The sequence below is a fragment of the Henckelia pumila genome, chromosome 3 (genome assembly GCF_033568475.1).
Source record: "Henckelia pumila isolate YLH828 chromosome 3, ASM3356847v2, whole genome shotgun sequence".
In the NCBI taxonomy this organism is placed as follows: Eukaryota; Viridiplantae; Streptophyta; class Magnoliopsida; order Lamiales; family Gesneriaceae; genus Henckelia; species Henckelia pumila.
The window spans coordinates 154292662-154364750 of NC_133122.1; the positions used below are offsets into that span (position 1 = coordinate 154292662).

Here is a 72089-nt window from a genome sequence, read left to right on the forward strand (position 1 = left end):
CCTATAATATGTTTGATAAAATGTCTGCATATAATTATTCATTATTTCTTTTTAGTTTACATTATGACTTTTTCATGAGAATACCGCATTTGTAGGATTGATGATGATTTTCATACAATAGTGGACTGCAGTTACATATATCAGCATATCATCAAATTGTTGCATCTATTTGTAAGTTTGTGATTTTACCTTTTTTTTTTTTTTTTTGTGGGTGCATTCTTAAAAAGTGTTCAATTTTTCAAGTTCTTTTTATCTCCCAGTCTTTTGTTTGTGTGCAATTATAGGCCTATTCCTTATATGCTAGGGAAATTGAGCTTGCTATCGACTGCTTATGATACCATTGAATTACAAATTGTATCTATTTTGAAAATTATTATTTACTTTGTATAACATTTGGATTATGGTAAAAACCATAAAAATGGTCATTTGATTGAATTGAATTGGTTCTAGACTGATTCTCTAACCAACCTAGCATGTTCATCATCAAAATTCATATATGTTGTAGTTATCATTTTATACACGCATCGCGTGTGTGCATCATTGCTAGTATATAATATAGAACCGCACTTCTGTCACACCCCAGAACCGGGGTTGGTCGACATTGACATTATTTAACAATTTAACGTTGAAAAATAACAAGTCTCATAGTACAGACTTTAACAAAAAACAAGTATATTATTTCATGACAAAATTTGTTCTTACATCCCATAAAAAAATCATAAACCAAATATATCAGTGGAAGCTAAAACTTATCATCATAGCGACAAAGAACTTAAATGATAGTAGCACTTTTAAATTTATCCTTTTTCATTATCCTAATATTAGCTATGCTCTTCATCTTCAAGTTCTTCTTCATTTTTATCTGGGGAGAGAAGTAAGAGGTGAACGATCTGGGTGTCACTCAGCAAGTGGGGGCCGATCGATTATACGATCGAATATATATATATATATATATATATATATATATATATATATATGTGTGTGTGTGTGTGTGTGTGTATTCATTTGGAAAACTCGTACTTGGATTACAAGCATGTCATATTTCAAAACATAATCATATCATAGCTTGTCTTATCATAACATAGCATAACAAAAACATCGTAACGAAACTTGACATGACTGAACTTAACTTGGGCCGACACTGAAATTCATCTCCTTATTCGTGGCTAACTGATTAGTCCCCTATATGTTACTCCTCTAAGGGGCGAGGCCAAAGAAACAGTTATTATTACCCACCGTATCAGGGCCATAAACTTATCATATTTCGGAAATTTTTTTTTCACTTTTAATTCGAGTCATAACACTGCCAAAAACACTTTTAACAAAATCGTATCACGAATAGAAGTACATAACAAGGATTTCAAAATATATATGAACGATCAAAATTTTAAAGCATACCTAAGATTTTAAAACGTAAAGCCCACTTACAAAATTATGCTCCAGAAATGTGAGAATTTCACTGCTAAAGTGCTGCTTGAATTGCTTCCCATATTTTGTCACAACAAGAGAGAAGAAAATGTTGGAATAGGAATGTGGAGAGAAAGGTCGTGGAAAATAAATACATGGAAAAAATGGATGTTCTTGCTTCTTCCCTTTTCTTTTCTTGTCTTGTCTTGTCTTGTCTTTTCTTTTCTTTTCTTTTATTTTATGAATATTATGGATTGAAATGAGAATGTGACTACGTTGAAAGTGCAATATGCTGAAATCTCCTAGCTGCTCATGGTTTATCATGTGGGACTCTTTTGGATTTTGTTGATTATAGTCCAAGGTTTTTGGCTCAGTCTGTAAAATCCGACTTCTTATTAAAAAGAGCTTATAAGTTTCTAGAGCTTAAAAGCTGTTTTACGAGCTTATAAGTTGTTAGAACTTATTTTAAAAATAAGCTGTTAAAGTATTTGGGTAAACTTATTTTAAACAACTTAAAGATGTTGATATGTTTGGTATTATAAGATATTTTTATTGTCAAAATTACCAAAAAGGGTATAATTATATTAAAATAATATTTTGAGTTGTACATTTAAAAAAATAGTTTTAGTATTAAAATATAAAATTGTTTTAATATTTTACTATAAAATTGTTTTAATATTTTACTTTAGAAAAATTTGTAAATTTTTTTTAAAAATAATATTTAATATTTAATGGGTGGAGGATATGATGGAGTTTTATGAATACATTCAAGGATATTTTAGAGAGATGGAATATTAAAATAAGATCTTTTTGAAAAAAATACCTTCCCCTTATTTTTTTAAAAGCAGCTTATAAGCTGTCAAACAGCTTATTTTGACAGCTTATAAGCTATTTTTAAAAAAATTTTGCCAAACAAAATTTGAGAGCTTAAAAACTCTAAAATAACTTATAAGCTGTTTGAAAGAGCTTTTAAGCTCTGCCAAACACCCTCTTGTTTGGTTGATTTAATGAATGTTGTTTTCTCCTCAAAAAAAAAAACAAAGAAAAAACAAAATAAACCACCGGTAAGATAAAGATATTCTATATATCTAATAGAAAATCAATTCTGATAAGTGATCCCTTAGAATGGGCTCATCATATGGTTTTAGTCAACCATGTGCCCGTAACCAAAACACGGGCCTCAGATCCATTTTTAATCCAGTAAAGTTGGCCCAAGAAGATAAGCAGAGGAGCCGAGAATTGAGCCTGGGGTGGTGTGATGGTGATAATCTAAATGGGGTATGTCAAGAAGTCAGCAGTTGGGAGATGTGATACCCGTGACCAAATTCATGGTATAATAAAGAAAATATATTTAAATATATTTTTATACCTACTAGTAAAATAAAAACTAAGATTTCTAATTTTGTTTTGGCTAAATCTCGGTTCTCATATTATACTTATTATTTTACATGTAAAAAAAACTTATTATTTTTATTGACTAGTATTATTTTCAAAATAATGATTTATCTTAATTGTCATGTTGAGATGGAATTATTAATGTTTAAAATTTTAAGAGTGACATTATATCTAATTATTTTATATAATTATTTTTTGATTATTAATTAGGCTTAATGCCTCAATTGATTGTCTTTTAAAATTCTCAACCATGAAAACACATATTCAAGTATATATCTTTATCCATTATAAAGTTCATAAAATCCATTTTTGTGTCCAAATTGTCAATATAGATAATTTATTTGTCATGTGTTAAAAATTATTGACTAGTCTTTAAATCAACCATTATACCATACTTATTATTTGTCATAAACCACCATGACTTATCAAATTCCTACCCACTAACCCATGTTTCCCCTCTCAATTTACTACCCACTAAACCAAATTCAATTCCTTACATTTAATGTGACCCTTTGAGTTGCTTGAAATTTTAGTATAAATATACTACACTAGTCACATTCTCATTTCAATCCATAATATTCATAAAAAGAAAGAGAGATAAATTATATGAAAGACATGCATATTTCTTCTAAGAGTTAAATTCTTGTGGCATCAAAGAGTTGGGCTTGACAAAGAGTAGATGAAGCTTTTAGAAGAATTGTATATCAGTTATCGATTCAACAAGATATTCCGGGTAAGTGGGCTTCTACCTTTCTTTTGTGTAATATAAGTTTCTACACTTATATTTATTTTTGTGTGTGAGTTAAGTTTTATAAAATAAATACTTATACTTTTGAAAATTCGATCGGCATGATAATATTCGTTTCACTTTGATATATTTTATTTGTTGGCTATTCGTGATATTATTTGAAGCATGTTAGAATTATTTGGAAATATTTGAGATGCACTGTTAAGAGTCGATTTAGAAATGGTTAAGGAATTTCCTTCGATTTGATTTGATTTGATTTGATATGGCCTTGATGCAGTGGGTTATAATAACCGTTCCTTTGGCCTCGCCCCTTAGAGGAGTAACATATAGGGGACTGATCAGTAGAACCACGAAAAATGAGATAATTAACAGTGCAATATTTGCTTCGTATTTGTTCGAATTCAGCATGCTTATTTTGTTTCGAGATTATAAAATATACATGAGTACATGTAAATATATTTTGGTGTTTATCGTGCTCGATCGGCCCCCACTTGCTGAGTATTTCCCAAAACACTTACCCCCTTACTTTGCTCCCCAGATAAGAATGAAGATGAGTTAGATGACGAAGAATATAATAAGTTCTGAGGTTGGTGAGGATGGATCAGTTCAAGTTGAAGAAATATTTTTACTTTAAATTTCAGTTTCGCTTCCACATTGTTTCACTTGTGTTTTGTTCTCTGTAAAAACAGTTATTGTTTATGAAATAGACTGGTTTTTGGCAAGACTTGTACTATGAGGCTTGTTGTTTCAATGTTAAATTGTTAAACAATGCCGATGTCAACTAGGCCCGGTTTTGGGGCGTGACAGAAGTGGTATCAAAGCCAAACCAGGTTCATGATCTTGATGGAAAATTAAGATTTAGTATGAAGATGAATCACTTGGAGACTAGTAATTAAGATTTAAAACGAGAATGAATCACTTGGGATCTAGTGAATAAGATTTAGAATGAGAACTAACGAATATTTTGGAGACGAGTAAGTAAGATTGAGAATGGGAAAGAACCAATTAGGAACTGGTATTATTTTTAAGGTTAATAAAAAAATTTTAGAATGGTTATTTAGCTTAAGTTTGCCTCATTTTGGGACTATTATTTAAGTACATGGTCGATAGAAATATTTAAGTAATTATGATTTCGGATTTATACATAATTATTTGGGAGCTAGCGATCAGTACATTATAGATAGAAAATTTAAGTCATGATTGTCAAAGTTTAAGTTAGTTTGGGAATATTGGGTTATAAATTAACTTGATTGGGCTATAGGTTGACTCGAAGGTTTTTATTAGTGTTAAATTCTCGAGGAAAAAAAAACGTTCTAATTAATAAGAATAATTTTTTTCATAAAGATCATGGTTTCTTAGAAATAATTGAAAAATATAAGAATAACCATAATCCTTCAAACTACATCATTTGACCATTGTCTTTTACCTTCTTATTAATTCAATATGTTTAACATGAAAAAAAAAAATTCTTTTTAATATCAAACTATATCTCAACGTATTTATAACATACGATAGTACTTTATATTTTTATTTATTTATTTCATTTGAGTAATAGTATTTTTACAAAAAATATTGATTATTCTTCTCATTCGAAATCAATGATTTTGGTGTCACTACTACCAAAAAGTTAAATTTTTTCCTCTAGAATAAACATTTTAAATTACTACTATCTATTTCATATTTTCATGATTAATGATAATTTTGTTTTAAAATCATCATCTAGCTATAAATATTTTCTATTTGAAAATTATGTTTCTTCGTACTAGTTTTTATAGAGATGAACATTTCAAACATATCAAGTCGTATTTCAAAATATTATTCACATATTCATTATGATTTTTTTAAAAAAAAATTATTCTCTCTCGTATATTCTGATGAGTCATATATTAGGTCTATTTTGATCATCATTACTCCTTTATATTTTTAAAATGGAAATACATTTCAAATATTTAATTTTCATCTATCAAGTTATTGGAGATTTGCAAATTATATATTTTCAAAAATTTTGTTGAGCTGATTTCAGAAAAACACTGTTTAAATATTATGCATTTAAAAAATTACTAATTTAATTTTTTTTTACTAATATTAGATATAGAAAACATTTTACTTCGTTAAAACTTTTCTCTAGAGTATTAATTTTTAATTCACACCTCCGAGAATATTTTCTTAGATCATTTGCTTTTCTTTATGTTGAGATAATTCTCCACAATCAATCCGAGTATTTAATAATATTATTAGATATTTTTTTTAATAAAAAAACATTTTCTTGTTTATAACAATCAAAATATAAATTTCAAGTTTCGAGGACGAAACTTTTTTTTTAGGAGGGAAGAATGTGATACCCGTGACCAAATTCATGGTATAATAAAAAAAATATATTTAAATATATTTTTGTACCTACTAGTGAAATAAAAACTAAGATTTCTAATTTTGTTTTGGCTAAATCTCGGTTCTCATATTATACTTATTATTTTACATGTAAAGAAAACTTATTATTTTTATTGACTAGTATTATTTTCAAAATAATGATTTATCTTAATTGTCATGTTGAGGTGGAATTATTAATGTTTAAAATTTTAAGAGTGACATTATATCTAATTATTTTATATAATTATTGTTTGATTATTAATTAGGCTTAATGCCTCAATTGATTGTCTTTTAAAATTCTCAACCATGAAAACACATGTTCAAGTATATATCTTTATCCATTATAAAGTTCATAAAATCCATTTTTGTGTCCAAATTGTCAATATAGATAATTTATTTGTCATGTGTTAAAAATTATTGACTAGTCTTTAAATCAACCATTATATCATACTTACTATTTGTCATAAACCACCATGACTTATCAAATTCCTACCCACTAACCCATGTTTCCCCTCTCAATTTACTACCCACTAAACCAAATTCAATTCCTTACATTTAATGTGACCCTTTGAGTTGCTTGAAATTTTAGTATAAATATACTACACTAGTCACATTCTCATTTCAATCCATAATATTCATAAAAAGAAAGAGAGATAAATTATATGAAAGACATGCATATTTCTTCTAAGAGTTAAGTTCTTGTGGCATCAAAGAGTTGGGCTTGGCAAAGAGTAGATGAAGCTTTTAGAAGAATTTTATATCAGTTATCGATTCAACAAGATATTTCGGGTAAGTGGGCTTCTACCTTTCTTTTGTGTAATATAAGTTTCTACACTTATATTTATTTTTGTGTGTGAGTTAAGTTTTATAAAATAAATACTTATACTTTTGAAAATTCGATCGGCATGATAATATTCGTTTCACTTTGATATATTTTATTTGTTGGCTATTCGTGATATTATTTGAAGCATGTTAGAATTATTTGGAAATATTTGAGATGCACTGTTAAGAGTCGATTTAGAAATGGTTAAGGAATTTCCGACGATTTGATTTGATTTGATTTGATATGGCCTTGATGCAGTGGGTTATAATAACCGTTCCTTTGGCCTCGCCCCTTAGAGGAGTAACATATAGGGGACTGATCAGTAGAACCACGGAAAATGAGATAATTAACAGTGCAATATTTGCTTCGTATTTGTTCGAATTCAGCATGCTTATTTTGTTTCGAGATTATAAAATATACATGAGTACATGTAAATATATTTTGGTGTTTATCGTGCTCGATCGGCCCCCACTTGCTGAGTATTTCCCAAAACACTTACCCCCTTACTTTGCTCCCCAGATAAGAATGAAGATGAGTTAGATGACGAAGAATATAATAAGTTCTGAGGTTGGTGAGGATGGATCAGTTCAAGTTGAAGAAATATTTTTACTTTAAATTTCAGTTTCGCTTCCACATTGTTTCACTTGTGTTTTGTTCTCTGTAAAAACAGTTATTGTTTATGAAATAGACTGGTTTTTGGCAAGACTTGTACTATGAGGCTTGTTGTTTCAATGTTAAATTGTTAAACAATGCCGATGTCAACTAGGCCCGGTTTTGGGGCGTGACAGAGGTACTATAGGTGAGGCTATGAAAGAACAGTGGTAGTTACGAATGATAGCGGGACGAATTCAAGACTGAGAGAAAGGACGAGAACCGTCGAAAAATTGGTCTAGATGAGCCCTAATAAGTATGTGGTATCCTACCCCATAAATATGGTCCCTCACCTCACACTTTTGTAAAACTCAACCTCATTATTCATTCATTACTTTTATTGATGGTAGCGTTTTAAGACTTTGAACCATCTTCTTAACATATATTATGTTTCTGACTTCAACGTCGGAGTGACTACGTCGAGATATTCTCCCAACCCTCTTCTAACACTTCGTTCGCGATTTCACGTTCGTCTCAGATCAAAAACCTTAGTCTGGACCGACTCCGAGTACTGGAAAAAGAATATCATTTAATTTTAGCGAGCATGAATATGATTTCATGCTTTTAAGATTTAATATTCTCTCATATGCACCTATCTTTTATTCATACTAGCGAAAAATGCATACGCTTCGCGTGTGTTAAAAGATGAGTTTTTTATCATGTGAAAGGTGGAGTGAGTGGAAGGTTTTTTAGTGGAATTATGGGTAGGAAATATAATTATGAATAACAAAAAAAGTGAAGGAGGGGAAAAAGTGAAAACAAAATATGATGTCCACACATAAGAGATTTTTTTAAGTGTCTCAACTATTATAAATTTACTAGCAACAAATACACACGCTCATGCGTTTGTAAGATATATATATATATTTTATGGGTAGAGTTGGTGGGAGATTTAGTGGGATAATGGATATGAAAAAGAGGATAGGGTAAAATAAGTCGGTGTCTTCTTGAGAACAGTTTTTAAGAGTCTCTCAATAATTATTAAATAATAGAGATAGTAGAGATTATAATATAATAGAGATGCACTAGTACAACTGCACACGTACACACGGAATCATACGATTCTAATTTAAAACAATATAGTACCCCGACTTTTTGGCGTATTCAACAACATATTTTATATTTTTATGATTATTGTCCTTTGAAACAAAATTTGGCAATAGCTGGCGTTGAAGAGGCAATTACATCCATATTTGGCCATCCTGGGCCCAAAAAATTAGTGGTGAATTTTCTCTTTGCTCAGTTAGAAAAAAATCATTAATTTTTATTTTTTCTTGTTTTTTTAGGAAAAAAGAAATTGAAACAATAATTCATGTGGCAACGCTGACAAAAAATATTTCTACTGCTGCATTTTATCAGTATAGTATAGACTAACATCGCCGGATTGGAGACATGACGCTGGATAACTACTAATGATTGTGAGTGGCATTTTTTCTTTTTTAAGTTATTTAAAAAGTTGAGGGTCGGGTCTAGAAATAAATATTACCGACTAAAAATATCATCTCTAAATTATTTTTAAATATTATCGAGATTTCAAAACGACGATGCGTGATGAAATGTCATAATCAAACTTCAAGTTTTACAATTTCAACGGGATTAGTATGTGATTAAATGTGAAAAACATCTTTTTTATTCATTTTATAAACTTATTATATCAAGTCGATCAATATATTAAAGAACACATAAATATACAAAATTTAATAATAAATATATAAATCTTAGAATTTTGTTTACCATCAAGTGTAACAATTAAAGAATATATTCCGGTGACTTTAAGGTTTTTTTTTTAAAAAAAATTATTTAATATTTAAAATCCAAAAATAAAAATTTACTAAAACAAAATAAGTTAACTAAACATTTAAAAAAAATTAGAAGTAAAATTGAAGTTTTATCTAACAAATTAATGAAGTTTATTTTTTCACGCCTTTTATAACACTCACACAGTTCTATAAATTTTCTACTTATTTATACTTTTTAAATTTGAATTTCATAAGATTAATTTACATTCGCAATAATATTTGAGTTTGTAACTTGGTTTCCCGTGGGAGCTAATCAAATATGACTTTGCTTTGTAAGTCAAGAAAGTCAAAAATATGTACAACCCACATTAACATCACATCAAAATCTGGATCATGTCATGCATTACGCTATTCATCGAAGCTTGGTGCCCAAACAAATTAAGTTCCATACATGCATCTTTTATTATTATTATTATTATTATTATGAAAACACATATCTTTTATCAGGTCATGCATTACGATAGTTTGACTTGGACCCCAAGTCCAGACTACTCTATATATAATACGATAAAGAACTTCACAGGTTCCATATCAAATTCTTCACCACCTATAATCATACTAGCTACTTCTGATTTTTGACAATATATAACGTCGTTATGTCGACAATGTTCAGCGGTGAATTCGCAGAAGTTTATGTAATGCGGAAGCTCCACAAGGAGAAGATGAAGAAAATGGAAATGAAGGATCAACTAGGCAATCACAAGTCTGGAAAGGAGGAAAACAGATGCAGTACTGTTGATGCTGCTGATTCCGGCTCTCCCGGTTGCGGTTTCTTTCCTATGATCAAGTTCAAGAAAATTCATCCCAGATAATAATTATTGAAGATCAATTAATGCTATCATTTGTAATTCCTCTTATTGTAATTATATATACGACTTAAACAGTACGTGTACTGGCCTTTTTTTTTTTTTAGTTTATTTATTCTTTTGCTTTGATCAAACTATATATATATGCAGTAATGCAGACAATGTAACAGCCATAAGCTATGTGATATATAATTTTGTATTCTTTAAACGATTTGATTGAAGCAATTTAATTACAAATATTGCTGCACATCACAATCAATTATATATGTTTAATCAAATCCACCAAGATTTTTTAATATGAGTTTTTGGGTTGAGTTCAAGCTATCTAAAATTAAGTAGTAATCTTAATTAGCTGTTGATCCAACGATAGTATTTTGACACATTAGCACTATCAACATTAATATTATTCATAGGTTGAGATATTGATTATATTAGTGCAATCAGCATGCCATCAACCGAGTTTTTGTTTAAATTATGGGAGCATGCATGCATAAAGTTGTTCAAATTTGCTACAAATGACATAAATGTTTGGAAATCACACAATTACATGTTGATCTCGCATAGTAAGTACGTAGTATGTACGTAATTGCGTATTTTTTCAAGAAATAAACGTCGAGTCTATGCGAATAATATCTCGCAGAGGGAAAAAGAAAAGAATTGTGAAAACAGATAATAAATTATAACATTTAATTTCATTTATGAGCATAAACTATTAATTGAGAGTGGAATAAATTAAAATAGGAAGAATATTTCGATATCCAAAAAGTCCACTCATACAATATTTCGATATCCAAAACTTAAATTCTATTAAATAAAAGCTATGGGGAAATTGTATTTTTTATTTTGTATATAGGTCTCTTTGTGATTTGGTTTTCTATGTTGTTAAAAAGCTATCTTTGTATGTTTGGCAATTTTTGTCATTGCAAAAAATCAGGTCAAACGATATAAAAAAAAAACTGAAATTTGATAATATAGTACAAAAATTTATAAAAAAATAAAAAAATCTCTCTTTGTGATTTTGATATCGGAAAGTACAGGAGAAATAGGAGGTAACATAAGGAGAGACTCAACACTCACCACTCTACCGATTCTACCAAAGAGTTTAGAGAATTACAAGAAGATAAATCTTCTAAACAAGCTTAAGAGCTCAAAATGTGTTTAAATCTCAAAATATATTGTCCCTCCAATAATAAATGAGGTGGAATTTTATAGGCAAGGCTTGGAACAACCCTCCAAAGTGAGTTGATATATAGTAGTCCACCTCGGACCAGGATGAGGTCCAGGTTGGCCTCGGTGGACTGCCACCTCGGACCAGAATGAGATCTAGGTCAGCTTGGGTAGTGTCCACCTTGACCTCGGCTAAGGAAGAGGTCCATACCGGTAATGGATCGAAGAGATATGACCTCGGTCTGATAGAGTAAGGAGTTAGCTTGGCTAGCTATGGTGCCATCTCGACACGTGGGGTGCATGTAATTATCTTCATAAGGTCGGACTTAAGGGAAAGAGTTCATGAGTGCAGTGGTGGAAGAGATGAGATATTTGAGGCGATAGGGTTTCCTTCAAATAAGATTTGATATCTTAGGAGATAGGAAAGAATCTGAGATAATGAGGAAATAAGATTTTGTATTTTAGGAAAAAATAATGTTTTCTATTGGCCGGACTCTCCTAGGATTCCGAGAATCCTCTATATATACAGGTTTGGTTCATTACTAAACATTCATTCTCTCATATACACTTTAGTTCTTATATTCATTTGAGTTTTCCTCTCCAATAAGCCTTGTTCTAACTTGGGCATCGGAGTGGCCACGCCAAAAAACTTTGTCGACGCCCATTCACGAGTTGTTAAGTCTATGCATGAGGTTATTGGGAGTGCGTATCAAGGTGAACAGGAAGAAGATCTAGCTGGAAGAAGTTGGCACGTCTACCCAAATTTTTCTGTGTTAACATTTGGCGTTGTCTGTGGAAAAAATTTTCTCATACCTTTTTTGAGATTTTTGATCTAAGACGTAGATATGTTAAACACGAGGAGAACCAATCAGGAGGGTGAAGAGCAGAAGTCTGAGCATCAACCAGACCTCATGCCTGTACTAGAAAGAGGTATGGGGGAGTCAACCGAGATCAGGTGCATGATATGGTGGCAACAGCTGTCTGAGAAGCGATGGCAGAAGCTCTTGCCCAAATTGCTGGTGGTGAAAAGAGGTTCGATAAAGGAGGGAAGGAGAGTACAGAGGACCCATCAGAAAAGAGCGAGACAATGCCCCCATTGCGGCCCGTGATAATTTTTATGCATACAGTGCCCGAGAAACACAGCCTGGAGGGGCAGCTACAGTTCTTGAAGGCTGAGATGGCACAAATAAGAGGAAAGGGGAAGGAATCTTCGGAAAAGAAAGGAACGACATTTTCACCCGAGATCGTTGGGAGCCTCTGCCACATAATTTCAAATAGATAAGAATTAGTGACTATGATGGGACTACAGATCCAGAGGAGAATCTCGGGCGATTTGAAAACGCTGCGATGCTCCACTGTTATGCAGACAGAATTAAGTGCAAGGTTTTTCTTTAACACTCTGGTGAAGTCAGCACAACAATGGTTTACTCAGCTTGATCTAGGTAGTGTTACCTCGTTCGCGATTTTCCGTGGGATGTTTTTGCATCAGTTCACTAGTAGCAAGAGGCATAAGAAGACCTCCTTGAGCCTGTTTGATATATGCCGGAAAGAGAATGAATATCTAAGATATTTCGTTAAGAGTTTCAATTACATGGCCTTGGAAGTCCCGAGCTATCCTGTCGAGGTCTTGATCAGTGCCTTCACCCAGGGACTCAAGGGAGGTGACTTATTCCGATCTCTAGTGAAGAAATCCCCGTCTATGTATAATGACCTCTTGGCCAGAATGGAAAAACATATGAATGTGAAAGAGGCGCAGAGGCAGCAAAGGCAAGAAAAGAAAGAAGGAAATGGGGACCGGTATATTCGTCCAAGGGACCGAGGCACCGGGGAAAAGGGAGATCTGGGGCGATTTTCACGTTATACCCCGTTAAAGGTGTCCAAGGAGCAAGCCATGGAGATTTGCAATCAAGAGGACCTACTTTGTTGGCCTCCTCGAGTTGAAGAATGGAAGAGAGAGAGAGAACGTAGGAAATTGATATGGGAAAGTACTGTACGTTCCACAGGGAACATGGGCATGATAACTCCGAATGCCAGAAATTAGACAGGGAGATAGAGAAATCAATCCAGATCAGCTCGATGGTGAAAGGATTATTGGCACAGGCTGCGGGAGGACGTGGAGGTAGCTCGACCAAAAGACCTCGGGGACCACCCGGGCAAAGCCTACAACAGGCCGAGGACAAAGACAAGAAAACACCGCCAATCAGGGTTGAGAACAACGCCCACCAGAACAGAAACAAAACCAAATAAAATATCCCCCGGCACGAGGAGTCATCAACATGATCTCCGGAGGACCCACTGATAGGGATTCAAATCGAGCACGGAAGGCCTAGAGTAGGATGGAAAGTTTTGGAGTAGGGAAGGGCTCCCGAGAAAACATGCCTGTGATTAGCTTTGGGCTTGAGGATATGGACGGAGTAAGCATGCCTCATAATGATGCATTGGTGATCCGGGCCTTAATATCTAATTATGACATAGCCCGGGTCTTTGTGGATTCTGGGAGTTCGGTGAATGTGATTTTTCAAGATGATTTTTCACAAACTACAAGAATCTTGACATTTGGCGATGCATAGAGTGGGAAGTGTCGCTACATGGTTATATATGGCGATGCAAAAAAATCTCAAATGTCGCTGAAAAGAAAATAGTGGGGGGAAATTTTCCCACCTTTATTTTGGGTCATTTGGCGACCAAAAATAGATAATGCGCCGCAAAATGAGTGCATTTGGCTATGTGATAACAGCTCAACGTTGTTAAATCATAGCAAGATATCTTTACGCGTCGCAGAACTCTACTGAGAAAACTTACGCGTTAAAATAAAACAGGGAAGAAAAAGTTTTTGATTTCTGCGTACACACATTCGTCAAAGCCAAATTACATTTTCACTCTTTAGAAAATCTTTGTTTTCATCTCCGTATCTCTCTTCTCTATAGAAAATCTCTATTTTCTCTGTGATTTGCATATCTGTAATGGTGATCTAGCGAGTTATGGAGTTGCGGATGCATCAATGGCCGAGGAAGAAGTCGCGATTGGCATGGGCTGGGATGTTGCTTCTCAACGGCTGGAGGTTTTTAATACCTATTATTCATATTCCATGATTAATTTGTCTATTATTTTGGGATTTTTATAGATGCGATAGAAAATTAGGGTTCTAATTGAATCAAGTGGATAGACATCACTTGTATGCGTTTGATGGCCTATAGATGTGCCGGATAAATTCTTATTGAATATTTTCTTTCGATTTTGGCCCGTGTGTGATTTTATTTTTCCCTCGAGATCTGGGTGATTGTTATTTTGGTAGATAAATTGCTTCATTTATGCTTTATGATATTTACTCATATAGAAATAGTTTTTCTTGTTGATAGAGATTACTCTGTTTATCACAATTTTAACAAGATCCCATAACTGTTAATAGTAAGACTTTTTCATTAATTTAATGACTCAAGTTTTACAATGTTACTATGAAGTATTTAAGGTTTGGCAGACAGTTTCAGCATATCAAGGATCTTGCACTTGCAATGATCGAGAAAGGAATTGAGCTTAATAAGATTACATATTGCACTATTATTACTTGTACGATAAAGTCATGGAATGATTTGAGAGGATGTACTAGACGGAGCTGATGCTTGTTGAAGTTACTTATTCTGCTGTTTTGGATGTGTATGCGAATTGGGTAAGGTTGAGGAGGTGTTGAGTTTGTATGAGAAAGGGAGAGCTAGCTAGTGGGTGGAAGCCTAATCTCATTGCTTTTGCTGTTCTTGGTAAGATGTTTGACGAGGCACGGGATTATGATGGGATTCAGTATGTTTTGCAAGAAACTAAGTCTCTATCTTTAAAGCATTTCTATGTTGAAAAATGATTTACACCTATCTTTTTATCTCTGTGTGTGTCTATTGAACTAGGTGGCAATAATGAAAAAAAGATTGTGTCATCCAAATATTGTGCTTTTTATGGGTGCTATAATTGAGCCTGCAAAGCTGTCCATAGTGACAAAATATTTATCAAGGTAAATGTAAGTTATCATAGTTGAACTGCATGGTTATTTATTTTAATTGTTTATATATACACCTTTCATTCAGAGGTTGTTTATAGAAAATTTACATAAACCTGATGCTAAAGAAGCATTGGATGAGAAACGACGATTGAACATGACATTTGATGCGGTATGCTTTAATAAATTTTTTGATTTCCTTGTACACAAGAAGTCTTTGATCCCATTACATCTATCTCTCTCCCTTGTCCCGTCATGTGCTTTTCTTTGATCAACTATGCTGCTTTATACAGGCAAAATGGATGAACAACCTTCATAAATGCAATCCACCCATTCTTCACCGAGATCTGAAATATCCAAATATTTTAGTTGACAGAAAGTATACGGTGAAGGTAAAACCTAGGGCATCTTCTGCTAATGTATTGTTGCATCTTGTATTTTTATTGATAAGGTATATTGTTGTTTTAATAAGCTAGTTCTTTCAGTAAAATAAGAATATGATGATGTAGGAGTTGGATAGTCTCTTAGGTGGATATCCTAATTTAATATGTTGATGTTTACGTTGTGTATGGGAATGACGTATAGAATTAAAAAAAATATTGTATTTCTTGTGGTAGGTAGAAGAGACCTAACTACGGTTTTGTGAATGTCAATAAAGGAATAAAAAAAATTATTATTTATTATTCTTTATTAACCTGCTAAATATGGTTCCTTCACCATAAGCGCATTCTATATTTTTTATATAAATATTTGGAAACTCTATGTTCGTTTCCTCTGTCAGATTTGGTGGATTAATTAGTTGTCTTTCTCCAAGAAATGAAGTTTTTATCTTTAAAACATTTTGAAATGGTGTGAATTTGCAGAGCACAAAGTAGGAAAATGGAAGAATGAATGGACTGGGCAAATATATGTAAGTGTGTTTTACCATCAAGTTTGGCATATGATTTCTATTTTTACTTTAATCGATATATCCAGTCATTTATTTTGGGTTAATTTGAGCTTGTTGGACATATTTATTCATTATTTTACTTTGAGGTATTATTGTAGTAGCTTCAATAGCTCAATTTCCGTCTTCTCTTTCCAGCCTATACTGACATGTTCATCGACTCAATCTTCTCCGCTACCTCCTGGCCCCGACTTGGGCACTAGCTGACTGGCTATGTAAACTTTTATTTTTGCAACGTCATGTAATGAGAGGATTTGGCTAGTTAATATTATTTTCGCAACATTATGTAATAAATATCTGACTAGTTATATGTTTTTGACATTATCTTAATTGTATTCTTTGTTGAAAAATAGTTGATTAATTAATAATAAGTTGCACATTTATTAAATTTTTTTATATTCAATTAATTTATTTGATATAAATAGAAAAAAAACATTCATAACAACTTTTGAAGGAAAATGAAAATTAATTTTAAAAAATAAAATATTTGTTGTCTAATATATTTGGTGACGTGTTCCATGCATCGCCAAATAATTTAAAGAACAACAAAAAAATACTAAAAAATTCATTTGGCGACGCTGGAAAAACGTTGTGAAATGTAACACACTCTCCGCGACGCTATACTTACCGCGTCGCCAAAGACACAGTGACATTTGCCTACACACCTATTGCGACACAGTAATGCGTCGCCAAATGTTCCGCGACACATTTTACCTATCTATGGCGACGCAATCCTAAAATTTCTTATAGTAAGAGTATAAATTGCAGCCCTTGGAAACAACCCTTTTTGGTTTTGCATGCCATACAATATATCCGAAGGGCCAGATCATGCTCCCTTTCACTCTTGGCGTGGGAGAATGGAGAAAAAACTAGGATGACTCCTTTCACAGTGGTGGAAGCCCCTTCCTCTTATAATGTGATATTGGGCAGACCGGCCATGAATACTTTCAAGGCTATAGCTTTTACATACCACCAAAAAAATGAAGTACCCAATCGGAGAACGAGTGGGAGAATTCAGAGGTGATCAGCCATCATCTCGGAAGTGTTATCTAGATACTGTCAAGATAGAGTCTAAGCGAACTAAATTTGAAGAGCGGAACCTGCACCATAGGCTGAGGTGCTTGCAATTTTGGAGGGAGAACAGGTGAAAGTGGAGTTCATCCTTGGGCAACCCGGCAAGACCACTAGGATCGCCTCGGATCTCGAGGGGAACATAAAAGAAGCACTAATCTCTTGCCTCAGGAAGAATGTGGCTATCTTTGCGTGGGGTCCAGAGGAGCTTACGCGTACCTCGTCGTGGATAGCGGAGCATCGCTTGAATGTTAGCCCGGATGCTCGAGTGGCGAGGCATAAGGAAAGACATTTTGGGATTGAAAAAGATAAAGTTATAGCTGACCAAGTCCAAGCCCTTCTAGCAGCAGGACACATATGGGAGATCCAATTCCCTTCGTGGCTTTCCAATGTGGTTTTGGTACCGAAGTCGGCAGGGAAGTGGAGAATGTGCGTGTATTTCAAGGATCTCAACAAAGCTTGAAACGACCCTTAATCAAATTTTTTTTTAATATTACATATATGCATCTATGCTTAAAATAGATTTTCATAAAATTTAATGCATAATAAAAATCTATTGCATGTCAAAAGTCTAAATACTCGAACAAATTAAAATCCATGCAAACGACTAGAATCTCAAAAATATGCAAACTAGTGAGAAATAGTAAACATGTGCGAAAAATAGCTCAATAAATAAAATATCCCATCATAAACTAAATCAACTGAAACATGAGTTGGCGAAGGTCACAAGTGTGCTAGCTCGCCACGGATGCACATAGGTCCTCGCTGCCAGTCGGAACCACAACCTCTTTACTAACCTCATACTCACATGCACATCATTTAGATCTAATAATCCTAGAGGCTCAGCATGCTCTACCCTTTAATAGAAAATACTACATAATAAGGTCGCATACAAGCACATATCATATAAAAATATCCTGAAGTATCTTATGTGTGCATGATCATAAAAACATTTGCATAATACTGAGTCATAACTGTAAACATCATCATAATCTTGATCATAAATATAATACATAACATAAATAAGTAACATAAGCATTGATCATTTTTCTGTGGGTCATATAAGTGAAGTGTAACCATAAGCGATTGATCAATCTAAAAACCAACTTACGTGGCGGCGAGGTTCACCAAACCTATGGGGTTTTCCTACTCCTATGTCTCTTAACCAAACCTCTGGGGATTCAAAGGCTCGTAAGCATAAGTGGAAAGGTCATCGGACCCGGTATCCCGACCTCCAGTCCCGTACTTGTCAAAAATCACATCAACTTCCCAAAACATTTTTTTTACATTCTCATTATCTCATCATAAAATACATGCATTAATCATAAACTTAAAAATATCAATTTTCTTAAAATTCTGCCCGTAAATATATATTTAATTTATTTTTCATAAAAATCATACTTATATCAAAATATGTATATACATCTATTAAATATATATTTACGGATTATTTTGTTTGTCACTGGCTAGTATGAATTGTTGCCCCTTAATTAAATCCCATAACTTAGACTAACTCATTAACACTCATCATTGCCCAAAAATACTTAGTGCAGCTCAATCACACTTAAATTGACTCAATTAGACTTAGATTGGCCCAATAGTACTTATCCCAACTTAGAACTTAGTCGAACCAAATAAATTAAACAACTTAGGCCCATTAACAAATTTAGCTAAATTAATAAATTAAGCCCCAATAAATATCTGAGCCCAATAAGTTTGGCCCAACAAACAAACTTGGCCCAATAAACAAATTTGGCCCAATAAACGAACTTGACTTAAATAAATAAACTTAGTCCAATAAATAAACTTGGCCCGATAAATGAACTTGGTCCAAATAAATAAATTTGATCCAATAAAAAAACTTGATCAAATAAACGAACTTGGTCTAATAAACAAACTTGATCCAATAAACGAACTTGGTCCAACTAAATAAACTTGGCCCAATAAACAAACTTAACCCAATAAAAGAAATTGGCCCAATAAATAAACTTGGACTCCTAAATAAATTACCCGATCTAAAATAAAATAACCCGGACTCAAACCCGTAACATATGACCCTAATACAATTGACCCGACCCGGACAACCCACTTTGCCGAGCCCTGCCCGAGGTGCCCACTAGGTAGACACCTTACAACCATCCAGACCTTCATCTAGCCTACACTAGCTCCAGCCACCTTAAACCAAGACCCAAAGGGACCTAACCCAGTTATCAAACCAGTGAGCAGCAGCTAAGACCCAACCATGGCAGAAAAATCGGCCAAAACCAAACCAAAATGCATAAAAACGAGAATGATGCATGAAACTTAAAACTTGAGCTATCATATCCACATACAAATGCAACAACACGATTTTAATTATCAAAACAGTGAATATACTGATCTAAATGGGTGAGAAAGGAAGGTATAACATGTTTTTGCGTTTAAAACGCACGAAAAACTTATACGATTGCGTAGATCGAGACTCGGGAATCTCATAGCTTCAAAATTCTAGAAAGCTCAAATCCCTAAACCGCTGATTTCTGCCTCTAAATATCTTCAACTAGCTTTCGATCTGCGAAAAATCACATAATGGTCAAAAGTCATCCCTAGTCTACTCTGGTCAAACTTTGACAAAAAATTTCCAAACTTTATTACGTTATCACCGCTTTACTGTTTCGAATCTCAACTCAAAACTTGGATATTTGGATCTATTACGTCGAGACGATCGAAAATGGTTGACACGTAGACGGTCGCAGGAAAATCGAGGAAGACGGCGGCACGGCGATGGCGTCCAAAACTACTCCAAAATTCACAAAATTTGGCAGGCTTGTAGAGCTCAACGATACAATTCTAATTCACTATGCCACAATTGGAATGTACCACCGTGGCGGCCGAAATCGACGATTTACAGCGACGGCGGCGTGAGCTTCCAAACTCATATCTGACCGATTTTTCCATGTAAAATGCTACAATAAGCTTAGGAAATATTCTACACATCACCTACTACCATTTAGCAGCTCAAAAACCAACTCAATCAAGCTAAAATCCGTTCATTTTGTGCGAGGAAGATGTTGGACAGTGCCGTCGCGATTTTTGCTTCGAACTGAACCAATCGGACGTCAAAACTCAAAATTATTGGTATGGTTGTGACCGCCTCGACAAGAGCTACATGATGGCATGGTCAATCGATGGCAACAGGCGGCGCACGGCAGCCGACGATGGGAGGGGCGATTTGGGGTTAGGGTTTTAATGTGTATTTTTTATGTTTTGTGCGTGAGAGAGGGTAACACTTACTATGCATAGAAAGTTGGTCCTAAAATGACTCGGTCCAATCCAATTAAATACTCTTGTATTATTTTACTCCAATAAATTATTGAGTCAATCTTAGGTTCTGACCAATCACCCAAAACTTTGACCAGTCACTTTGGTCAAATACTCTTCCCAATCAAATTATCTGGCATAAATAATTATTTCAAAATGTCAATATTCAAGAAATAGTCAAACTCATTGACTTATTTAACACGTGTATTTTTATAAATACACTTTATAACTCATTTGACAGTAATAATTATTTCATCCTTTTCAATACTTATTTAATTGCCAATTAATTTGGTAATTAATTTTTGGGGTGTTACAAAGCTTGTCCTAAGGATTGCTACCCCTTGCCACGTATTAAACGGCTAGTCGACTCCACGGTAGGGTATGAGTTCTTGTACTTTATGGATGCTTACCAAGGCTATCAATAGATACCCTTGGCAAGGGAAGATCAGGAGAAAGTCAGCTTTGTAACGACAGCAGGAATTTACTGCTATGTGGTCATGTCATTCGGCCTCAAGAATACGGGAGTCACGTATCAACGGTTGATGGACAAGATATTCAAAGGACTAGCAGGGAGAAATGTAAAAGTGTATGTGGACAACATACTAGTCAAATCTAAGCAAGAGAACTACCTCGTATCGGATCTGGAAGAGACATTTTCTACTCTTCGCAGATATGGTATGAAGCTGAACCCATCCAAGTTCACTTTTGGAGTCAAGGGTGGAAAATTCCTGGAGTACATGGCCAGAAAATGTTTGGGCTATTCAAGAGAAGACCTCGCCCAAATCAATCAAGGAAGTACAGCTTCTGACTGGCCGAATAGCAGCCCTGTTACATTTCATCACTCGCTCGGCGTATCGAAGTTACCATTTTTTACAAGTGTTGAGAAAGGCAGAAAAGTTTGAATGGAATGATAACTGCGACAGAGCTTTTGCATATCTCAAGGAACAACTGGCAGATTTTTCCGTCCTGGTGAAACCGACTCCTAGAGAAAGCTTATGGGTCTACTTATCAGCCACTCCGCATGCTGTAAGTTCAGTGTTAATCAAGAAAGAGGGCCTAGACCAGAGGCCGATGTACTATGTCAGTCATGCGCTAGCGAGAACAGAGGTCAGATATACCAAGGTAGAGAAGGTAGCCCTGACTTTGTTTATTACAGCCAGGCGATTGCGACTTATTTTCTCTTACACCCTATAACAGTGTTGACTAACAGTGCCATAGGACGGATAATGACTCAACCAGATATCTCAAGGCATTTAGTAAAGTGGACTGTGAAGTTAGGGGAGTATGATGATATTGAATACCAACCCAGAACGGCAATCAAGGCACAAGCCTTGTCAGATTTCATTGCGGAGATGACTCTGGGTCGTGCACCTGAGGTGTGGAAGGTGTATGTGAATTGAGCATCAAATAAAGAGGGAATTAGTGTAGGAGTTGTGCTACTTTCCCCCTCAGGAGAAAAAAAACAAAGTTGTCAATAAAGTTGGACTTTAGGGCCTCTAACAACGAGGCCGAATACGAGGTCGTGCTGGTGGGTCTCAGGGCAGCTCGGGACATGGACGATTCCCGAGTGGTTCTCCACTCGGATTCCCAATTGGCTACTCAACAGGTCAATGGTTCCTATGAAACAAGGAATGAAAGGTTGGGGGAGTATGTTCGAAGCATCCAAGAACTCTTGAGGAATTTTGTGGAATGGAGTATTGTGCAAATACCGAGAACAGAGAATGCCGAGGCAGATGACCTTGCTAAAATGGCCACGTCCATAACAGTACTATCTGATCGAGAGGTCATATATCAGATTGAGCTCGTCCCTGGGAATCAAACAACACCACCCAAGACTGTTCCCTTAGGGTTGAAGAAGAATTATATTTGGTACAGTACATGATCAGAGGAGAATTGCCAGAAAAGTTCCTAGACATTCAGTTGAAGAGAAGGGCTTTGCGTTTTGTGTTGATTGAAAACACTACCTCAATGTGATCCATTAAATTTTTAATAACTCGATCTACAGACACCATACGCCCTCTATGTTTGTAATCATTCCTGGCCTTTCGTAAAAAACATAAGATCAGGAACGGAACCATTTCTCTCACATGGACCTTCTTGCACCACTGATCTTTGACACACCAGTTCTCAAAGATATGTGGCTCTTGGACCCCAAAGATATTGAAGTAGTAAGACCAAATAGCTGCTTCCAGATTACCATAGAAGAAGAGGTTATCAAATGATTCCTGACTCCGACAATAGTGACATGAAGAGGCTAGAGCCAAGCATCTAGACTTAAGAATATCATCCACCGAAAGTCTCCGATAATACCAACGCAAGCAGAAAATAGATATAGATGCTCGAATAAGGCTATACCAACATCCTCCAAACCATCGAATGGCAAGTCCTTTGAGTCGTATCTTCTCCCATGCAGACTTAAAATAAAACGCCCTGTTAACTGATGATTTCCAAATAGCTTGATCTAATGTGATTGGGTTTACTGGAAATTGCAAGATCTGAAACATAATATCATGCGTCACCATTCATAAGCAACCAATCCATGTTCCAATTACCATTCGCTATGAACCATTTGAATCTTCGAGAAGGAAGCCCTTGGACGGGAGCAAAGGATGAAAGTGACCCTCCAGGAAGCCAAGAATCAAACCAAAAGCTCAAGTCCCCACTACCAATCTTTCAACCAGTACAACTCTCCGCTTTGTCCCAGACTTTAAGCATTCTCCTCCAAGTTGGGGAAACAACCTGCTTCTAGTGAACCTTCCCAGCAGATTCTGTTTGGCAATATCTCATGTGAAGTTATATGCTCCAGATAGAATCACGAGTTTGAAATCGATACCATAACATGATAGTATATGTCGTCACAAAATCTTTAAGCCTCCGAATCCCAAAACCCCCATTCTTCCACTGGCATACACACTTTTTTCCCATGAAATCCAATGAGTTTTGATTCCACCAGTTTTTGATCCCCACAAGAACCTGGCACAGAGCATTTCAAACCTATGCAGAATTGTTCCTGGTGGTTGCAAGACATGAAAAATATATATAGGCAAAGAACATAAAACACTCTTAATCAAGATAAGTATGTCGCCATGCGAGAGATTGGTCGTATCCCATCCCTGAAGCTTCCTGGTGGCATCAGCAATGATATTGCTGAAATAAGAACTTTTACGAGGCCCCAAAAACAAGGGAGCCTCTAAGTACCGAATGGGAAAATCCCCTTCTCCAAACCCTGTAATCGAATAGTATGTACCTTTCAACACATCCGAGCAAGAGGTTGGCACGATAATCATACTTTTTGCATTAGTGATGAGTTGCTTAAAACATTCCTCATAATGGTATAAGAATTTCCGCAATCTCTTGAAACTATGCACTGCCCCATTCGAGAATATCATAATGTCATCTGCATAAGCCAGGTGAGATATGCCAGAGCAATGGCCAATATGATATCTTAAGCCCCTGTTTCGATCAAATAAATTATCCAATTCCCTGGACAAATATTCAGCACCTAACACAAACAATAAAAGGGATAGGGAGTCTCCCTGCCGAAGTCCTCTATGGGACGCAAAAAATCCAGAAAGCGATCAATTAATATTCACTGAGAACCAGCAATTATTCACACACCGAAGGATCTTGTCACAAACTCCATCTGAAAAACCAAAAGCCTTAAGAATCTGCATGAAAAAATTCCACCGAATTCTGTCAAAAGCTTTCGCCATATCCAAATTTAGAATTAAATTCCCAACCCTTATACGGTTATTAAGTTGAAGAATTATTACCTGAACCATGAGAATATTATCAGATATTTGTCTGCCAGACACAAAACCACTTTGAGACTGGGATATAATTTTAGGCATCAGTGGCTTCAAACGGAGAGTAATAATTTTAGTTACAATATTATTGACAACATTGCATAAGCTGATGGGTCCAAAATCAGTCCATCTCTGGGCCTCGTCACTCTTAAGGATTAATATAATAGTCGTAGCAGTGATACCTCTAGGTAGCGGAGATCCCTCCAAAAATTCTTGAATTGCCGCTATAAAATCAGATTTGATGATATCCCAGCACTTCCGAGTCTGGATACCCAGATTATAATTATAGGTTTCCTTCGCCACCCTTCTGAGATAGAGCCTTCGCTTCCCTAAATATTTTCTTATAGAGCCTAGGTTGAATATTGGTCAAAAAAATCCCACAGAATACATCAGGACCACCAGTGTTGTCATCATGCAAGGATTTGACACTCAAACACCTCCTCCTCAGAAACAGTTGCCATCAAGCATGCATTATCTCCTTGATGAACGAGACAAGGAATATGCGAAAAATCAGCACGATTAGGAACAGTGGGATCATGAAAAGTGTCATTTTTATCTATTATTTTGTGATATTTTTGAGTCCATTTTGCATGGTTTTTATTCATTAGGTTCATTAATATTTGATTATTTTTTTATTTTAGCATTCGGATTACTCTTCATTATCTTTGGTTAAATTGTAGGTATTATAAGGCAATTCTCGGAGTTGGAACAGAAAAGTTCGCACTCGAGCCATCAAAAATGGCCGCTCGAGCTTGCAAAGGGGAATTGTGAGAGCTGAGGCAGAACGTTTTGCGCTCGAGAAGATGTTTCTGGCCACTCGAGTGAAAGAGTAGGTGCCCGGTGAGCCAACTTGTGGCTAAGGGCTTTGATGACTCTTTGTATAAACAATCTTTTGTTTAAAATAATTTACACTTTTATTAATGGCAATGACTTTATCTTTCTTCATATTGTTATATTGTGATATACTATTGTTGTTTTGATAAAGACCTTGAATATACTATAGTGTATGTAAGATGTGGTAGAACATGGGGATGTCTATCATGAAACACATCTTATAGTCACTGTATATTCTAAACTGTTCCTAGTCGATTGAGCCGTCCGATAATAAGGATAAGGATCGCTCGAGTTTGAGACTAGCATTTGCGATGCAGAGTATCACGTTTCATTGGTAGGGAACATAGAGATGTTCGAAGCATGCAAATGGATATTCATATGATGAATGATCGAACTACCCTATCCGGACTTTCCAAGTGGTTATCACTTATCGAGTGGATAAAGTCCGCGGTTTTGGTTGTACACCATTAGTCCTTACTACTTGAAACATCATTGAGACTCTATATGCTAGTACTGTGTTTTGACTCGTTTACCGACTCTATTGGGGTCATCAGGTGTCGGGATTGGGTACAGTTACAACACATATAGGAGTCGATGCTTTGTTGTCAAGGATTCACCACATACTTGCGAGTGTGGATATCCTATGCGATCTGAGGAGATATTAGTGTGACGAATCTCTGGCCAGAGTACATGATGTGGTTTAAGAAATGGTTTCTTAGTAGCACATGCGATGTCACTATTTGATCTTCAAGATGTATTGCATAGTTATCGAATCTCGAACGACTCTCGATTTACCAATGGTTGTTGATTCGATCGGGATATATGGATGAAGGGACCGTACTGTACACTAACCAAAATCTATTGGTTCTTGCAGGCACTATCAGTGATACCTAGGGAATCATGGGGCGATGTTGCTAGACGCTCTTACCATGATTCGATGGGCAAGTCGAAAATTGTTGTTCCGAGTCACAAGGAGTTGTGAGCCCACGGCTAGCTGTATCCCTGAACCATTGAGGGTCACACAGAGTAATGGATTTTTAATCCCCGTTGAGATAAATAAATTTAAAGAGTTAAATTTAATGAACAAAGAAGTTGGACTTCTTAATTAAGAGTAGAGGAGTAAGATTTCCTAAAATGACATAGGGATGAGCATTTTTGGAAATCACTGAATTCAGATTCAGAAAAATTTATCTTGACTTTAAAAGGTGCAGAAATGGTTTCTGTGCACATTGGTGAAATCGGTTTATCAATCGGAGTCATGATGAATTTTATATTAATTTCTGAACATGCGGGCTTTGCTTGTCGGGCTTGAACTTATGACTAATGGGCCCTAAGCTGTTAGCGGCCTACATTATAAATAAGTTATTGCAGTACAGAAATTAGACACAACAGGTCACAAATTTTCGAAAAACCCTAGTATTTTTCTCTGAAGTGGCCGCCCCTTTTTCCCCTCTGCTCGGTAAAATCCAGTCTGTGAATTTTGAATTACAGTCTGGTTTAACGGATCAAATTCGTTAATTCTTTTCGTAAAAACTTCTGATAGATTTTCTAGTGCAATCTATCAGAGGGATTAATTATCCGTTCGTGGACCTGATTGAAGAACAGTTCGTCCATCAGTTCCAGGGATATACAATAAGAGCAGAGCAATCTGTTGGTGTCCATAATCTCGATTCGAGATTGGAGGTAAAAATTTATAATCGTTATTTAATTTTTACACACAATTTAATCGTTAAGTTTTGATACCCATTATGGAATCGTTCCATATAAAATTTTTAAACTTCCGCTGCACCGGGTATCAATTCTGATTGATCTGATCGCCGCGTTCTCCAACTGTGGTATCAGAGCCAGGTTGCTCAGATCAAGCGATTAAATTAATCGATTGTACAAAAATTTTTAAGCCTCGGTTTTTGAAACAAAATAAATATTTTAAAAATAAAAAATTTTTTCGGGCAAAACCCGGGCAGCGATTGGATCGCTGCCCAGGGCAGCGATCGTCGCTGCCCGGCCCGAGCCCTTTGGGGCGCGGGCAGCCCGGGCATGTCCCGGGCGGCCCGCGAAAAAAATTAATTTTTTAATTTTAAATTAATTTTAATATGTTAAAATTCTATTTTTGGTCCGATCGAATATTGTTTTTGATTGGTCCACGAGGCGTCGGATCGAATTGTTTGAGTCCGAAAATTGTTTTTGATTTTTGGATAAATTTGAATTTTTGGAAAATTTAAATATTTTATCCGTTAAATTGAATTTTGAAATTAATTATTTTTGGTACAATTGATGATAAGATATGATCTTATGGATATATTGAGTAAAATATGATTTTATGTATAAAATTGGATTTTATAGATAAAATATGATTTTATTTGATAAAAAGATAAAATATGATTTTGTATGTAAAATAAGATTTTATATATGAAATATGATTTTATCCTTTTAAATTTAAATTGCCATTGCATGTTATCCAATAAATTAATTTTGAATTAAATATTATTGGATAAGGATGATCGATTGCCATGACCAATTTTGTAGGTGTATGTTAGGAATTTACATTTGTTTTTATTGTTGTTAGATTTATTAATGGGCCTGGTTTATGGCCCAATATGAATTGTCATATGTAATAAAAGTGGGCTTGGTTTATGGCCCGTTCTCACCCCTTAAAAATGTATCCCCTACTTGTCATTGTTATTTATTGTAAATACATTAGATTTAGTGGGAGATGGAGATTTGAAGATGGAGGTGGGCCCAGCAGACAATAAAGACAGAAGAAATGTAAATTGGAAGCACAATGTAATAGGATTGCATTGCATACTGCATATTACCTAGGATTGGACTAAGACTCGTGATTGGCAACCACGGGTCGATTAGAAATGGAATCGATCATCCTATATAATATGTGATATTATTGTTGTATGCATGTTTTAGACAAAATTGTGTGAATCCGACAAGCATACAAAATTTTAAAAATGATGAGACAAATTTTCAAAATTAAAAATCCCTCATTTTAAATATGATTTAAAATTGATATCAAGATAAATAAAGGAAATTTAAATTTGTTTAAATGTTCCTACCTTCCATCAACGATCAATGTATGAGATGCTACCCGCGGATACGGTCCGGCTCATATTATTGGGGGGGACCGTTCGTCGGAAAGCTGTACATTGGATCGACACGTGTTGTAAGTTGGGTGAAACTCCCATGAGATCGGCTCATATTATTGGGGGATCCACATGGCGACCGTCCATCACAACTTAATATTGATGGGTCATCTTGACATGTCACAATAAACGGCGTCATATTATTGGGCCCTTATTGGACATGAGGTAAAAACGTGGAGGTTGCTTTGGAAGCAATTGGGCTCTACCTTTTGAAAATTATGGTTGGCTGATATTATTCGGGACCATAGTTTGTCAATTGGACTCCATGTTCTCACTAAGGAAAACAGTTTCCCGTTTTCACTAGAGGGTAGTGAAATCGTTAAAATAGTGAGAGTGAGATTCATAAAATAAATTTCGCCTATTTTATGTCTTAGTAAATTACTTAAACAATCACTGATATTTGTCTGTTTCTTTTCAGTATTTCATAAAGATGAATTCGCGTAATCCACTTTTCTCGATCCTCGAACAAAATAAATTGACTGGCGCAAACTATACGGAATGGTTCCGTAAGTTGAAGATTGTCTTGACTTCGGAGAAGATGCTCTACGTGTTAGAAAAATCTCCTCCGAAGGAAGCACCAGCTGACATAAGTCCGGAAGAGTTAGCCAAACTTGATACATGGTGGGACCATGATATCAAGGCCAAATGCTATATGCAAGCCTCGATGTCTGATGAACTCCAGAGGCGATTTGAGGATACCGTGAATGCTGCTGACATTCACGTACAACTCAAGGAACTTTTTGGGGCTCAATCGAGGGCTGAAAGGTTCGCTACTGTAAAGGAGCTAATGACGTGTCGCATGCGTGAAGGGACTTCGGTCCGTGATCATGGGGTACGAGTGATTTGGCTCATACAGAAGTTGGTAACCCTTGATTTGGTGTTGGAGCATGAACTCAACGTGGACTTACTACTTCTATCTCTTCCTTCTTCGTTTGACGGATTTGTGGTGAATTTCAATATGAACAAGATAGAGGCCTCCCTTGAAGAGATGGTCAATATGCTTGTGACATATGAATCCACATTAAATAAGGATAAACCGGCTTTCTTGGTGGGCTCCTCTTCTTCTGCTAAGAAGGGGCCAAGTACAAAGGGTAAGAAACGTTCTGCTCCACCCAAGAAAATCGAACCCGAGAAGAAGTACAAGACAAAGGCTTCAAACATGGAAAAATCCAAGGATGTTTGTCATTACTGCAAGAAGCCCGGTCATTGGAAGCGTAACTGCAAGGAATATCTAGAGCAGTTGCGAACTGCGAAGGGTATGTTCTATATTGAAATAAATGTTTCACTTAATACTACTTCTTGGGTATTGGATACCGGATGTGGATCTCACATTTGCAATGATTTGCAGGTGATGACAAGAAGTCGCAGGCTTAGAATGGGTGAGACCCAGCTGAGGCTCGGAAATGGTTCCAGAGTTGAAGCTAAAGCTGTGGGAGATATTTATTTAATTTTGCAGAACGGTTTTAAGTTACTTTTGAGAGATGTTTTATTTGTTCCGGATTTGATTAAAAACATTATTTCTGTTTCTATGCTTGATAGAGATGGTTATTCTTGCAATTTTGTGAATGGGATTTGCAATATTTACAAGAATGAATGTTTGATTGGAAATGGACAACTTGAAAATGATCTATATAACTTAAAACTAAAAGACGTTCCAATAAATTATGTTGATAAACCGGCAACAACAAACAAAAGGAAAATCGATAGCCAAAACCCGGCAAACCTTTGGCACGCTAGGCTAGGTCATATTTCCTCAAAGAGGATGAACAAGCTAGTGGGAGAGGGCATGTTTGATATGTCTGATATTAACTCTCTACCTACTTGTGAATCCTGCCTAAAAGGAAAAATGACTAAATCTCATTTTAAGGGGAAACCTGAGCGTAGTCAAAATCTGTTGGATTTGATCCATACAGATGTTTGTGGTCCATTTAGAGTTGGTACTCAATATGGCCACACCTACTTCATTACCTTTACTGATGATTATTCTAGGTATGGGTATTTATATTTAATGAAATATAAGTCTGAAGCATTTGAAAAGTTCAAAGAATTCAAGGCTGAAGTAGAAAACAAGCTAGGTAAAAGTATAAAAGCACTTCGATCGGATCGAGGTGGAGAATACTTGAGTACCGAGTTTTTGGACTATCTGAAAGAGAATGGGATTCTCTCTCAGTGGACTCCTCCTATGACACCACAGCTGAATGGTGTATCGGAGCGTCGTAATCGAACTTTGTTGGACATGGTTCGATCCATGATGAGCTTCACTGAGCTTCCACCTTCGTTTTGGGGCTATGCGCTTGAAACGGAGGTATTGTTGTTGAACAACGTCCACACTAAAGCAGTGGACAAAACACCATACGAGTTATGGAATGGCAAAGCTCCTAAGTATTCGTACTTGAGGATTTGGGGATGTCCTGCTTACGTGAAGCAGACAGTGGGAGATAAGTTGGATAGTCGATCCACCTTATGTTATTTTGTAGGGTATCCGAAGAATTCAATCGGATATTATTTCTATTATCCTGCTGAAACAAAGGTGTTTGTTTCAAGGAATGCCACCTTCTTGGAGAAGGAGTTCTTATTGGATAAGAAATGCGAGATGATGGAACTCGAAGAAATTCGAGAAGAACCCGAAATACAAAATAACGATCCTACACCTCAGGAACCATTGATAGACACGCCTGTACCTAGAAGATCTGAGAGGACTTCTAGACCTCCTATTCGATATGGTCTTCTTCTTGAAGGGGATCAAGATGAACCCGATGTTGGATGTGATCCAAGAAACTTCAAGGAAGCAATTTCTGATGCGGATTCAAATTTATGGCTTGAAGCTATGCAGTCGGAAATAGATTCGATGCATACAAACCAAGTTTGGTCTTTAGTAGATCCTCCCGATGGAATTGTTCCAATAGGGTGTAAATGGATCTACAAGAGAAAGCTTGGGCCTGATGGTAAGGTATTGACTTACAAGGCGCGATTGGTGGCGAAAGGTTATACTCAAAGACAAGGAGTTGACTATGATGAAACCTTTTCACCAGTTGCAATGTTCAAGTCCATAAGAATCCTTATTGCCATAGTTGCTTGGTATGACTATGAGATATGACAAATGGATGTGAAGACTGCTTTTCTTAATGGAGACATTAAGGAAGAAATCTATATGAAGCAGCCTGAGGGGTACACATCTATGGGAAGCGAGCATAAGGTATGCAAGCTTCAGAGATCAATTTATGGTCTAAAACAAGCATCAAGAAGTTGGAACCAGAAATTTGATGAAACAATAAAGGATTTTGGTTTCATCAAGAACCCGGAGGAACCATGCGTGTACAAGAAAATAGTTAAGGATGCTGTGACATTCTTAGTACTTTATGTTGATGACATCCTACTCATTGGGAATGACGTAGGGATGCTGCAGTCAACTAAGATATGGTTATTAGGTAGATTCTCGATGAAGGATTTGGGTGAGGCATCCTATATTCTAGGGATACAGAACTATAGAGATTGATCTAAGAGAATGATAGGACTCACTCAATCAACCTACATCGACACCATATTGAAACAGTTTTCAATGGATGGGTCCAAGAGAGGACATCTACCCATGTGTCATGGAGTTTCTCTATCCAAGTCTATGTGTCCCAAGACTGATGAAGAGATAGAGAAAATGACACATATACCATATGCGTCAGTCATAGGTAGTATCATGTATGGGATGATATCTACCAGACCGGATGTAGCATTTGCTCTGAGTGTCACGAGCAGATATCAAGCTAATCCCGGTCAAATGCATTGGAAAGCCGTGAAGGACATTCTTAAGTACTTACGAAGGACTAAGAATATGTTCATGGTATATGGAGGAAGAGAACTAAAATTGGAAGGCTATACCGACTCTAGCTTCCAAAGTGACGTGGATGACTCGAAGTCAACCTCTGGATTTGTGTTCATGCTCAATGGCGGTGCTGTCTCTTGGAAGAGTTCCAAGCAGGACACCACAGCGGATTCCACCATTGGGGCAGAATACATTGCAGCATCAGCTGCTGCTAAAGAGGCCGTTTGGATGAGGAATTTCGTCCAAGAGTTGGGCGTCATTCCTGAAGTTGTTGGTCCAGTCCCGGTGTACTGTGACAACACGGGTGCCGTTGCTCAGGCAAAGGAACCAAGGTCTCATCAAAGATCCAAACACGTACTGAGAAAATACCACATCATCCGGGAGATTGTGGAAAGAGGAAACATCACTGTCGAAAGAGTGGCCTCTGCAGACAATATCGCTGATCCACTTACTAAGCCCTTGCCAGGACCATTATTTGACAAACATCGCGAAGCAATGTGTCTACGTAGTATGACTAGTTGGCTTTAGGGCAAGTGGGAGATTGAAAGAGTAGGTGCCCGGTGAGCCAACTTGTGGCTAAGGGCTTTGATGACTCTTTGTATAAACAATCTTTTGTTTAAAATAATTTACACTTTTATTAATGGCAATGACTATATCTTTCTTCATATTGTTATATTGTGATATACTATTGTTGTTTTGATAAAGACCTTGAATATACTATAGTGTATGTAAGATGTGGTAGAACATGGGGATGTCTATCATGAAACACATCTTATAGTCATTGTATATTCTAAACTGTTCCTAGTCGATTGAGCCGTCCGATAATAAGGATAAGGATCGCTCGAGTTTGAGACTAGCATTTGCGATGCAGAGTACCACGTTTCATTAGTAGGGAACATAGAGATGTTCGAAGCATGCAAATAGATATTCATATGATGAATGATCGAACTACCCTATCCGGACTTTCCAAGTGGTTATCACTTATCGAGTGGATAAAGTCCGTGGTTTTGGTTGTACACCATTAGTCCTTACTACTTGAAACATCATTGAGACTCTATATGCTAGTACTGTGCTTTGACTCGTTTACCGACTCTATTGGGGTCATCAGGTGTCGGGATTGGGTACAGTTACAACACATATAGGAGTCGATGCTTTGTTGTCAAGGATTCACCACATACTTGCGAGTGTGGATATCCTATGCGATCTGAGGAGATATTAGTGTGACGAATCTCTGGCCAGAGTACATGATGTGGTTTAAGAAATGGTTTCTTAGTAGCACATGCGATGTCACTATTTGATCTTCAAGATGTATTGCATAGTTATCGAATCTCGAACGACTCTCGATTTACCAATGGTTGTTGATTCGATCGGGATATATGGATGAAGGGACCGTACTGTACGCTAACCAAAATCTATTGGTTCTTGCAGGCACTATCAGTGATACCTAGGGAATCATGGGGCGATGTTGCTAGACGCTCTTACCATGATTCGATGGGTAAATCGGAAATTGTTGTTCCGAGTCACAAGGAGTTGTGAGCCCACGGCTAGCTGTATCCCTGAACCATTGAGGGTCACACAGAGTAATAGATTTTTAATCCCCGTTGAGATAGTTAAATTTAAAGAGTTAAATTTAATGAACAAAGAAGTTGGACTTCTTAATTAAGAGTAGAGGAGTAAGATTTCCTAAAATGACATAGGGATGGGCATTTTTGGAAATCACTGAATTCGGATTCAGAAAAATTTATCTTGACTTTAAAAGGTGCAGAAATGGTTTCTGTGCACATTGGTGAAATCGGTTTATCAATCGGAGTCATAATGAATTTTATATTAATTTCTGAACATGCGGGCTTTGCTTGTCGGGCTTGAACTTATGACTAATGGGCCCTAAGCTGTTAGCGGCCTACATTATAAATAAGTTATTGCAGTACAGAAATTAGACACAACAGGTCACAAATTTTCGAAAAACCCTAGTATTTTTCTCTGAAGTGGCCGCCCCCTTTTCCCCTCTGCTCGGTAAAATCCAGTCTGTGAATTTTGAATTACAGTCTGGTTTAACGGATCAAATTTGTTAATTCTCTTCGTAGAAACTTATGATAGATTTTCTAGTGCAATCTATCAGAGGGATTAATTATCCGTTCGTGGACCTGATTGAAGAACAGTTCGTCCATCAGTTCCAGGGATATACAATAAGAGCAGAGCAATCTGTTGGTGTCCATAATCTCGATTCGAGATTGGAGGTAAAAATTTATAATCGTTATTTAATTTTTACACACACAATTTAATCGTTAAGTTTTGATACCCATTATGGAATCGTTCCATATAAAATTTTTAAACTTCCGCTGCACCGGGTATCAGTTCTGATTGATCTGATCGCCGCGTTCTCCAACATCGAGCGTGCCTAAGAAACAAAAGAAAAAAAAGAGGCGCAGGGCGCCTCCGCGCCAGGGAAGGGCGCACCTGCGCCGCGATCAAGAGGAGGGGCAGTGCCCCTACACTTCCCAAAGGCGCACCCGCGCCCTGTAGGTTAAAAATCGAGTGCCTAGGCTCCGATTTTTGGCGCCTAGGCGCTGCTACGCGAAAAAAGAAAATTTGAATTTTTGAAAATTAAAAAAATTGCTACTTGTCGGGATTTATTTGACGGGCTTTCAAGACATATAAAAAGGGGATAAAAGAATCATATAAAGGGACTTTGGACAACCAAAGTTGACGGCTAGGGCTTGAAAGAGAAGCGAAGAACAACTTCAAGGAGGAATCACGCCAACCACGCTGAGATTTTCTTATTCCTACCAAGATCTTTACTTTCATGATTTCAATCATTGATTTATTTATTTTTTTTGTTTTTATGAAATAATTTCTTTTAGATTAAGACCACGATTGGGTACTAAAACGATATTTTTTTGATATTGTGTTTATTTTCAAGAGATTATTTTCCTTGTTTTCAATTATCGATTGATGTTAGTTTAATATTTCTTGTGAATAGTTTGATCACCTAATCACATGTTTGTTGATTAATCATGAATCGAAAGATTGATTAAATATAGCTTCAAAGACGTCAATCAACATATGGTTAAACCGACTAGAAATAGTATTCGGTTTTAGTATGCGGTTTTAGGTGAAAACTGAAATTTTATCGCAATTTAATGAATTTAAATCTAATTAAATTAAATTAAAAATATTTAGACTGTTATATTTATATAGGATTATTATTCTAAAAATAGATTGATAATTAATTTATGGGATTTCACCGTGATTGTGCAGGAATTTAATAATTAATTGGATTTTAACCTTGTCTACATAATATTAGAGTTTGGTACCATTGTGTTTCTTAATATTTTATTTGAATTTGATATTTTTCTTGATCATTAACTGATGTTTGACTTAATTGACAATTGTCCTAGTTAATTATATTTAGATTTATATTTATTATCTCCATCGTTATTTATTTTGTCTAGCTTAAGTTAAGTAGTTAAAATTCTAGTAATTAAATATTAGTCTATGTGGGATCGATACTTAGATTCATAGTTCATTTATTATTACTTGACCTAGTCCGCTTGTTAGATTTATTCATAATCGAAATTTTCGGTCAGATCACCAGACAGCAAATCTTCGAAGAATTTAGCCCCAGATTCTCGGGATTATCCAATGATTCTCTGTCTTCCCAAATACAATAAATTTTATTAACCGCCCTTCAGTTTATTAAAGATGCTCTCTTGGTAGAAAACTTGAAATATAATTTGATTATTTTAAGTCAATTATGTGATCATGGTTATCTGGTAGAATTTCAAAAGAATGCTTGTCTTGTTAAAAATCAATCTAGACTAACAATCATGAAAAGAGAAAGAAGTGGTATCAGATTCGATAAAAAATTTTGACGAGATTTTACTATAAATGAAAAAAACTCCATTTATATATATAGAAAAAATTAGAAAATTAGTTTTGTATATTGACCTGTTTTTTGTTTTGGTTCTGTATGTTGTTATGTTTCGGAAATGGTACAATAACTTGGTTTTGTTTTAGATTATAGTCATGTATGTTGTCATGTTTAGGAAAAATGTATAATAACTTGACTTTTTTTTTTGTCCTGTATGTTGTCTTGTTTGGAAAAAGATACAATAACTAACTTTGTTTTTTTTTTTTTAATTTCATCATGTGTCGCCAGAACTCGAGAGAGCTGCTGGATTTTTCTATATAAGATTATACCTACGTAGCACCTTTTAACTATCATGTGAAGTAAGTTGAGTTCCACACAAGAAAATTATCTATAAAAAATAAAAAAAATTAAATATAAAATAAAATACATAAATGATTTAACTCAAACAAATTTTCACATAAACAAAAACTTAATTGAGTCGATCAGTCCTATTGATCTTAACAAAAAAAATTTAAGTGGATAAATTTTCTATCTCATGACTTGACAGATAAATAAACTGTTCGTCATTTAATTTACTTCAACAACAATTAAAACCAAAATATAACAACAATTTCTTGTATTTTATTATTTAAGAGGGGTAGCGATTTGGACTCAATTGCTTCAATTAGATTTTTTTGTGCAAAAATTTGTTTGAGGTAAATGATTCACATATTTTTTGTTTGTTTATATATATATATATATATATATATATTGGTTTATGTATTTTTGTTTTTTTTTCATATTTTTTTATAGTTAATTTTGCTTATGTGGAACCCAAATTGTGTCATTTGATAATTAATAGGTGTCAAGTGAAATCTTATGTCAACTAAACAAAATCTGATAGCTACCTCGAGTTTCAGCGATGCAGAATAAAATTAAAAAATCAAGTTATAGTACAATTTCCCAAACATGACAACATATAGGATCAAAACCCAAAAAAGGCCAAGTTGTTGTATCTTTTACCAAACATGAAAACATAGAAGACCAAATTTTTTTTTTTAAAAAAACAAGTTATTGTACTTTTTTCCAAACATGACAAAATATAGGACTATAATCCAAAATAAAGCCAATTTATTGTACAATTTCCCAAACATAACAACATACAGGACCAAAATAAAAAACAAGCCAATATACATGACTAATTTGCTAATTTTCCATATATACTAGCAAAAGTTGCACACGCTATGCGTGTGTGGTTAATATAATATAATATAAACCAAATTGATTGCAGTTTTTTTCAACATAAAAGAAGTGGGTGCAGTTATTAATAATGTGGTAGAAGACAGTTCTCAAATTGCAAGGTAGTTTATTTTTGTTTTTGTTTTTCATCTATTTTTACCTTTTTTTCAATTTAAATATATTAAATTTTAAATAACTACCAAGGGTTAAATAGTAAATGCATTTTGGTGTCATCAAAACGTACCAAAGTGGTTTTTAAAAGTGGCTCAAGTTTTATAAAATAGTAAAGATATATATAATAAAATACAATTTTTTTTTATTTTTTAGCGTAAAATTTTTGGTGAAGTTTTACTATATATAACAGACAAATCTTTTATATATATATATATATATATATATATATATATATATATATATATATATTTAGCATAAAAATTTTGGTGAGATTTTACTATATATATAGCAGACAAATATAATTTATATATATGTATATAAACGAATTATGGCATATTAAATATATATTTAGAGGGTGTTTGGCAGAGCTTAAAAGCTCTTTCAAACAGCTTATAAGTTTTTTAGAGCTTTTAAGTTTCGAAATTGTGTTTGGTAAATTTTTTAAAAAACAGCTTATAAGCTGTCAAGAGCTTTTAAGTTTCGAAATTGTGTTTGGTTAAAAGCTTTTGACAGCATATAAGCTGTCAAAATAAGTTGTTTGATATATTTTCTTTTTTAGCAAAAATTTTGACGATATTTTACTATAAATGACTACAACTCTTTATATATAAAAATTTACATGCTTTAATTTTATATAGAATAAAATACAATTTATTTCTTTTTCACTAAAATTTTTTGTGAGATTTTACTATATATAGCAGACAAATCTACTTATATATATAAACGAATATTGACATATTAAATATACATTTTGTTTTTGAATAAAATATATTTCCTTTTTTAGCAAAACGTTTTGGCCGGATTTTAACTCCACTTTATATATATATATATATATATAATCAATTTATTTCTTTTTTAGCCTAATTTTTTTATATTTTTTATTAAATTTTACTATATATAGTATACATATATACTTATATATATATATAATTCAGTATTGAATAAAATGTATTTATTTTTTAGCAAATTTTTTTGTGGGATTTTATCATAAATGACAAAAACTCCATTTATATATATATATATATATATATATATGATAGTTTTTTTTAAATATAATGAATTAGACACGTGACAATCAATTATAATGTAATATGAAATGGGTTAAATGTATACATTACTATTTTGAAATCTTAAGATTGTTAAAATTTCCATATGAGAAAGGAATCAATTTTTAGTTTTCGTATTTTTAAATTTTGAACACATACATTCTTATGTTTTCAATTTTGATCACACACTTTTTGTCATATGTGTTTTCAGGGGTATGTATGTTCAAAATTTGAAAACATAAGAATTTAAAATCACAATGAATTTTCAGCAATCTCATGATTCCACAAGAATAATTGTATACAATTATCTCTGTATATGAAATGTTACACAAATTGTTGCACAAGAATTTTTCCCTTATCATGATTAGCAAGATGGGATAAAATTTGATATCCTAAATTTTAAATGTAAATGATTTTTCAAAAACAAGTGGCATCACTTGACCCAATGGTTTTATTGCACTGCATAATCTTTGATCAAACCAATATGAAATCAAAAGATTTAGCAAACGAGTGGTAGTCCAAGATCTCCCACTCCACCGTCATATTTTATATAAATCAAAGTAAGACATCTTGAAACATGCATAAAAATGTTTCTTATAAGACGGTCTTATAGGTCAACTTCGTAAAATGGATTTTCGATTCAACCAGACTCATGAAAATCTATCTCATGTCAAAAGTATTAGTACTTTTAATTCATTGAAGATATATATAAATCGATTCAACTCGTCTCACGAAAATAAATCAATGAAACCGTCTCAACAGAGATATGTTATATATGTCAAAGACGTTGTTCACTTCATAAACAAGTGATAAACATTATTCAGAACAAACCAATATATAATAAATTAATACGGCTTTTCTCCGATGTAGTTCCCCGGCGGATCATAATTACAAGTCATGAAAACTCCTCGACCACCATGGCAAACCACTCGGGCACACCCGATTCTCGTCGTGTCCCTCCACACAATCTGAGTGTAGTGCCCGCATTCCATCCCATAGGCACAAGAATTGGACCGGTACTTGTACCCCTGCCTCTCCGCCACCCACGCGTTGGAAGCTTGAACCGGAGTCCACGCGTTGCCGCTGCCCCAAAATATGTTCTCGCCATAGGGCCCATTCGAGTGCTGTAAGGCACAGTCCACACGCCTTTGGTTCGCGTACCATGCCGCGTAGTTTGCGAGCTTGGCATCCCACACCAACGGCGGCAATCGCAGCACCGCTCGGGCGGCGTTTTGGGGACCCAAGAATTGTTGGATGTAGCTTTGGGGTGTCACAACGGCCTTGGTACGATTTATTGTGATGATCATCAAGAGGAGAATGAGTACAAAACCATGCATGGTTTTCATTTTTTTGAGGTGTTTCTAGCTATTTGTTTGTTTTTTTTCTTACATTGAATATATATATGTGTGTAATGTTTCTTGTCTTACGTTGAAATATTTATAGGAAGGCATATTTGGGTGGTTGAATTTAAAGAGTTCACAATGTCAACTATCATTAGGTGGCACCCATGTTCGATAATGATTGCCACATCTTTTGCTAGTCAAATTATTCTCTTTAACCATGATTTTTGCCCTTCGCATAATAATTTAATTTTCTGGTTATACTTGTGTATTAATTAATTATTTTTAGTTATTACATTTAGTATCTATTTTAAGTTACGATTATTAATTTAATAAAAACAGCATAATTTAATTCTTGTTTGCTGGGATATTATTCGATATTATAATTTAATACTTATTATCTTATTGAGATAACGTTTGACATTTGGTTAAGATTTCATTCTCTTTAGCTCGTACGGTACCTACCCTATATATACATACAATCAGTAACTTACGGGCTTTCCTGGGTCCTGGGATTTTTCATTATTAAAAAACATTTATCATAAATTTTGTTATCACAATAATAATAATAATAATAATAATAGTAATAATAAACTCTTTGACAATCTCAATATTAATTTTGTGGGATCGAATTTCTACTTGACACAACATATTAAAAATTATTATTTTTATGTTAAAAATATTAATTTTCAATATATATATATATATATATGATATATCCATGAAATCGTTTCATAAAGAACCTATCTCTTTTGTTTTTTTGGTAAATTATACATTGGATGTTTAATTTTATAAAGGCGATATTTTGTCTTTTCCCAGCCTCATATCGTCGGAATCATCGGCTCTATCAAAGTATAATCACCTCAATTTGCGGGAGATGATTTATATCACCTGCTATGGTATCACTTTCTCAGTCTCGAGACTCTCGACACAGTTATATTTGTACTTCGTAGAAGTGATTTTTGGGGCAGCTTCTATGCTACACCGGGTGAAGATGCAGCATCTGTCCTTTATGGGACATGAGACCCATACATTTTTGTGGACCCCATGCCCCATTAAGGGCCAAGATCCACTGGATGAAGAACACCCGGTGGAGGATAGAAGCTCCCGATTTTTGGTGTATTGAATTTTAATATGGAATATATTTTTATATATAAGGTATAATTTTTATTGGATTAAACTTATTTTCCTTACAAATTATAGTTGACCTTTTATTTATTTATTTTTATGTATTTCTGATATACTAGTGTAATTCCAGGAAAATATAGTTATTATGAATAGTACGTGTAATAAATTATACTAACTATTTTAATTCGTCAAAATTCATTATATCTTTCGATCATTTATTTGTAAAATTTTTTTGAGTGAATATATCTTTCATTTATGGGTAAAAATTCTTGTGAGACGGTTTCATGAGTTAACGTTGTGAGACGAATCTTTTATTTGGGTTACCCATGAAAAAATATTAATTCTTATGCCAAAAGTATTACTTTCTATTGTAAATATGGGTAGAGTTGACTCATCTCACGGATAAAGATCTATGAGACCGTCTCACAAGATACCTACTCTCATTTATGACTTTGTGTTTTCATACAAAGTAATTATAAATGTATAAAGCCTGAGATTATGGAGTTATAGTGTGTAATGCCCCAAATTTATCTTAATTGATTTTATTTGAGATAATCGGAGATTATAAAATTCGAGAGCCGAATTGATTTTGATCAAGGGTCGTTTCACAAATTTTGATATTTTCAGGGACTAAAATGCAAAAATGGAATTTGTTATATTATCTTGAACTGGTTGACTTAGTCTTCACTTTCCACTATGAATTCCATTGGACCCAGAAATGATACATTGGAAGAATCGGTTGGGTCTTCCAATATCAATAGGTTGATTGTTTCGCTCACGCAGTAAATCAACAAAGCCCAAAGTGATGTCTCTTTCTCCTTCAAGTTTACCTACTACGGAAATAAATAAAACTAAAGAATTGTGGCTCGAATGACTATTCATCTATTGTATTTTTATGCCTTTTTATTTCTTATCAAACGAATGGCATCTTCTTGTTCAATTTATCTCTTTCAACTTGGATCCCATGAGGCGGGCCTTGGAAAGTTTTAACGGTTTCGAAGATAAAAATCCTTTACTTTTATTAGTTCTCTCCTTCTTCTCCCTTGACCGTCTCCTCCATTGAAGCATAGAGCGAGATCTTCAAGCTTTACTTCTTCGGTTTTCGATCGATCCGTTCAGTAGAATTTAAATCCGAAGTTAGTTTAGCGATCCCGGCATCGAGAGCTTCGTTCTATCGTAAGTATTTCTCTGATCAGTTATATTTTATTTTTCGAATATTTTTAGAATCAAATGAAATTCGGATATGATGTACTTGAACTAGTTCTTATCGTTTATTCTCAGTCGGATTGGAAAAAGAGCGTCGTTCGGAATTGTTATGATTTTTTAGGCATATTTCGAAATATGGAGTTTTGTGATTTTTTGGTTTTGAATTTTTATTGATGTTTTGGTATTGGTATGAGTTGGTTTCGATGTTATACTGTTTTCTGTGTTTTTGGTTGATCAGAATATAGCCGTTATGCCGCCGGTTTGAGTTTTGGGTTATCGTTTGATTTGAATTGATTGAACCATGTTAGTTTGGATTTGATTGTCGTTGTTGTTCCTCTATTGCCTCCGTACAGATTGGTTTGAAGATTGTTGAGCCCAGAGTTAACAAAATTCGAATATTTGAAGAGTTAGTCGAAGAGCGCGTATCCAGAGTTGGAGCTTTTGAATCGAAAAGGTATAAGCAGACAACGGTTATGCGGGATAGAACACTCAAGATAGATGGTTCTTGAGTTTTCCCTAAATCATATACTTGCATCAATACTTGTTCTAGAGTGGGGAACTTGTATTTTGTTGATTGAACTCTTGTTATTAATTGAATTATGGTTTAATGTTTTGTGTTTTCTATATGCATTCAGATCGAGCCTAAATCTTTGATGTCAGCGAGCTGAACGACCCTTTTTGTTTAGACATTTTGGGGGCTATATTCGAGTGGCCTGGGTTGTAGAAGTTCACCTAGTGTCAGTATACTCCTTATAGTCGCACCAAAGTCTAGAGGATGGAGATATGTGACACCACCTCGATCTGGAGAGTCGGTGAGTTGTTACGTGATCTCATCCTCGGGATCCTAAAAGAACAGAAATTCCTTCGATTATCAGTATTGATATCCCGGTTTTAAAGACATGCATTTCATTCGTATTATCATTGAATATGTTGTCTTTATATCATGTTATTGATATATTACTTGTTATTGCATGTTATGTTGCTTTTACTGGGAATATCATTTTCACCGGAGTTATCCGGCTGTTGCTTTATTTTGTATGTGTACTTGGTAACAGGTGGGGCAGGATCGAGTCAGATGAGACTTGTTTAGCATCGAGATCGAGGAATAGAAGTGGAACTTCGGTTTAGAATTTGAAAAGCATGTCAATCTAGTTTATGTTTTGAGAGCATATTTAGAACTCGAACTTGTTTGAAGTATGTTGTATTGAATAATGTAATATTGAGGATTGAATGTTGTTGACACTTGTATTTTTATCTCGACATGTTTATGTTTGATTTTAGGTTGGATTTGAATGAGTTTAATTTCCAGGTTTCTGGTTCAGAGCAGGTCTCACTCGAGCGAGGGCCTCTTTTTTTTAGGCAGAGTTTTGCTCGCTCGAGCGAGTGTGTCTTACCGCTCGAGCGAGCAATCTTCAGGAAGACGAGCAGAGTTTTGCTCGCTCGAGCGGGCATTCTTCACCGCTCGAGCGAGGCTCTATTCAAAAGGGAAAATTTTGTTTACTGTCCTTCTATCTTGTATCTTGTATGCTTATTGATTGTTTAATCCGAGAATAGATGTTTAGAATCAAGGTCTCACATAGTGAGCATCCAAAAGAAAAATAAAAGTGATCATTAACTGAGGTGGTGTTCGTCTATTTGAAATACGTCACCTCGGCAGTGCTAGCTCATATAAGTGCACATGGTAAGTGCTCAAAGAGGCTATTACTTTTACCGAATGTGAAAGAGTAGATATTTGTTATGAAACTTCTGAAGTTACCTTAATGGCTAAGAATCATGTCTGAGAGCTATTTTATCTACCGCTAGTTTGTAAGACCATTGAAAACAAGTGGGTTCTGAATGTTCAAATGTAGATCCGATTGGTGGGATGTCGTCAAACCATCAAACTTAAAGTTAACTGTTGTGAAAAATATTCGCAAGCGTACGAGTGTCAAGTTTTAATATAGTGATAAAATCAAGTATCGATCCCACAGAGAGTAAAATGAAATATCTAGTACTTGTAATTAAAATAGTCTAAACTTTATCTAAAAAATTAAAATCTCAGAATTTTGCCGAAAAATAAATAATCAAACGAGTTCTTGATAGCACGCACATAACTTTCAGATAAATATCAATCAGAAAAAAATGGTCTAGAGGTTTAGATTTCACCTGGTTTCAACAACAGTCAATCCTAATTAATTAATCTTCATGAATTTCAATCAATTAATAACCAAGAACACTTAAGTGTATTATTCCCTCTCCCGAGTGCCGAATAAAATATATCAACTACAATTCAATTTCAATATCCCTATTAAGAATCTACTTGCAGTGATCAATTCAAAACAATGTTCTTTTCAAAAGCTCTGTTAAAATTGTACACTCTCCCGAGTTATATAAATAATTAACAGTGTATTTTCTATTGGTCTTATTCTAAATCTCCTCTCCCGAGTGCCAGATTTCAAATAAATATAACAAATCAATTATTGATCAGATAATTGAAAAGACAATCAATTCTAGAAAAACAATTAATCTAGAAGAAACTCAATTCAATAAAATCAAAAATTCATGAAAGTGTCTACACTAGGTTTCATCAACCTCTAGACTTAAAAATTTTAGTTCATAATCAAAATATTGCAAAAACAATTCATGTTCATGAAACTAAACATCAAATCAAAGTTTAATGACAAAAGATAAAGAAAACAAATCCAAAGATGCGATGCTGTGTCCGGATAACGCGATCTTCTTCCTTGCTCCAGATTTTCTCTTCAAGTTTGCGCAGATTTCTCCTTCAAATTTCTCTCTCGATCGTGCATGTGATTCTCCTCTGATGTGCGGCGGCTTCCCCCTTTATTATGTGCAAAAGAATCTCTTTTATATGTGCTTCAAATCCAATAAATAAAAGCCCAAGAAGATCCACAAGTTTCCTTCCCGAAAAACTAAAAAAATTGACTTTCGCGATGGCGCGCCCGCGCCTGAAGAGATGGGCACCTGCGCATGACTCTCTGTCTCCCGGATGCTCAAATTTGCCCTGACGCGCACCCGCACATGCCTCTCTGGTTAGAAAAAAATCTGCATCGCGCGACAATTTTCAAAAAATCATATCTCACAATCTAACCGTCGGATTGAGCTGAAATTTTGACAGCAGCTTCAAAACATCCTAAACTTTAATATGAAAAGTGAAGATTGGATTTTGATGCTTTAATAATTCCCAGTAATTTTCTGAAGTTGATACTCCATAATGCATCCTTCCGCTTCTTCTTGCTACTTTCGCGCCAATTCTTGCAACTCATATAAACAACAACTAACATGCATAATATCACTCGATACATCACAAAAGTCAAGACAAATCATATATAAATCAAGTGCATAAATTGCACTTATCAAATTCCCCCAAACTTAAACTTTTGCTAGTTCCGAGCAAAACAATAATGAGTAATATAGTCGGCCTCCAAATTTTTACATTTCAAGATTCAATATACATGTCCGCTAATTTTCTCAAGAGTTCTCGTGTGTGTGTGATTCACCCATCTTGTCTATCCTCCTTGCTTTCGATTCACTAGTGCAACAAGTTTGTTTCATAGAATCATCAAATTCGCTCTCTAGTTTCAAAACAGTCTCCACCATGTTCAACTTCTACTCACTAAGATCAAAAGGACTTTTCAAGTTATATCAAAGATTTTTCATAACATCGCTGGATTTTGCACCCAATTTTATTTTAGCCCCATAAATTACCCGCAAACTTAGCTATAACTAAAGATAGGATTCGAATTTCAATCCCCTCGTCTATAGCTCGGATGGAACATCAACCCCATTATTTTTTTTCCCGCAAACTTAGCATGGAACGGTAAATAGAATTTCAAACACTTTTCAAGCCCGGATGGAGTTGTTAATTTTTTTCAAAAATTAATTCTTTCACTTTTGCAACCCCATTTATTCCGCATACTTAGCCAAGGACAAGGGAATTAGGATTTCAATTCATTATCAATGACCCGGATGGAGTTATTATTAATATTTTCATATTTTAATGCCTAATTCATTTCTAAGCTCGTAGAATTCTACCTCAGTTTCAAGCATAAATCACCAAAGTTAAGAATCAAATCATCCAATTCACTTACAAAATCACAAATCTTCTCTAATCACTTAAGTCTAGACAATCAAGGCATAGTGCATATAGGTGAGAACTCAAGATTAAATATAACTAACATTAACATTTTTAACACCAAAAATTATTTTCATCATAGGCCAACACAAGTACACATCATTTATTAAACTCAAACTAACTCATGAAAAATTTTCAAAATTTTCAGAATTTTTTAAACACCCCCCCAAACTTAAATTGTGCATTGTCCTCAATGTAAAAAATATTAAAATAAAATCAAGAACACATACCTTGGGAACCGAGCGTCAGTACTCGGAATCATCTTAATCATTCAAAGATCTTCATGCAGGGGTGGCATCTAAACTTTTACCGTTTCAACTTTTTCACCTACACAACTCAAAATTATTATTGATATCTAGTTTCTACATGAAAAAAAATGAAACAAAAATAACTAAAATTAAACAAATAAAAATAAAGAAAATAAATAAAAATAACTTGGGTTGCCTCCCAAAAAGCGCTTAGTTTATAGTCCATAGCCCGACTCGATGCCGCTTTCAGCCTGGTTCCCTCGATTTGTTGGAGGTTTGTTGAATCCGATATTTTGGTGATAACAAACAACAACTCATTGTATAGGAATGTGCTGCCAACCATTGTATTTCAGGAACCTACTACAACTTCTACCGAAAGCTTGTCAACCGCCTTTGCTCTCGACCGGCTGAAGTCACAAGCCTATCAACTGGCTATCAAGACCAGCAGAGGATAAATCTATCTACCGGAAGCTTGTCAACCGCCTTTATCTCTCGACCGGTTGAAGTCACAAGCTTATCGACTGGTTATTCAAACCAGCAGAGGACAAATATCTCTACCGGTAGAATGCCAACTGCCTATCTAGATATCTCGAGACAAGTACCTATGACAAGATGTTCTTTGCAGGATCTTTTATTAAAAGCAGAACCGGCGTTTCAGAAGATTTGTTGACTCCTGCAAATCAAGACAACAGGTTGTACCAAAATGGCAAAAACACAGAATGACTGCAGATAAAGCATTCGACCGTTTATTCCAGTTTTGGACCCTGGAAGTTGTCTGCAGTGTACGATCCTCATGCAGAATCATCAATGCATTTATGAGCATTAAATGTGCATTCAATGCAGCATCAGAACGTTCAAAATAAAGACGTTGATGATTGACCTATATAAAGGGAAGATTGCTCAAACAACAACAACAAGTGATACGAGACAACGAAGAGAGACAAGCAACTCAGAAAAATTTCAATCACTTGACTAATATCAGAAGTCCTCATTTGATATACTTGAGCACACTTACAAGATCAATCATCTGCTGCTCAAATAAACCCTCGCCTACAGTTCACATATCTGATCGTCAAGGATCATCCTAGGGTTTTCAAGCCTCTCGACCGCTCTGCAGTCTGAGAAGCTCAACTCAACTATACTCAGTGTTGAAGAGACTTGAAGCTGCTCTGAAAGCTTCCACCAGTCTGATAAGAACTGAGAATCTTATCTGTGTAAATCTAGGAGTTTCGGATTAGGCATTGGATAAGTCCTAAGTCTGAAGTGGGTGTATTACAAGACGTTGTAATAACCAAAGTCTTCTAGTGAATTCCTTCCTAAGTGGAAGAAGGGGAGACGTAGAAGGATTAAGCCTTCGAACTTCCATAAAATCGTGCTTTAGCATTTACTGCCACTTATCTCACATCCTGCTCATACATTGCATTATAAACTTTGCATCACTAAAACCTCTGAACTATTTCCGCACTATTTAAGTTGTTCAAAACGTTTTAGAAGTTGAGAAAACTGATTAAGTGAACTAAACTTCACTTGATCATTTTAAAGAAGTAGAAGAAAAGTTTCAGAGTGTATTCACCCCCCCCCCCCTCTACCCTCTGAACCGATCCCAACAAGTGGTATCAGAGCGGGTTCCTTTCTCAACTGCTGATCTGAAGTTTTCAAATCATGACTTCTTTCAACAGAATTCCTATGTTTTCTAAAGAAGAGTATGATTGGAAAATTCGCATGCAGGCACATCTTGCAGCACAGGATGATGACATGCTATATGTCATAACAGACGGTCCTATCAAAATTACGAAGGTCAACCTAGCTCTAGCCGATGGTGCAGGACAAATGATTGAGAAACCAAGAGCTGAGTGGACCACTGAGGACAAAAAGAAGGCCAATCTTGACAATGTGGCCCGGGACATCCTATACAAAACACTGGACAAGAATATGTTCAGCAAAATCAAGTCATGTTCCACAGCAAAGGAGATTTGGGAGAAGCTCACTCAGCTGTGTGAAGGGAATGACCAGACAAAGGAAAACAAGCTCACTCTGGCCATTCAAAAATATGACAACGCCAAAATGAAGCCAGGGGAAACCATGGCTGAATTTGATGAACGGTTCAGTAGTATCATCTGTGATCTTACTGCTTTAGGTAAAACTTATACTAACCGAGAAATTGCTGTGAAGGTTATGAGAGCTCTGCCCAAAGAATGGGAGATCAAGACAGTGGCCATGAGAGAGTCAAAAGACTTGAGCAAGGTTGAACTGCATGATCTCTTTGCTGATCTCAAAGCCTACGAGTTCGAGCTCAACATGAGAACAGAAGATGAACCATCCACATCTCAACCAACCAAGGCCTTAACCTCAACCGTGATACGTCCACCGGTCGAGGAACCTCCAAAGAGATCAGCTGAGCAAATCAGCAATGAAGCCATGACACTCTTTGTCAAGAAATTTGGTAAATTTATGCGTAAAAACAATTCTAAATTTAAAAATTATCATAAATCGGACCATACAAACGATGGTCCTACTTGTTTTAACTGTGGAAAGCCAGGCCATTTCATTGCAGACTGCACCAAGCCTAAGAACAATGATCAGAAGCAATTCTCCGAAAGAAGAAGGGGTAAGGAGGATAAAAGGACGTTTAGAAAAGGAAAAGACCAAAGGGTTCTAGTAGCAGATGAAAGCAAAAGCAAGTGGGCTGAGTCTGACTCTGACAACTCCAATACCGGAAGCTCTTCAGATGACAGCGATGATGAAAAAGTGGAATGACTTATGGCCGACATCGAAGAAGAAGCTGAGGAGGTATTTGACTTTGGCTCACCTGAATTTACTCACAGTGATTTAGTTACTGCTTTACACGAAATGGCTAATGAATACAAAGAATTATCCAAGGAGTTCGAGGAAGTAAAGGCAGAAAGAGCTAATCTAAAAGATAAGTCAAGCAAATCAAGCTGCATGCAGCAAAAAGAGCTTGATGGTCTTAAGGTCAAGCTAAGTCTGCTGGCTACTGAGAACGACACCTTGAAAAGAGTATTCCAAGCTACCTTGATTGAAAATAAAAAACTACTTGAAACCATTAAGGCTTGGAATAAATCTTCGGTAACCATTGACAAGATTCAAGAAATCCAAAGACCGGTACATGATAAAACCGGTCTAGGGTTTGGAACAAATGAACAGTCTATGGCATCCTGTATTCAGTCAAGCCTGGACAAAGGCAATCTTAACAAAATAAGATTTGTCAGGTCCAGCACGATATATGAACACGATGAGTGCAGCTTTGACAAAAATCAGAAAGTATCGAACGAACGAAGCTCTAAGCATAAAGGGCTGGGATATGTGGATCCCCAGACCTCTAATCAAAAAGGAACTTGGATCAAACCAAAACCTAATGAAAGAAGAAAGGAAAACCAATCTAATTTCAAAAGGCCATGGAATGAGTCTAACTACTCTAAGAAAATATGGTCAAAGGAGAAGCCTTACCAGTACTTTAATTGCAGGCCAGTTCAAAAGAGGTACATGCTAACTGATGAAAATAAAAAAGGCAAGCAGCACACAGCAACCTCACAAGCACACACATTTACTGCCTATCAACCGCACAGATTTCTGGACACACACACGGGCAAACCTGTAAGGGTGTTCCAGGTGTGGGTCCCGAAAGGGCTAATCCGACCTGGACCCTACTAGATATGGGTACCAAAAGTTCTTCACTCTTTGCAGGTACTAAAAGTCCAAACGGGCGAGAAAACCACTTCTATCAAGGACACTACCTGGTATTTAGATAGCGGTTGCTCACGACACATGACAGGGAATCCAGAACTTCTAACAGAAGTGGTGTTGTGCAAAGGACCAAAGATCAGCTTTGGAGACAACTCCAAAGGTAAAACCGTGGGTAAGGGTAAGATCATCCATGGTAACATCATTATTAAAGATGTGTTACTTGTTGACAAACTATGCTATAATTTGATAAGTATTAGTCAACTATGTGACAATGATCATTCGGTCGAGTTTCACAAACACTTGCCTCATAAAAAATGACAAAGGTGAGACTCTTATGACCGGTGTACGAGACCTAAACACCTACAAGGTAAACTGGTCTTGCTCACATATTTCTTCACCCACTTGTCTTACTGCTCATCATGATAAACATTGGTTGTGGCATAAGCGGTTAAATCATCTAAATTTTAAGTCCATTTTTAACTTGAGGAAGCATGATTTGGTTTCTGGTCTGCCCGAAGGAGATTTTATAAAAGACAAAGTTTGTCCTGCTTGTCAACTAGGAAAGCAGGTGAGAGCAACTTTTAAAAATAAAGGGTGTATGTCTTCTTCCAAATGTTTAGACTTACTTCACATGGACCTATTTGGTCCTATACCAGTAAGAAGCATAGGGGGAATGAGATATGCTCTTGTTGTTATAGATGACTTTTCTCGATTTACTTGGGTCATCTTTCTCTCTTCAAAAGATCAAACTGCACCTCACCTGATTAAGCTTTTTAAACGCTTGCAAAATGAACAATCTACTGTGATAGATAGAATCAGGAGTGATAGAGGGACTGAATTTTTAAACACCACTCTTATGACTTATCTAGATGATCAGGGAATCAAGCATGAGTTGTCAGCTGCTAGATCCCCACAGCAAAATGGGGTGGCTGAAAGAAGGAACCGTACTTTAAAAGAAGCAGCCAGAACTATGATTGCTGATTCAAATGTTTCTCAAAGACTTTGGGCAGAAGCAGTTAACACAGCTTGCTATACTCAAAACAGATCTATGATTAATAAACGATTTAACAAAACTCCATATGAGATCTGGAATGGCACAAAACCTGACATTTCTTATTTCAAAATTTTTGGGTGCAAATGCTTTATCCACAACAATGGCAAAAACCATTTGACAGCCTTCGATGCCAAAGCAGACGAAGGAACTTTTATTGGTTACTCAGCCGTTAGCAGAGCTTATCGAGTGTTCAATCAAAGATCACTAACGGTCGAGGAAACCATTCATGTTGTTTTTGATGAATCTACTCTATGTACAGAACAAACTCAAGGGAGCATAAATGATCTGAGTCACAGACTGGAAAACACAAATCTACAGGAAGAGAATGACAGTGATCTATATCCTCCAAAGAAGGATGATCCAGTTCCCTCTACCGGGTGTGATCAAACAAGGCCAGAAGTGGATCCACCGGTTGATAACAATCCTCCAGCCAATGATGATCCAGTAAACGAGGACGTTCATCAACCAATTGATGACAACCCTTTAGGGAATTATTTTAGGTGGAACAAAGATCATCCACCTGGGTTGGTCATAGGTGACCCTTCTGCTCCTCGAAAAACACGTGGTCAAATGATTAATGAATTCTTGCATGCAGCTTTCATATCTCAGGTAGAGCCCAAGAAAATAGATGAAGCTCTATCAGATGCCAGCTGGATTGAAGCTATGCAAGAAGAGTTGAATCAATTCACCCGCAACAATGTTTGGCATCTAGTTCCTCGACCGAAAAATCAAAATGTGATTGGAACTAGATGGGTGTTTCGTAACAAGCTCGATGAACATGGCACTGTTGTGCGTAACAAAGCTCGACTTGTTGCTCAAGGATTCAGACAAGAAGAAGGCATAGACTTTGAGGAATCTTTCGCGCCAGTTGCAAGACTAGAAGCAATCCGCATCTTTCTTGCTTATGCAGCCTTCAAGAATTTTAAAGTTTATCAAATGGATGTGAAGTCTGCATTCCTCAATGGTCTACTTCAAGAAGAGGTGTACGTTGAACAACCACCAGGTTTTGTCAATCCTACTCATCCTCAATATATCTATAAACTTGACAAAGCTCTCTATGGATTAAAACAAGCACCGCGTGCTTGGTATGACACTTTGCTAAAATTTTTACTGGAACATGATTTCCAAATTGGAACGGTCGATAAGACCCTGTTTAAATTTGTAAAAGGTGATCATGTGTTACTAGTACAAATTTATGTTGATGACATTATATTTGGGTCAACTAACCCCAAGTTGTGCTCAAAGTTCTCTAAACTGATGAAGGAGAAGTTTGAAATGAGCATGATGGGCGAGCTAAACTTCTTTCTTGGACTTCAAGTAAAGCAACTTGAAACTGGAATATTCATCAATCAGTCCAAGTATGCCAAGGAATTGGTAAAGTAGTTTGGAATGGAACAATGCTCAACTGTATCTACCCCCATGAGTACATCAATTAAGCTTGATAAAGATGAAGGGGGAATTCCGGTTGAGGTAACCATGTATCGAGGCCTTATTGGTTCACTGCTCTATTTGACTGCCAGTCGACCGGATATCATGTATTCAGTTTGTTTATGTGCTAGATTTCAAGCCGCACCTAAGCAATCTCATTTCATTGCTACCAAACGAATACTTAAATATATTAAAGGAACTACTAATGTGGGTCTTTGGTATCCCAAAGATTCAAATCTTAATCTTATTGGCTATTCAGATGCAGATTATGCAGGTTGTAGAATTGATCGCAAAAGTACAAGTGGCACATGTCAATTCCTTGGAGATAGACTAATCTCGTGGTCAAGTAAGAAGCAGACATCAATTGCTACCTCGACCGCCGAAGCAGAATACCTTGCTGCTGGCAGCTGTTGTGCTCAAATACTCTGGATTCAACAGCAGCTTAATGATTATGGGATTCGGTCGAGTGAAGCTCCAATCTACTGTGACAATACAAGTGCCATAGCCATCACTCACAATCCAGTGATGCACTCTCGGACAAAGCACATTGATGTCAGGCATCACTTTATCCGAGATCATGTCATAAAGAAGGAAATTAGGCTGGAATACATCTCTACCGATCAGCAAGCAGCAGACATATTCACCAAGCCTCTACCGGACGCTAAGTTTTCATATTTTCGAAATATTCTTGGCTTAGTAGATTTAAGTTAGTATGCATGTGTTTAGGGGAATGATTGTCAATATGACATTAATAGATCAGCTGTTACGTTGCCATTAATATTGACATATCATCCGCCTTTAACTAGTCTCTGACAGGCTTCGTACTAGCAGCTTGGTGCTTTGAACCAAATGACATTAATTGGGCGCCGTGATTATGCTCTTCAAAACTTTTTGAATTTCAAAAATACTTTTCATGACATCACCCTATGACCCATAGGTTCCTATATATACTTCTTTACACTCGTATATCAATTTTTCACCTTTGCTAAAAACTTTCATATTGTATTAAACGCTCCATCGAATTACTCTCAAGCTTTTGCTTACTCTTTGCTCGAGTTCTTATCTATAGATATCATGTCGATCCAGAAGACTTGCCTCGCCATCAACTTTGATTCCGTTGTTAAGGCAAACAACGCAGGAATAACTGAGGTCTTCACCATGCTTGAAGCCTCTGGACTGAGGAAATTTCTGGAATGCAGCGCCATCTGCGATTTGCCTGTTTTGAAGGAGTTCTTCGCAACCGCTCAAATCGAGCATGGGACTATCAAATGCTTGATCAAGACAGAGGTCTACTCCTTCAATCAGAAGTTCTTCGCCAGCACATTTGATCTGCCCTCCAGGGGTTTGACAAAATGCACGGATCTTCCAGATGGTAACTGCTCTTATTGGTTGAAGGAGTTCTCAACTACTGATGCTCCGATCAAACTGCCGGCCCAGAAGACATCTCTCAAAGCTCCATTCAGGCTACTGACTAATATCGTGGCCAAGAATCTTCTGGCCAAGGCTGGATCTTACGACAAGGTGACGCTGGAGAAATTTCAATACATGGCTTGTATTGCCTCCAAGATCAACATAAACTGGTCAGACATTCTGTTCAATATTCTATGTGAAATGATCAGGGGCAAAGGGCAATCCGAGGGATTTGCTTTGCAAATCTGCCACATCTTGGGCGTCCTTGGAGTGGACTTTTCCAAGACTGAGCCTCTGCATCCCACCAAATGGCTCAACAAGTCTACGATTCTCAAATTCCTGAACAAGAAAGAGACTGCGGTCGACACCTTGCCCTCAACCGCAAAGGTTATTGCTATCCCTCAACCGCTTTCAACGGTTTCGGTCGTGGCCAAACCAGTCCATACCAAAAAGTCTGCCAAGCGTCAACTGATCATCGAATCTGACTCTGAGGATGAATCACGTGAGAATGTTCCACTGATTCAAGCTTTCAGCAGGTCATCCCCTTCGGTCTCCAAAGCAGCTGTGTCATCCACGCCTGCAGGCGAGAAGAAGAGGCAGCACAAGAAGCTAAAGTCTCTTTCTGGACTTGCTCCTACCCTGCCAACGGTCGAGACTACTACCGTTGTTGCTTCTACTGCTCCTCGTCCTACAAAAGGTGTGATAATCCGAGAAGGTGCCTCATCAGCTCCTGAGGTCACTCTAGCTGATCCCAAAGACAAAGGGAAAGGTGTGATGATCTACACACCCAAGGCTCAACCAGCAGCTACGATAGAACTCAATATGATCATCTCTCACGTACTCCGTACTATCAAGCGTCATCTACAACGTTTTGACAGATGGCATCACTCCCGCACTCACTTGACACTCGCTCAAATATTTCCTAAATGGAAATCTCTAAACGTCATTGAGCAGAAGATGCTTCTATTTGCTGATACTGAAGACATCGTGGAGGCTCTGGGAAGAAGACATCTCATAGACTTGAAGCTTCGAGGAAGCCTGCTATCACTGCTAATTAATGAGCGTGTCAAGAATTTCAAATCCAAGAGTCCTACCGCTGCCGATGACTTTGTGATTTTGACTGGACTACAGGATAGTCTACGTCAAATCACTCAACTACTTCAGCACTTCCAAGCTCTCAACAATGTCAAAACACCAGCTTCAGCAGCCTGTTTGCAAGCTTATGTGCTGGAAGCACAAGTGATGATGAAAACCTTTCTCACTCAAGATCAGGGTGAAGAAGACGTCTATGCTCTTCCTTCTTCAGATGGGATTCTGACCGATCTCATCACTGCTGACCTCTTTCAATCATATGCTCTAAGATCGAGTGTAGCAGCATCTTCATCGGTCGACCCCTCCTCAACCGCAGTCCAAGTAGTTACTCCACCGGAAGCAGTTGTGATTGCCTCCTCTCCCGTGACGACCGCTCACACTTCTCTCGGTCATTCACAAGATGTTTTAGAAGTGGCTGCACAAGAGATACCTGTCACCTCTGTGACAGAGGCTCCTTGCAGTAGTGAAGCAACAGTGCCCCCAACGGAGATATCAAGCACTATTGTATCACCTGCATCTCCAGAACAGCAAGTGACTGATGCTGATCCAGCACTTCAACCGTCTCCATCTACTGAAAAGTTTATGGAAGATCTCATTATGGATGAACCAAGTGCTGATCCTGGTACTCCACCAACCATATTGGCTGCAGTCGAAACTATTACATCTCCAACTGTACCATTATTGGAAGGTCCATCGGGTAGCTCTCCAGCAAGTTCACCCGCACCACATCATCGTGAGTCTAGCCCTGTTTCACCAAGAAATGACTCAGAAGGGCAAATGATTCAGACTGATGATTCTTTAATTGAAGCCATGGCCGCAGCTCTAGATCATACCTTGATAAATCGGCTTCATGAGCTCATGCAAACGGTTAGGTCCTTCTCTCAAGACATAACAAACTCATCCTTATCGGTCGATAATTCACGCCAGACGATGATTCGGCATTTCGAGACCGTGTCTCGAGACCTCGCTCGTCTGTCCACAGAGATCACTAATCATCATCGCACTCAAATCAACACGCTCTCTACCGTCTCCGAACAAGTTATCCGATCCGAAAATCGCCTTCATAAGCAGTTGAATGATCGGATGGACACTATGCAAGCCACTCTACTTGCTCAAATCGATGCAAAAATAGACACTATGCAAGCCTGCCTTGGCACTCAACTCACTGAGGTCATCCTTCGGCTTAACCAAGGTGATGCCAAAAAGGGGGAAGAAGAGCAACGTAGAGCAGCAGAGGCAAGAAGACGTGAAGAAGAGTCCAGAAGAAAAGAAGAAGCCGACAGAAGAAGAAGAGAAGGCGATAGGTCAGGAGGAGCCAGTTGGTTCAAAAGATGAACAACTTATCTCTTCTTTACTTATCGCAGCCGCATTTTTTTTTTTCTGTAGGTGTAATAAAAATTCTTATTGTACTTAATGAAATTCATTCTCTCAATGAAGTTCATTTTAATGCTTTCATATTGTTCTTGGAGCACTTAAGTTTTGTCATCACCAAAAAGGGGGAAATTGTTGAATCCGATATTTTGGTGATAACAAACAACAACTCATTGTATAGGAATGTGCTGCCAACCATTGTATTTCAGGAACCTACTACAACTTCTACCGAAAGCTTGTCAACCGCCTTTGCTCTCGACCGGCTGAAGTCACAAGCCTATCAACTGGCTATCAAGACCAGCAGAGGATAAATCTATCTACCGGAAGCTTGTCAACCGCCTTTATCTCTCGACCGGTTGAAGTCACAAGCTTATCGACTGGTTATTCAAACCAGCAGAGGACAAATATCTCTACCGGTAGAATGCCAACTGCCTATCTAGATATCTCGAGACAAGTACCTATGACAAGATGTTCTTTGCAGGATCTTTTATTAAAAGCAGAACCGGCGTTTCAGAAGATTTGTTGACTCCTGCAAATCAAGACAACAGGTTGTACCAAAATGGCAAAAACACAGAATGACTGCAGATAAAGCATTCGACCGTTTATTCCAGTTTTGGACCCTGGAAGTTGTCTGCAGTGTACGATCCTCATGCAGAATCATCAATGCATTTATGAGCATTAAATGTGCATTCAATGCAGCATCAGAACGTTCAAAATAAAGACGTTGATGATTGACCTATATAAAGGGAAGATTGCTCAAACAACAACAACAAGTGATACGAGACAACGAAGAGAGACAAGCAACTCAGAAAAATTTCAATCACTTGACTAATATCAGAAGTCCTCATTTGATATACTTGAGCACACTTACAAGATCAATCATCTGCTCAAATAAACCCTCGCCTACAGTTCACATATCTGATCGTCAAGGATCATCCTAGGGTTTTCAAGCCTCTCGACCGCTCTGCAGTCTGAGAAGCTCAACTCAACTATACTCAGTGTTGAAGAGACTTGAAGCTGCTCTGAAAGCTTCCACCAGTCTGATAAGAACTGAGAATCTTATCTGTGTAAATCTAGGAGTTTCGGATTAGGCATTGGATAAGTCCTAAGTCTGAAGTGGGTGTATTACAAGACGTTGTAATAACCAAAGTCTTCTAGTGAATTCCTTCCTAAGTGGAAGAAGGGGAGACGTAGAAGGATTAAGCCTTCGAACTTCCATAAAATCGTGCTTTAGCATTTACTGCCACTTATCTCACATCCTGCTCATACATTGCATTATAAACTTTGCATCACTAAAACCTCTGAACTATTTCCGCACTATTTAAGTTGTTCAAAACGTTTTAGAAGTTGAGAAAACTGATTAAGTGAACTAAACTTCACTTGATCATTTTAAAGAAGTAGAAGAAAAGTTTCAGAGTGTATTCACCCCCCCCCCCCTCTACCCTCTGAACCGATCCCAACAAGGTTTTTTCATTCTCCTTCACCCTCCAAACAAACTCAACAACCCTCTTTAAATTAGATCGCTTTTTCTTTTTCTTCATCTTCACCAACTTCGGATTAATCTCTCTTGGAAATTTTACAGCACTAACAACTTTGCAGCAACATTCCATCTTCTTTGATTGTTCAACCAGGAACACCTTCTTCGTGGATGGTTTTTCAGCCTCCTTGAACACATTAAAAGTAACTTTCTCACCTTCTACACCCATCGTCAACGCACATTTCTTAACATCAATCTTGGCTTCAGCAGTAGCCAAGAACGGTCTTCCCAAAATTAAAGGCATATTTCCATCTTCCTCCATATCCAACACAACAAAATCCACCGGAAAAATAAACTTATCTACTTTTACTAGAACATCCTCAATGATTCCACGCGGATATTAGATAGATTTATCGGCGAGCTGCAATGCGATTGTCGTGGGCTTCACCTCCTCAATTCCTAGACTTCTGAAAACAGACAAAGACATTAAATTAATGCTAGCTCCTAAATCACAAAGTGCTTTATTAAAATTAGAAGAACCAATAATACAAGGAATCGTAAAACTCCCTGGATCGTTTAATTTCTGTGGTAGCTTTTTTTGTAAGATAGCACTGCACTCTTCAGTCATATTCATGGTCTCAAACTCCTCCAACTTCCGCTTCTTAGACATCACCTCCCTCGTTATCATCAAAATCAGGATTGCGTGTGTTTCAAAAACCCAACATAATTTTTTAAAAAAACAAATTGATAATTTTAAAATCAAATCCTATGAAATCCGATCAATTTCATAAGAATTTCATTAATCCCATTAATCTCATCAAATATCAATCTCATTTAAAAATATTATTTTACTGTACACTAAAATGATATTTATAATTTCAAATCCCGTAAAAATCTTAGATTCTGAACAGACTGTTACAATTTCTTTCACTCAGAGCTCATACAAGTTACAAACCGTCGATTACAATTTCTTTCACTCAGAGCTCTACTTACAAGTTACAAACCGTCGATTACTCACCCTTGATAAATAAAAAATGTTTCTTTCTTGATTTCTCACAATATCTTGCCTCCATGTTGATTTAGTTAAATGGCGACGAATAACAAAAATAATATATGAATGATGAGTAATCCAGAGATTTCAAAAATAATATAGGAAAGTAATTTTAAATACGTGAGGGAGTTAAAACATAGAAATATGGTTTTTGAGGGACTGAATCAAGAAAAAATATTGATAGAGATTGATTCGTGATAGAACATGTTGAAAGGTGTATTTTAGTGTGATAAACCCTTAAAAATATGGCTAATTGGGCTTAAAATATACAGATAATAATTTGCAAATATCCATAATAATTTGAAACATGAGGAAAAAGAGCACTCCGTATGGGCTTCTAAGGAGTTGGCTAGACGATTACTATTAGGGATGGCAACGGGGCGGGGCGGGGCGGGGACGGGTTTGCCATCCCCATCCCCGTCCCCGAATTAAAAACCCATCCCCGTCCCCGTCCCCATCCCCGGTTCTACATATTCGGGGAATCCCCGTCCCCGAACCCATGGGGACTAAACCCCCATCCCCGAACCCGAACCCGAACCCATTGTAGAGATGGAAATGAGATTGTGATGGGGTGGATCCTCGAACCCGTGGGAAAATTCCCAAACCCGTCCCCGTAGACATCAATCTTAAAATATTCAATTTTCCAACAATTATCTTTTTACATTCCAAAAATCATTAATATTACATTTTTGTGTATTGCCTTAGAAAATGTTCAAACTCTAATTCTAAAATTTTTTCAAATATTCATAAATTCTCGATTTATATAAAAAATTTGAGACATTCCAAGTCTCAAATATCAAATAATTCAACCTAATGATTCAAATATCTTTAACATATATACGCTGAAAGTCTAAATAAATTCAAGAAAAATTTATTATATGATGATGAGTGTGTGTCTTTATTATTATTATTATTATTATTATTATTATTATTATTATTATTATTATTATTATTATTATTATTATTATTATTATTATTATTATTATTATTTATTTATTTATTTATTTATTTATTTATTTTCGGGGATATCGGTGAGGGTTCGGGGATGGGGATAGCATCCCCATACCCGCCCCACTCCACTTCGGGGATTTTAAAAAAATCCACGAACCCGAACCCGAACCCGAAACTTTCCCCCGAACCCGTCCCTGTTTCGGGTTTTCCCTGCGGGAAAAATTGTCATCCCTAACTACTATTATCTCTTCCTACATAATTACTCCCTCCGTCCCATATATAATGTCTTCTTTGGATTTTCACACAGATTAAGAAAAATTTATTGGGAAATCAAATTTTATATAAACTTCCTATTTTATCCCTATTTAATGTATTAAAAAATGATTGCACAATTTTCAAGGTGTAGTTAATAGGGGTATGTTAGGAAATGAGTGTAAAAAAATATTACTAATTATGGTATATGACTATATATTTGGGACAAATAAAAAAAGAAACATGGACATTATAATTGGGATGGAGGGAGTATTAATTATTATTAATCTGTATCTCTATTATAAATATGATATGTTGGTGTAACATCCTCTCTTTTTTAACCATTTGATAGCTATTTAATTAGAAAATACCACTTTTTCGTCTTTGAGGGATTATTATTTATCGAAACAATTTTTTTTACTTTTTCACCATTTATTTTTTTCAATTAAAAAAACGGACTACATAAGCATTTAACCCGTGCATTCGAATATTGTTTATTAAATATTATTAATTTATATTATTAAGTTTGAGGCATAGATAATAACTGCTTTTGAAAGGTTATATCATATCAATTTTTGTCTTCAATATACCTCTACCTCACAACTATCATAATTATTTTTAAATAAATAATAATAATAATTTAACAATAAAAAAATATAACATTAAATGAAAATTACTTAAATCTTATTATATTTCATACAAAAGTTTTTATGCGCAAATATAAAACTATAGTTTAAATAAAAATTTAATTTATGTGTACAAATCGTATGCATATATTTACTAATTATATATCTTTTTTTCTGTTATATATTATTAAGTTTGAGGTCTACATAATAACTATTTTTGGTAGATTATAACATACCATTTTTTGTCACCAAAATACTCTTACTCATAACTATCATAATTCTTTTTAAATAAAATAAATAATCAAAAATTAATAACAAAAAAAAGATAAAATTTAATATAAAATTACTCAATTCTTATTGTATTTCATATAAAAGTTTGTTATACACGAAAAAAATTAATTTATATGTACGCGTTGTGTGCATATATTTAGTATTTACTAGTATATCTATCTATACTATATATTAAGTAAGAACAGTGGTCTTTTGGTATGACATCATCTTCATATTTGCCTTTATATAGTTATAAAATTACGAACATGCCATTTTCATTGTTTTTTTTTTATTTCATGAATATTTATTTATGAAAATATCATTTTTAATCTAACTATTTATTATTATATTTTTTTATATTTTTAATTAAAAAATAAACAATAAAAAGCACGCATCGCGTGCGTTCGGGTACTGGTATTAATTAAGATTTGAGAGCCATATAAAATTTGTCTTGATATGTTTGTTATGACAACCATCTTATTGCCAAAAATAGCCTTGAACACTAGACAAAATGATAAAAATATAATGACAAAAAAAAATTTCCTACATCTTTTTGTTGGGAGCTGACCGAAAAGTTTCGGTAGTGACTAGTGACTAATGTATCTAGGGAGACTCATTTTTTTAATAAATGCTACTAATTCCAAATATATAATAATAAAAAATCTACAAATCACCCTAATATATGGAATGTGTAACTGTTTCTTTCAAAAGAAAAAAAATAATTTTGAAACCAACACTTACAATTACTGGACCGAACATGGAAGAACCCTCCGCTTGGCAAATCCATTCATTTGATTATCGACAGCATGGTGCTGTAAGAATTCCAAATACACAGTATGTTTTTCAACTTTTCTAGATGACTTGGGGATTTTAATAATGCATGTTTCATGATTCATCTAACAATTTAATTTTTTTATCACATTTTAATTTATGATTATTTGATACTATTTGAGTAATTACACATGTTATGTTTATAAATACTAGGAAAAAATGCACACGCTTTGCGTGTGTAAAATAAAAGTTTTTTATATGTATTTTTTTTAAAAAAATAAATAATGAAATGAATGGAAAGTTTTTTGTTGGTAGTTAATTGAAAGGAGTAATCATGGAATTATGAGATTTTGGTGTCCTCAAGGTGATTACTCTAATAGCCTCATCTTTAATATAATAGTATAGATACCAAGGCAGTTACTATAAATGTCTCACACTTAATAAATAGTAATAGAAAATATAAGTCTCATGATATAAAACACAAAATCCTCCATCTTTGAGAAAGCAGGTGCATCCGAAGTTCAGTAAATTTTTCAGGTAATCGAAGAGCGTCGCCGAGAAGGGAATATATACGTACGTATTTGTAAGAATATATTTGTTTTTTTATCATTTTTTTTTCTATTGTAAATTATTTTGTAAATAATATATTTTCATTAACTCAATTATTATTTGATAATAACATAGATTTGCTCTCTATTTTAGGTGTATGTAACAACCCGCCATAATTAATATTGGTTCTTATCCACTAGAGAATTGATATTGGTATTCATTGTTTTTTTTATAAATAGTAATAATTTAACTTGACAGTATGTAGCAAATTCTAATCAGAAAAATAATATGGAAAAAGATTCCTTAATTGAGTTTAGAACCAAAAAATTTAGTTTCGGACCTTTCGAAATATAGTTCAGAAGCACCGAACTGATCGGAAGCAAAATTGGAGGCGCACCAGATCTAGAGAAATAGGATCTTCCGAACGTGGATCGGAGCGTCGGATCAGAGTTAGACCATCCAAATTGCTAGGCATGTCAACATGTGACGACACGGGTTGCCTGTTAGTTCGGAACGTCCGAAGTGCTAATCGGATCGTCGGATGATGATCAGAGCTTTTGAAACCCAGATAAGAGCTCACGTCCTTAGTATTATTTTGGACACTCCATTCGAATGGATATGTCTCAGGTTGGAAGAGGTAGGAGGCTTGAGATAGGGTTAGGAGCGGAGCAAGTAACTGTTGAGGAGTTTTTTCTGTTTTTGATACCGTTGTTTTGTGGTTGTCGTTCTGATATAGTTTATTTTTTATATGATTATATAAGTTAATACTGGGTTTGAGTTACTTACCTATTTTCGGTTGTCTTCGGCCATAGTTTCTTGAGATATTTTATCTGTTTTAGTTTCACAAGTTTATTTTTCTGATTAAATTTATTTTTTAAGTTAATTACATGTCTAATTAAGCTATTATATGGCCTTGGTCAGGTCACTATATATATATCATCTGAAAATTTATTTATTAATGGAAAATGATATTTTTGTTGTCATTCCATTTTTATATGGACTAATTGTTGGACTAATTGTTATTCATTTTGTTCGCATACAACGCGTGTGCATGAACAAATGGTATCAATAAGCTAAGAGTTGCCTAAAGGACAACTATTGCATTTTTTATTTTTTCAGTAGTTTTGTCGCCCAAATTAATATTCTCTCAGTCTCTCTGTGGATATAATTTATCATGTTTTTGCACATGTTTTTGTGGGTTGATGATTTGAGCCAGGCTCACGTAATTGGGCCTGGAGGGGCAGTGGCGAGAAAATTCATGGGGCGAAGCCCAACATTACAAAGAAATTACACCAAATCCAAATCCAAATACGGAGGCCCGGTTTTCTTCTCATCCCCTTCATTTCCCCTCCTCTTGCAGGCTAACACCAAATGGACAATGGAGAAGAGCGCATTCGACGTTGATCGCACGCCAAATATCCGTAATCTCACCAGCAATCCCTGCATCAGTATGGAATTCACCGTATAACTTCCATTTTTCTCGAATTAATCCTCAAAAATTATCTCAGGCAGACCCTTCCCTTTTGTTCTGGTGCGCATTTTCAGCTGCTTGCTAGCTCAATTTCTCCTAATTTTGCATTAAGGACTTCTGAAGATTCATTTATTTTCCTGCAGGAGAATTAGAGGGTGCTGAGGCGTTGCTTAGATCCGATCTTGGGATTTGGCTTTAAGTGTAGGTGTTAGATTGGTGATTTTGAACGTAAAAAGCGGGGAAATGGGAATAGCTTTCACGCGGCTGTTTTCTTCGCTTTTCGGAAACAAGGAGGCTCGGATCCTAGTTCTGGGGCTCGATAATGCTGGAAAAACAACGATTCTGTGTATGTATTTACTTTGCCCGGCCTCGTTTCAGTGATCTCTTCTTGTGTGATGATTTTATTTTGTTTTATTTTTTCGTATTGTTTCATTTTTCAGATCGGCTTCAGATGGGTGAAGTAGTCTCCACTATTCCAAGTACGGATTTACTGCTTCCATTCTTTAAAAAAAATATTTCTTGTGTAATTAGGATAATGACATGGCATTTTAGTTGTATTGTGAGCTTCCTGTTGTAGCAGTGCAATTGCCTTTCCTGGATGAAACATTTAGATGATATATTTGGATCATCCCTTTAACTGACTTTGCTACTTTTGCGGGCTGTCTGGAATCTAGTTTTTTTTTCTTTGTCAATTTTGAAGTTGATTGAGAGATGTACGAGCTCAAGGTGGGCAACAATGTTTTCTAACGCTGATAACTGACAAGTCATTTTGTTATTGCAGCAATTGGGTTCAATGTGGAAACGGTGCAATATAACAACATAAAGTTTCAAGTCTGGGATTTAGGTAAGTTGCTTTACACTTGATTGATGATAATTCTACCTTTTCTTGCATATGGATTTCAATTTATTTGAATTGAATTTGTAGAAGTTTGGTCAACTAGAGATCCTCATTCTTCTGAAATGGTGTTTTTGAGTTGTGGCATGTATGACAAATTAAAAACTAACACTTAATCCTTTATTTAAGCTAAAATCAAGCAGATTTAAGGGCTTCCGAGTTAACGTCATCAGTGAAATTAGAGGTTAATGAATGTCATAAGGAGGCTGAATCTTGGTAACTAGAATCCTGACAGACTGTTGCTTCATAGTCATTCTTTTTATTTTCGGAAGATTAACAGATTGTCAGCACATCTATACTATTGACCTTTGATCTCATGGTGAAGCTTACTACCCAATTTATGCTCTTGACTCTTCATTTGATTGGTTGAAATACATGAAATAACCCTCCTTCCCCGATCAATCTTTCCTTTCTTATTTTGCTATTTCATAGTATTTTTCGCTAATCTACAACTTATAAGTAGCTCAACATTTCTTTTTTTACGTTCAAATCTTTGCTTTTTGAATAAGCTATATTTGTATCGTCGATTTATATGAGAATAATATTTTCATTTCTGTTGTTTCATGCACGTTTGATTGTGCCTCTATCACAAGTTGCTATAGTTTGTGAAAATCAAAGAAATGTATGCGAATTACGAGAGTTTTCTCTTTGCAGTTGTTTATTTATGATGGCTCTGGAGGACCTTGTGATTATTTCTCAAATCTTAATTACTCGATTAATTAATACCAATGTTGTTAGATCACGATCCTAGGTAGGGTCATCTTTACGCAATGGTGGATTAGATTCTGTGATTGAAATAAAAATTCATTAATAGTCCTATATTGTAAAATTTAACTTTATGTGAGTCGATTGTAAGCTGGTATGCCATGAACATAATATAATTATTCACTACCTTATTTTCTATGTTATAATCCGTACTATGATGGCATTCATGTGATATGATAAACTTCTTATATTGTAGGCTCACAAGCTGATGCTAAAATTAATTTCATTTTGTTGTCTTTTTGTTTGTTGTATAACAAAGGACTATTTTCCCAACTTTTTTTGGTTTGGTAGAATCATTTGATTCTATACCTTTCTTATGGACATTTTATCTATTTCATTAGGACTCAAGGCCACTCTCATGATTAGTCTTGTTGCTTTAGATGTAAGCTTGGGGAGGCTGAAGAAAGGTTTTGAAAAATTTAGGCTTTTTGGAGACTGTGAGAGATACTGTAGGATTCCTAGCTGGGAATGGAGCAACTTATTCAGTTTTAATGGGTGCTACAAAATGATAGTTTGCATGCAGCAGTGGGATATAATAAATTAAGAAGACAATGCAAGAATACTGAAAGGTATTAACGTAAATTGAAAAATCAAATTATGATTCACGGACATCTTAACATATAAGTGTAAGATGCTTGGTTATTTGGTTTGAGGGTATTACCCACCCCGTCATTCCAACTGATAAAAACATTAATTTCTTGGTTTCATTTCTCTCTTAACCATTTGCTTGCTTGAAATTGCTGTAGCAACAAAATGGTTGGGTCGGTATTGGGATGTTTTGGTGGGAAAAGGATTAAAGATAATCATAGTTTTTCCCCTTTGTCATATGAGTGTGGATCAGGATCATAGATTACCTGCTGTTGCTAGTTGGGATGCAGATATGTTTAAATATCTACCATCCAATCTACTATTTTTCAGGAAGTATGTGGGTGATCCTTATCGCTCCTTTTGGCTTATTCTATCGGACTTGATCATTATTTATCTGCTACATACAATCCTTATATTGCTTGTTGCTTTATGGATGTCAGTATTTGGTCGGCTTTAACATTCTTGTAACTGGTGTTGTATTTTTGTGGAATTTAATGAAGTTGGCGCAGTTCAATTTTCTTGCATGGTGTGCCTTAGGGAATAACTCAAATTTTCTCCTTTGGTTTTGCAGTTTGGTACAAATATATGAATGTTTCCTGATTGCTAACCGTTACCGTATTAAGTTTTCATTTTGGTTAATTCCATTGTTTATTTGGTCATATTACTCTCAGAACAAGGTGTTTATTTGGTCATATTACTCTCAGAACAAGGTGAAAAAGCTTTTGTTCCCACTCTGTAGTAGGGAAAACGGAATAGTCATCAGCTAAACATTCACTTGATTTTTTAATAGTTTGTATCAAGAAATTGATATTTTACTTGTCGCTTATAGTTTCACTAACTCTTTACAACTTCGTTAATTGAGCTCATTCTGATGTTTGAATTTAACATAGATGTGTTTTTCCTTTCCTGTTTGCAGGTGGACAGACTAGTATTAGGTAATTCTGACCACCCTGAAGCTGTAGAGCTTATTTGCCTGATGTAGGCGTTGTGAACGTTTCTTGTGCAATTCACAAGCTATTGATTTTCATATGGCTGTTTCCTTTTTGATCTTTATCTTTATTTTATTTTCAAACAGTTTTTGATCTGCTTTAGTGTCTGAGATAATGAAGGCATGCCTTAGGCATTATGTCCCCATTTGGAGGAAATAAAGAAATAATTCTGACAATTGATTAAACGGAATTCGCCATCTTCTCTAAAGGTTTACTGAGAACAGCATTGCATTCTTATCGTAATGATACACCATGAAGAAGATAAATCTGTCTAATGGAATTTATAATGTTCTTGACTTCTATGTGAAGCCTTAGTTGGGTTTTATGTTGAGTGTATTTAAGAAAAATGGACAATTCATTGGGGCTTAAATGTGATATTCCAATAGGAGACCTTTTTGCTGTTCATTAGCAGCTTCAGTGCTCTAGCTCCAAGACGAGCACCCCTCCATCCTCTCAATGGCAATATCTGTGGGGATTCATTTTGAATATACTCAATTTCCTTTATCATAGCTCAAACAATGTGTTGAACTTAGTGTATTCATCATATATCATACATAATGAACTTACCGATATAAATCAAACTACTGTTGACTACTCACAGTTGCGCTTTGGAGTTGAACTTCACTATCTTTAAAAAATTCCAGTGGTATTTTTGTTATTTCTGAGATTGCACTCAAATATCTGTAGATTGTTGATATGATAAATTATTAAATGATATCTAGTTATTGTGCGTTGGTATAATGGTTGAAAAAATTAGAGAGAAAAGTGTCATCCAGTATGGTAAATCTATGCTATATATAAAGTTAGAGCACTTTAGTTGGTCTCTTGGTATGCTCAACCTTAATTTTTTTCACAAAAAAACCCTCAAAACTATCAAATTGCAAAAAATGACATTCTATTAAAATCAAGTACATTTTTAAAATAAATATTATATTCTATGCACAACACATATGCACAACACATAATCTTTGTATATTATGTTACACACGCAATGCGTGTGGGTTGTTGCTAATTCTAATTATGTTTTGATAGGTCATTTGAAAGGGAAAGTAATTTGTTTAATTGAAATTTTGAAAATAAACTTGACTGAAATTACATCTTTCAAATATTATTGGTCAAACAGGTGTTCTGCTTTGCAGTATAGCCAAGTGCACCCCTATATTTCTTTGTTGGTCATTTTATTTTCTCAATACATGGCAATAGCTGTTCGTTACTTTACGCTGTATTTCCATGACTTAGAGTCTGTACAAAGTTTCATCTGTGCTTCAAGAGATCATTGAGATCTTTCCACACTGTGAAAGAGATAAAAATTGTGTGAACATTCGTTCCACTGATGACTATGTTGAACTCATGGGATAACTGTAGCTTCCATTATACACGGAGAATTGATTGCATCTTGATGATCTTCTGGCATGAGTTTCTATTGTTAGACTTTGGGTACTTCTCCATCAAGCACAGGATAAAATAAAAACAGAATTATTGTCATCCCCCTAGATTTTGTTTTGAACTTATTTTTTCTGTGTGTTAAAGCAAACTGGTCTTTGAAAAATCTTATTCCTCTTTTAAGTGCAAGTTCCTATTGTAGTCCAATTATATGGTGACAAGTGTTCGAGGAGTTCTTTTGCATCTCCCAAGATTATGGGCCACTTGAAGTCATGGCGCTTATGATAATCATGTCGTGCTTGCTTTTCATAGCTGAAACCTGGTCATGGTTCATTAATTTATTTTGTTTCCCAGGCCTTATTGGAGGTGCTACTTTCCCAATACTCAAGCCATCATATATGTTGTTGATTCAAGTGATACTGATAGACTGGTGGTTGCAAAAGAGGAATTTCATGCGACATTGGAGGTGCTCTTGCTTTTGTTCATCTATTAATATATATAAAGGGAGAGTCCTCGATAAGAAACTGTCATTTGGTGAAGCCAAATTTTAATTCCAGAATTTCCCTTTTGACAACAGAGTTTAATTTTCTATAATTCTCATTTATTTATTTTTAAATGTAAATCACCAAAACAATGTGGTCAACTCATTTTCTCCCATTCAACTCCCCATGAAAGCACGATCCATACAATTGAAAATAGGTCATCCAATTGCCCTTTTATAAATTATTTGTGCACACGCATTACGTGTGCGTGGTTGCTAGTCTTTATTATTGCCCATGTTGGAAATGTTCAATTTTTGTATCAAGTGTATGTTTTGTGCTTTAGATATAGCAGATTGGACAACCATTCTCTGGCAATTTAGATTATGGATTAATTGAAGCACATTTACCTTATTTTTAGTGCATTTTCAGATATGATTGGTAGGTACTAGGCAGTGGTAAATTACGATGAGAAAAGGTAGACCATACAGAAGTTGTTCCACACATCTCCTATTGCTTTGTTGTAGTGACCTTGGGGTCTGCATGAATTGATTTGGCTGTTAATTTCAGCACTGCAAAAACTTGTCCATTCTGAGACAAATAACCGTCCTGTTTACAAGTTGTAGTTGACTGTGAGATGTAAGGTGTTAAATGAATAGTGGGAAAAAGAATTTTGTGCGACATCGGTCATCTTTTGCGTTGGGAAAGCTGTAGTGGATTTCTACTTCCTCCCAGGAATCAACTTGGGTTGGTGGAGAGAATAAGAAAATTTCCAGTTCCCATGTTAAATACAAGGACATCCTGTCTTGATCGCAGGAGTCAGAAAGAGAAAAGTTGCTGTTTGTATTTGCTCTCATATGATTCTTGTCAAGAAGTTGCCAAGCCGTTCTTATTTACCCAAAATATGTTCTAAATATCATGTTAAACAAGCTTTGGATATGCTCTGATCTGTGATCCCCTATTCTACTATTAACCTGTAATATTATGGCTTCCTGTCAGGAGGAAGAGCTGAAAGGTGCTGTTGTCCTTGTGTTTGCAAACAAACAGGTTTGCTTAATTGAGCAGAAGCATTTGTGCTTTATAGTTTGAATCTACTTTGTGCTTGATGCATCACGTAAATATGCCCACAGTTGCACTCGAGTTTGATGCAAAGAAACTAAAAAAAAACATTTACCTTTAACAGGATCTACCCGGGGCACTTGATGATGCTTCCATAACTGAGGCTTTAGAGTTGCACAAAATAAAGAATCGTCAATGGGCTATTTTTAAAACATCTGCAATAAAAGGAGAGGGCCTCTTTGAGGGCTTGGACTGGTAAACTCAATTCACCGCCTTGGTACCTGATGTTTCCCAATTTCTTTTTCTTAGCCAAGTGAAGTAGCTTTTAGCGGTTGTCCATGACAATACTGTCATCCTTTCAAATTTTTACTTAGACATGCATTCATTAGGTTCGTCACTCAAATGGTTCACCAGCTATTACAAGTCTAAGAAGAAATTGTGAAACTATACGTTAGAGGGTCTCCTACGGAATAAATTAGTTCTCAGAGTTCAGTAGCTCGTATCTTAACAGCAACGCTTTTGTTAAGAGTTAAAAGGCCAGTATGTGGAAAGGCGACATTGAGTCATTGTCCATAATACTCATGAAGGTTCTCATTATAGGTCAGGTAATGGTGCATGCACCTAACATTGATAAACCGGCGAAATTCTTCAGAGTGAGTCTGCAAGAGCTTCAGCGTTTCTGGGATAGGCGATATTGCAATTTCCACATCAAAGTGAAGTGATCACCGTGATAGACAAGTCCAACTTTATATTCCCTAAAAGACAATTATTTTTCTTTAGGATCATTAGCTCTGTATTTTCAATTTTGATGTAACAATGTTACAGTATCAGCTTTGCCGTCTTTTACAAGTATTTTACTATTTTTGTTCTCTCGTCTTACTTCTTCTATTTCCAATTGAACAGGTTGAGTAACACGCTCAAGGCTGGAGGTGGATAATTTGGACTATAAACAGCGTAGTTGGTTGTGGCATGGCTGACATTGATCTGGAAAATATCCGGTTGTTACGGTATATGATTTTTACTGAAATTCCATTACTAGGTTGTCTGTCTTCTGTTATGTTTTGTGGAATATATAGAGTCGATATTTGGATGTTAAGTTTGGAGTTTCACCGGAAATAACAAACTTATAACTCATCTTTCCCATTTAAAATTGTTTCTTGAGATGTTTCTGGTTACTTCCCCAGTTATTCTGAGAATAAGTTATGTTTTGCTTATTAACCAAGACCACATGGTTCGCTTTCTGTTTGCATACTGTCCATATACAATACGGGGAATTTTGTTATATGAAATTTTATGTGAAGCTAGGAATACCATCTTGGCAATGATACGGCTAGTAAGGAAATTATCGTCATGGATTGTTAAGTTGGTGTGTATACATAGTTTTGATAGGGTGAGTGTCAACGGTAACAATTTATGATACAGATGGTAAGGAAAACATCATCATGGATTGTCAAGTTGGTGTGTGTATATACGGTTATGATACAATGAGTGCGCACTTGTGACAATTTTATGAGCATCAACTGACGTGACTTTGTGTTTGTGAATGCTGATATTTGATGAAATCAGATTTTGAAATAGCGTGACCAAAAAAAGTTTAGAAAGTCTATATATATTTTAAAAAAATAAAAATAATAAAATAAAAAGGTTTAGTGTGAAATGGATAAACATCAATGATGATGGATGTCTCTTTTTGTCATTTTCGTAATAAAAAAGAGCAATTTTGGAGGCAATATGGTGTTAAGGCATAATTTAAGGGAGATTAGCGTGGGGGCCCTACTCAAATGACCCGACCACGTACACGTGAAGTGGTAACATCTCAAGTCTCGCATAATTAATGCGAGCAGCTGGAGCTTGATCGACATCCACTTCATTTATAATATAATATTAATTATTATTAACATTATATTTATTGATATTATTAATTAAATAATATTGATATTATAATTAATAATAATAATAATAATATAATATATAATAATCATATGTAAAACGTGTCAATTCAAGGTACTGATC

At 35.6% G+C, this 72089-nt stretch overlaps 2 protein-coding genes and 1 long non-coding RNA gene across 3 annotated transcripts; 2 read left to right on the plus strand and 1 right to left on the minus strand.

Moving 5' to 3' along the window:
- Nucleotides 1-14017: 14017 nt before the first annotated feature.
- Nucleotides 14018-16344, plus strand: LOC140886426 (uncharacterized). The gene is made up of 4 exons (XR_012151552.1): nt 14018-14224; nt 15442-15540; nt 16012-16058; nt 16233-16344. It is a non-coding gene; the product is annotated as an uncharacterized lncRNA (long non-coding RNA).
- Nucleotides 16345-39042: 22698 nt separating this feature from the next.
- On the minus strand, nt 39043-39773 carry LOC140892840 (pathogenesis-related protein PR-1). Its single transcript, XM_073301855.1, has one exon. It carries the CDS (start codon nt 39727-39729, stop codon nt 39229-39231), a length of 501 nt encoding a protein of 166 aa, XP_073157956.1. The 5' UTR covers nt 39730-39773; the 3' UTR covers nt 39043-39228.
- A 23992-nt stretch (nt 39774-63765) lies between these two features.
- LOC140886432 (ADP-ribosylation factor 1) lies at nt 63766-71294 on the plus strand. Its single transcript, XM_073293008.1, has 9 exons — nt 63766-63978; nt 64062-64264; nt 64359-64397; nt 64700-64762; nt 67083-67101; nt 68893-69004; nt 70017-70064; nt 70201-70331; nt 70980-71294. The coding sequence occupies exons 2-9, from the start codon at nt 64162-64164 to the stop codon at nt 71011-71013; spliced, it is 549 nt and encodes a 182-aa protein (XP_073149109.1). The 5' UTR covers nt 63766-63978; nt 64062-64161; the 3' UTR covers nt 71014-71294.
- The last annotated feature ends 795 nt before the right edge of the window (nt 71295-72089 follow it).

Coding starts and splice junctions, on each gene's coding strand:
- LOC140892840 (XM_073301855.1), bottom strand. CDS start 39,729: ATGAAAACCATGCATGGTTTTGTACTCATTCTCCTCTTGATGATCATC.
- LOC140886432 (XM_073293008.1), top strand. CDS start 64,162: ATGGGAATAGCTTTCACGCGGCTGTTTTCTTCGCTTTTCGGAAACAAG. Junction 64,398..64,699: donor AGTAGTCTCCACTATTCCAA/GTACGGATTTAC, acceptor TTGTTATTGCAG/CAATTGGGTTCAATGTGGAA. Junction 70,332..70,979: donor CTCTTTGAGGGCTTGGACTG/GTAAACTCAATT, acceptor CCAATTGAACAG/GTTGAGTAACACGCTCAAGG.